This window comes from Ptychodera flava, chromosome 7 (genome assembly GCF_041260155.1).
Source record: "Ptychodera flava strain L36383 chromosome 7, AS_Pfla_20210202, whole genome shotgun sequence".
Taxonomy (NCBI): domain Eukaryota; kingdom Metazoa; phylum Hemichordata; class Enteropneusta; family Ptychoderidae; genus Ptychodera; species Ptychodera flava.
Window position 1 is genome coordinate 2,949,296 of NC_091934.1, and position 72,089 is coordinate 3,021,384.

The 72,089-nt window shown below is 38.3% G+C and overlaps 3 protein-coding genes across 3 annotated transcripts; 2 read left to right on the forward strand and 1 right to left on the reverse strand.

Annotated features, from left to right (window-relative positions):
• The first annotated feature begins 8,896 nt into the window (after positions 1 to 8,896).
• On the forward strand, positions 8,897 to 9,607 carry LOC139137758 (uncharacterized). Its single transcript, XM_070706023.1, has one exon. It carries the CDS (start codon positions 8,897 to 8,899, stop codon positions 9,605 to 9,607), a length of 711 nt encoding a protein of 236 aa, XP_070562124.1.
• Positions 9,608 to 13,003: 3,396 nt separating this feature from the next.
• On the reverse strand, positions 13,004 to 28,391 carry LOC139136059 (uncharacterized). The gene is made up of 5 exons (XM_070703857.1): positions 26,762 to 28,391; positions 25,355 to 25,492; positions 24,767 to 24,865; positions 21,824 to 21,915; positions 13,004 to 14,445 (listed from the first exon to the last, which is right to left on the reverse strand). Exons 1-5 carry the CDS (start codon positions 28,224 to 28,226, stop codon positions 14,350 to 14,352), a joined length of 1,890 nt encoding a protein of 629 aa, XP_070559958.1. The 5' UTR covers positions 28,227 to 28,391; the 3' UTR covers positions 13,004 to 14,349.
• An 8,315-nt stretch (positions 28,392 to 36,706) lies between these two features.
• LOC139136572 (uncharacterized) lies at positions 36,707 to 46,971 on the forward strand. Its single transcript, XM_070704312.1, has 5 exons — positions 36,707 to 38,266; positions 40,145 to 40,282; positions 40,867 to 40,965; positions 44,089 to 44,180; positions 45,381 to 46,971. The coding sequence occupies exons 1-5, from the start codon at positions 36,739 to 36,741 to the stop codon at positions 45,480 to 45,482; spliced, it is 1,959 nt and encodes a 652-aa protein (XP_070560413.1). The 5' UTR covers positions 36,707 to 36,738; the 3' UTR covers positions 45,483 to 46,971.
• The last annotated feature ends 25,118 nt before the right edge of the window (positions 46,972 to 72,089 follow it).

A 72,089-nucleotide genomic window follows, 5' to 3' on the forward strand; every position in this document is an offset into this window, starting at 1 on the left:
ATGGGTCATGAAAGCAGAACTTACTACCTCAAAATAATACAAGCAAAAGTTTTTATTAAAGTTATATTTTTAAAGAAAAAAAATACACTATACCAACCATGGAAACCACTGTCTCCATTTTAATAAAAATAAATGTCTACAGGCTGCTCAGTAGATTCGGGGCCGTATTCGGGCTTGGTTTTCGCCTTGCTCTGAATTTGGTAGCTTGTACAAGTAGAGGTGCGCCAAGTGTCTCTGCATCGAGGTGGGCCTGTGCGGGTATTGAACTCTATTCATTCGGCCTGACTTCTAGTAACTACGGTTCCAAAGGCTTGGACTCTACCACTGCGCCACGATGGTTCAGCCCACCTCCACCCTTGATCATTCACAATTTAACCAATTTTGACAAATTAATGCTTACATTTGATTCCACTATTCCAACCATACGGTATGATGATGGAAAAGTCTTTGATTTATCACAATTCAACTTGAACGCATTGAGCCTTAGAGAAGTTGTTGCACAAAATGTAATGTATTATTGCTTTCATGAATATACCAGGCGCCTTTGCAATTATCAGTGTCGGTATACTGCAAGACAGTAACCGCCGTTTCCATCTTCAATGATAAACACAGCAATAGATTGTATTCCTAAATTTAATCAGTGGTATATAGTATCAGCTTTCGAAAACTAGAAGTCTCCTTCATCAGATACTGTAGTAGAAGTAAAGACCATCTTGCTTGTATTCCCATGCACGTTGCGGTAGAGTGACAGTGCTCCGTGCAAAAACTGAATCACAGGACTGTGGCCCAAAACAAACGTACCCACATAATTATTCACTGTAAAAAGGTATGTACACAGGAGAACAAAAGGGTGCAGGAGGTGCGAAACACTACAAAGGAAGTGTTAAAATGAGCAAAACAACAACAAAAAGTGAAACTGCCAACCAGAAAATACAGTAATCTCGCTTGTACCTCCATCTTTGTAGTGTGCAAGAAAGATAAATATAAATCCTTGTATAGACTAGATTCTTAGTTCTTAAATTTTCATATCGTTGGTAAATTCAGTTTCTTGTCTTTCCATACGACCAGAGCCGAAGAACTATCTCTCATCATACAGTCAAACAAGCTGTCTTGATCCCCTTTCTACAGCCTTGAATAATTTAATTCTGTACACACACCCTTAATTGCTCCCTACAGTCTGGAAAAGTACCTTTATTATGTTATTCAAGTAAGCAATAGCCTAAAAAGCTATCGTATAAGATTTGTTTTTTTTTTCATAAAATAATGGCAAACACTGTCTCTCCTCACTTCCAAGTTGCTACTGGAGACTTTGTAATCTAACATAGAAAGTTTCACAATACAGAGACTGCTCTACTTAAAGTTACTTAAAAGTTCAAGAAAAGTCGTTGTCATTGCAAACATCAAAATTTGCATATAAGCTCTGCGTATGTGTGAATAATTCGTGAAACTTTGAGGCGTCACCGTTGTCCACTGCACATGGTATACCGTTCTCCTAAGGCTATGATCTGCAGGTATTGATGTCAAATGACTAGAAAATTCACTTCCTGGATAGAATCATGCAAAATAAATCGTTCATTGTCTAGATATAAATAAAAATATCCTTTACAAAAAGAAACCTCTTCATTCATGCATGGGCTACCAGACCTTGTCGCTGGGCTACCAACTTCAGAAAATGGTAGCCCAATCGGACTACCAGGGAAAAAAGTTAATTTCGAGCCCTGCATGTGTACTACAATACGTATCGAGGTCCACTTATTTCTGTACTAGTTAATGCAAGCACCTGTGGTTTTGTGTATACCGTGGTTCATTCCAATTCTAGTGTTAATCTATACGGTGTGCAAACTTGGATATAGCGCAGTGCGCTGTAAGGGTATTCGATCAGGTAGTTCCAATCGCTATTCGATTATGACGTCATGAGAATTTGTTCGAAAGTTGGTTGGATCTGGGACTAGTATACTTAGGAGTAATCTAATGTCCACTTTCATCGACAGACAAGTAAAGCAATAGCTTGATATTGATCAGCTGGGTAATCCTAAAATTCCAAAAATGAAATACTTGTTTTTTACAATAGATTATCAATGATCTCTTCCACAAAGTGAAGTATGTTGATGGCATCGAGCTAATTTATCCTCATTCGGCAGCAGCCGTAGGCACTACAAGATGAAATGACACGGAACTGCTTCTGAAGATGGTTAATAGCCAGTTGCCAATATCAATGATGATGATATGTTTTGGCAGAAATTTGGTTCGTATAAGATCGGTAAACCGATGCAGAAATCGGAAACGCGGGATATGCAGTTTGCACTACAGGATATCCAATCTGCAAGTGAATGTGTTGGCGTTCTGTGGAAATATAATCCGATAGTTGTCATAGTCTGCATTATAGCGGCGCCACTGTGAGAATGTCGTCCGTAACCATCAAGGGAATGATTACATTGTCTAAGAATGGTAGTAATGAACATAAGTATTGTTGTATTTATTGAGGAAGATATCATCACACTACATGAACCGATGTGATGTTGCCCTGTGTTGACTTTAAACAGACTGTATAAGGTACATATTCTTTAATTTAGGCCCTAAATGGCTTTTCATCCTTCATTCACTACTGACAATAAGCTTTCTAATAACAAATCTTGCTGCAACTGTGATACCTATTCCTTGCGACACTAATAGTTCGCAAACTGAGGCCTTCTGACGAATATTACAAGGTGGTAACGTTGAACTGTAAGGGAAAAGCAGACACAGCTATCTACAGGTCACAAGTATACGGATCACCGGCACGACGTTGGTACCGCCCAGACGGCTAATATTGTAACGATAATTGGCAGCGCGCGTGCGTGACAGATCACTATTTGAAATGGGGTCTCTTGGGGTCATCTCAAACCGCGATGTTCACGACAAACTGATAGGGCTGCCGTCATACAGCTACGCTGAAATAGCCAAGTGCATTCTCCCTGAACACGTCGAACTACCTAAGCGGTGAGACCTGGCGATGTCCTATGCCAATACAAATTTATTACGGTCACTGTTTCGGGCAATTAGGACAATTTTAAAAATGACGTAATGATTAGCATCTTTTTCTCTCATTCGAAATTATCAATTTAGGTTAATTCAATGATATAATGATTGCCCTGTATATGGCGATGAATCCCTGCCAAAATTAAGCTGTGCTATTTGCATTGTATATTGGCATGTCCGCATTTTGCATCGCATAATGGCATGTCCAAATAATCGCATTTTGCACCTTATCATGGCATGTCGTAATTTTGGCAGGGATTCAACGCCATACTACTGTCTGTGTTCAAGCAAAATATGTGAGTACATGCTTCACGCACATCACGCACATAGACATGAAGAGACGAGGCAGTCGATTAGTTGATTTTACCACAGAAGGAAAAACCCGTAAAGGCAAACAGACACTTTTAAAAGAATGATTTATTTGCTCAACGCCTGAACGTAATGGAAATCTGTTTCGATAAAAAATGTATTTCGCCCAAATCGAGGATTTATATTGCGTCCCCAAATTGAAATCAAGAGAATAGTAAATCAATAAATTAATCTGCTCCCTTCCACGATTGGTGTCATGATGAAGAGAACCTCACCTGTTCCTCTTCAATTTACATATTACGGTGATATGAAGGGAAGAAAACATTCACCTTCAGTTAAACCTGATCATAACCAAGCAGTCTACGAGGGTCACCGCAGGTAGATTTCTGAGTACGGTCTCGAGCTTTTGATGTACGTGTTTGGGATAACCAGTAAACCTATTATATTATCTATGATAACTAATAGAGATTTTCTGCAGTACACTTAAATATATCATGCAGGTAAATACAAAACTACCTTCTCTACCGCAATGCTTTAATATAGACAAGCACAAGATTGTGTCTAAATGATAATTTACGGACGCAAAATCAAAAAGAATACTTTCAGCTTCTGTTTCTGCTTCTTGTAAATTACCTTTAACGTTGTGAGATACTCTGAGGATACTTGGCTGAATATAGAAAGTTGAAATTCTAACGTATTGCGACGTCAAACAAACTGGGAAATGTTACCGTTTATATCCATGCACTCACTGACCTAGGTGCTGACTGCACACCTGTCTGTCAAGTACCAGTCATTGTCCGTACATTTGTGCATCTATCCGGGATCTCGGCTGATTCATGTCAACTTTTTTTACTCAATTGGATGTGCAAATTTATGTGCAATTTTATGGTACCATTCCACTAGATCGGAGTCCGCTTTCGCGAGAAAAGTTAATGTCTATTTTAGGCTTCGAGCTGTTTGTTAGTGTAACTGTATTTTTAGTGAAGCCCAGTGCCAAAAATAGAATTATACACAGCTAATATGGCGTTGAATCCCTGCCAAAATTACGCTATGCCATTTGTAATCACGACATTCCTTTCGTAATTACGACATGCCATGATGAGATGCAAAATGCGAATATTTGGACATGAAGACTTGACATTCGTAATTACGACATGCCATGATGAGGTACAAAATGCGAATATTTGGACATGCAGACTTGACATTCGTAATTACGACATGCCATGATGAGGTAAAAAATGCGAATATTTGACATGCAGACTTGACATTCGTAATTACGACATGCCATGATGAGGTACAAAATGCGAATATTTGGACATGCAGACTTGACATTCGTAATTACGACATGCCATGATGAGGCAAAAAATGCGAATATTTGGACATGCAGACTTGACATTCGTTATTACGACATGCCATGATGAGGCAAAAAATGCGAATATTTGACATGCAGACTTGACATTCGTTATTACGACATGCCATGGTGAGGTACAAAATGCGAATATTTGACAGGCAGACTTGACATTCGTAATTACGACATGCCATGATGAGGCACAAAATGCGAATATTTGGACATGCAGACTTGACATTCGTAATTACGACATGCCATGATGAGGCACAAAATGCGAATATTTGACATGCAGACTTGACATTCGTAATTACGACATGCCATGATGAGGTGCAAAATGCGATTATTTAGACATGCCATTATGCGATGCAAAATGCGGACATGCCATTATGCGATGCAAATGGCATAGCTTAATTTTGGCAGGGATTCAACGCCATACTGTAGCCTGCCCTGTCTCCTGTCAATGATTGTGAACCTGAAAGACTTAAGGTGGAGCTGCATGTTGCCTACACAGTTTTTTCAAAGCAATATTTCTCATCAAAGATGACAAGGAAACCCCCCAAACTATATATTTTCAAAAAGCAGAGACTCTAAAGTTAAGTATGGTATAATTTACTCGAAAGATGAAGTAGGTGTATATTTGGGGTAAAAAACCTCAATTTGGTATTAATGGTAAAAATTAATTTAAGTCAAAACCTTGACACTATTTTATTTTCCATTGTCTATCCTCATTCTAAAATGGCAAGGGTTGAAAGACTGACATTCAAAAAAACGTTATCAAAATCAGGATTAGCAAAATTCAAATGGCTCCTATTCAAAATGTAAGGATTTCATTCCCAAACAAAATAATCATTTTTTGTAGAGCATTTAAAGAACATAATGTGAAAATTTCAGAAAATTTGACCCATCCAGAGTGAAGTTAAATTCTTGGAAATTTTGAAATTGGAAGGAAAAAGAAGCTAGGAAATCGGATAATTTGCAGACATTTGCATAAATTAACACCTCTTTATCACGCAACTTATGTCTCCTTGACAAGCCAAAAGGTGAACCCCACTAATATTTTAATCTTGGGTCAACAAATTAATTAAAATAAAACGAATATTTGCAAAAACGTGATTTTTGAGCAAAATATGCTGTGTTGGGTGCAGCGCCCTCTTAAACGTCTCTTGAAATTAAAAAGGAAACTGCTGGTAAAGTCTGCATATATTTGTGCAGAAACTGCAAGTTCAAATTATCGATATTTCATCCATGCATGATACTCAAAGACGGTTTTGTACCATGATATAAGGCTGCGTTCACAAAAATGGTGAGGTGTGGGGCTGGAGGAATCGCGATTGAAATCTATTTTTCCTCCCCCCTCAATACCCTCAAAAAATTTTCTACTCCCCTGTCAATATGGTCAAAATTGTTCAAGTCCCCCAAAAATTATCATATCGGCATATCTATTAGGAATGCATACAGAGAAAAAATAAACATGTATTACGTAGTTCTGCTCACAGATGTTCGATACTGCGTCTTATCAGCAGGTTGTAGAGCCGCCTTAATCCTCTGGCAAGTGGTTTATTTTTCATTGCATCATTTGACTTTTTGGATTAATCAGTCTAAGCCGACTTGAGCTTATCCAACTCTGGCCAGGTCAATGGCACCAGCTGAAGAGCACACAAAATGACTATCATGAGAGAGTATGCAAATTGTGAGTTTCTCGCTATATTTTGCCAAATTGTGAAATACTGAAGCACAGTGACCTACTAAAGAAATATTTTTTCGATAGTACAAGACATATATAAGACTTAGATGCCACTTATAAATGTTTTACAAAATTGACAATACTGAAATGTTAAAATATTCCATCAAATAAACATTTAAATCTCAGAAATTTTGGGTTTTATAATGGCAAATTTGGTAAAAAATAAATAATTCCTTTTAGTCACACAGGTTTTCATTTAAATTAGTGTCATTACAGTTAAAAGATTTACTTTTGTATTATTGTACAATGAGATGTGAAAATGTCATTCGCTGTATAGAATAGATAGATCTCCATTGGACCGTATGCCAGTCCGACATATTAGCACATACAATAAAGATATTGAACCTTGAAAAAAGAAACTTCAAGTTGTACAAGTCAGAAAGAAAGAAAGAAAGAAAAACTTCAAAATTCATTTAGAAATAATATAACACTTTGTATGGACTTGAAATGAATGATTTCATACATTGATTTTAAGTAATTTTAAAGAAATACTGTGACTTTCATCATATATTTGTAGAATAGCAAGCATAGTGACCCAATCTTTTTTCTCTACTATTTGGTTATTTTCATATGACAGAGTTCAAAAATCCCTGGTAACTGATAAGTCTCCTGGTCTTCATGATCTTGTGTACAAGTATGTCCTGACCTTCATATGACCCAAACTCTTTTTCAACTACATCAGAGTCAGAGCTATCACTGTCACTGCTGGTATGCTGTCCATACGCACTAGCAGGGCAGTAGTCATATTAACTTTGCCTTTGGTTACTATTTTTGTTCAGTATGTACAACTGCGTTCTAGTTCTACTCCCTACAGCATATTGAGCTGTCCAGAATTTTGCTTTCAAACCCAGCCCTTTGTATTTGTATCATTGACAAATGACGTTCAGTCTGGACTCTATTATCACCAATACAGGCTTTGTTGACAAACTGAATATTGTGTGTTTCAGCATGCTGTACAGAGACATCGAGAAACTGTATTTGATACATTGCATAGAAATATTGAAAAAAATATCAACAGTAGCAGTTTCTGCCCATTACAAGGCCAACTTCTTGTTTTTCCAAAAATTTAATGGCATTCATGCATTTTTAGATTTTTTCGAGATTAAGGTCATAAAATGCAACAGAACAGTTCTAAATTTGTTTAATTATTAGTACAATTAGAACCATTGGATGACATCAAAATGTTGGGGATCAAAATATTTTCAGGTCCTCCAAGGCCCTACAGAAAGAGCAAATCTTTCAAGTCTCCCCCTCCACTACCCAAGAATTTTCTATTCCTCCTTCTAATTTCTAATTATATCCTCCAGCCATCTCAACATGTTCTTATGGAAATATAATATTTTATTTGTAATAGTGTTAACATTGTGTTTGTTTTTCCCTGCGCATGTCTCAATGGTGTAACAGCTTCGTTCTATCGTTCCCGCAAAATTGCTCGATTTTTCACCTTTTCGAACATTTCTAAGGCTCCTGAGTTATCTCTACCTGATGGTGTTACCTTAAAGAACATTTGGAACTCTTGAAGAACTGTAAGTTGAAGTTGGTTACCGTAATTTTCGTTCATCTTTGATTCAACGTACTCAAGAACAAGAACTGTCACTGTACTGGCGCGAATCGCATTGTTACACAATAACCACGCCAAGTCAAAGAACAATGGCTACCACAGATGACGAAGTCCCCACTGTACCGATTGAGATCGAGAAAAGAATTAAAAGCCAATATCTAGCTAAAGTCGACCAATTACCAATTGAACAACTGAAGCCTTTCAGTAAATGGTCTTTCGTTAAAGAAATGAATGCTGAGATGGCGTTACTTCTGCCAAGCGTGTCAGCAGATAGCATGAAAACAACCTGTCACTATATTGGTAACGCGTTGAATAACCGTGCTAAAGCACGCCTTGATCGTGGTAACACTAATCCATCCTCACCATTATCAGCATCGTCGACTTCGTCTGTCCTTGACTTTATTACATCTCCAATCAAGTCTCTAGTAAAAGGTTTCAGCAGCAGTACCATTGACTCGAACATGTCCGCTGAGAATCTCGATACCACCACCATAGAATCCGCACAAGTTTCATCTCACCAGTCAAACAACGGGAAAAAATCCCGTAAATCCAAGAAAAAACGTCTTAGTGAAAAGAAACAGACTGAATCCGTCAAAGTCAATACTGAGACCTTTTGCATGGAAAACTGCAAAATGGACAGATCTGATAAAGGCGAAATGATTCGATGTAGCCTCTGTTATGACTGGTTTCACCTTGATTGTCTAGACATCGATAGTGACGAGGCAAATCGTTTCTTTTGGCCATGTCTCGACTGCAGAAATCTGCCCAAAACCACCGCTGATCTGAGAACTAAAATCGCTGACATTCAAGACAACACCGCTTATCTACGTGATATGTATGCAGCTACTGTCCAAGAGAAACAACGCACTAAGAGAGGAAATCATCTCACTACGTGAAGCAACATGCAGCGGAAACTATGTTCAATCAGCAGCCGAGGAAAATCACAACAGAAACACAAACTGATTTCAACGAAGCTCCCGCAAATACCGTGCTCCCTCCACAACGTCAACAAGCGAGACAAAAACAGACAATTCTGATAGGAGACTCTTTAATTCGCTACATATCACCTAAATCTGCAAATGCTACGGTACTTTCTATCCCGGGAGCGAAAATCAATGACATCTCCAGCCATCTGTCAACTGCAAACCAGGATTCTGTTTACAATGAAATGATTCTTCAGGTTCGAACCAATGATCTAAGCAATATGAGCACAACAGAAGCAATAATATCGGACTATAGCAACTTATTAACACTCGCCAAACCATTATGTAATGATCGTGTCACAGTTGTCAGCATTCCGCCACGAACTGATACTCAAGATGTACAAGGGAAAATCGATGAAGTCAATCATGACCTGGCACTGCTCTGCCAACGCGAAGGTGTTACATTCATCGATAATGACTGTACATTCAAATTTCGTAACAATTCTGTAGACAGATCTTTACTGTATCGTGATGGCATCCACTTGAGTGTCAAAGGAATACGGAAAATGCTTGAGAATGCACAACTCGGCCAGATGTTTATCCCCGGTAAATCATTCAATCAACGCAATGAATACTCAAGAATGACCAATGTCAGTAATCGACCAAGGCCTCCGAGACCAACCCAGGTAATCAGCAACCCGTAAGTTATCATCATAGGAACAACATCGGTGCTAACAAAGACAGGTACGAACCCCGCCAGCGAAACAGTAATCAACCGACTGTTAGATGTTTCGGCTGTGGTACTTCAGGACATGTTAGAACCAGGTGCCCACTGCGTCGGGAGACAGATCAGCGACGTTTCCATTCTAACGTCAAGTGTCACAATTGTGGCGAAGAGGGTCATGTGAGCAGAGTATGAAGACACGGGATCTCAATCACTTGCTGGTCCTGCGGTTATCCCGGTCACAAGGCAAAGGATTGCCCTACAGCATAGGAATTGGGCCAAGAAGAGTGTGCCGTCCAATCTGAAGTCACGAATATTCAACCGTCGTCGCGTAATACGTCTCTGGACAAGTTATATCTACCCTTTCACAATGTCACCACAGGTAAAGGTTTGCGTATTGCTCATTGGAACATACAACACATTACCAACAAGATTGATGAACTACGCCTTTTACTTTGTCATAATAAGAGACCTTTTGATATTCTTATTTTAAGCGAAACTTTTTTAAGTGACTTGAACCAAGACTCCGACTTTGCAGTTTCTAATTACGTCATTTGTAGAAAAGACCGTCCTACTGGTATGGGCGGCGGTCTTGTAGCTTACGTAGCCTCTGATGTGCATTTTATACGGAGATTTGATCTTGAATCCAATGATGTAGAAGCGATTATCCTCGAGGTAATCATATATCATGCTCGCCCTCTCCTGATAATGGGTATTTATCGACCACCAAGTTCATCCCTTTGTGTTGACCGCAAAATCGAATCTGTTATTGAGTCGGCTCAACTTGAAAATAAGGAAATGATTGTACTGGGGGATTTTAATATTAACCTTCTTGCATCGAATGGGAAGAATCACTATTTATACAGATGTATGATGTCATTGAACTTTGAACAACTTGTGAATAGTCCTACCCGGCCGGTTTCTGGTTCTCTTTTAGACCATATCTATGTGAACTATCCCCTTCATATTTCTTCTGTGTGTGTACCTGAAGTAGGTCTCTCTGACCATTACCCTATCTGTGTAATTAGACGCCATAACAGTAATTGTGGTGGTACTGGTGATCATATATATGTTAAGCACAGACAATATCGTAATTTCGTTCCAGATAATTTTACCAGAGACTTGAACTCAGTCTCCTGGCCTTATGTTGACAATATGAATGACATCAACGGCACTTTTAATGAGTGGATTAACTCCTTTAATTCTGTTTGTAACAACCACGCCCCTACAATGTCAGAAGAGTTAAAAGGCTAAAACAGCCACCATGGTTCTCTACACATATTTTAGATCTCATGCACGCTAGGGACTTCAATCTTGTCAAGGCTTAACTCGCCTGATGACTGGTTCCTTTACAAATCTCTTAGAAATAAGGTTGTTCACACCATTGCCTCCGAAAAACGTCGTCATTATAAAAATGTTTTTACAGAATATTCCAGGAATTCTTCGGCGTACTGATAATGAAATACTGTCCCAAGGAAACTCCACATCCCAAAGTCCCCGTATTGTTCACAATGATGTATTGCTCTCTGACAATAAGGCCATCGCAAATGCGTTCAATACCCACTTTACAAGTATTGTAAATAGTTATCGCCAAAGTGTTCACACTGAGCCAGACTTTAGTCTGATTAGAGCATGGGTAACTGAACAAATGGATCCTGCCCCTGTCACTTTTCAAATCCCACCTATTTCCTGTACTTTTGTTATGGATCAACTTTCTTCATTAGATATCAATAAGACCGAGGGAAATGACAACATTTCCCCGAAACTTCTCCAAGTTGGTGCTGCCAGCATTGCTGATTCTGTCACGAAAATATTTAATTTGTCAATTGTAAATGGTTCGTTCCGAAATGTTTTTGTACCAGTTCACAAGAGTGGGTCAAACTTTTAAAGACTACAGGCCCATTTCCATTCTGCCTGCTTTATCGAAGATTCTTGAGAGGCATGTTTATAAGAGTTCCTATGATTATCTTCAAACAAACAATCTTTTGATCAGCTCGCAGTCTGGTTTTAGACAATTTCATTCATGCCACACTGCACTTCTTAAGCTTACAGATCAACTTTTAAATAATATTGATCTGGGTTTGTATAATGGTTTAATGTAAAGCTTTCGATCTTGTTGATCATCAAATTCTCATTAGAAAGCTTTCTATTTATGGTGTCACTAGTTCCTCTTTAAGCTGTTTTCGATCGTACGTCACAGATAGGGGAGAAATCATATACTTTACCAATTGTATGTGGAGTACCTCAAGGCTCCATTTTAGGACCACTTTTATTTCTGATTTTCATAAACGACCTTCCTTTGTGTCTAAATATGTGTAACTTAGACATGTTTGCTGATGATCAAACTTTATGTGTATCTGGAGATGGTATTGATGAAGTTGAAAAAACAATTCAGGACTATGTGCTACCTATCTCTACCTGGGTTAACAACAATGCGATGTCCATCAATACCACAAAGACAAAGAGTATGATTGTAGCGTCAAACCCGAAGGTTAAAAATTTAAAAGAGTCAAATGTAACAATTAATGTATGCATAAACAACTGTGAGATTTCAAATGTTTTCAGTCACAACCTTCTCGGTATTGAGATTGACAGTACTCTAAGTTGGGATAATCATGTAAATAAGTTGTGTAAGAAATTATCTATGAGAATAGGAGTCTTGCAAAGGCTGCGTCCTTTAACTCCTTATAGTGTCTTTATTTTAGTTTACAATGCCACTTTTCTTTCTGTTTTCGATTATTGCTGTACTGTATGGGGAAACACCACAAAGAGTAATTTACAAAGAATTTACAGGCTTCAAAAGAGAGCGGCCAGGGTTATTTTAGGTGTTGACATTACAGTTTCTACACGTACACTTTTCTCTCGCCTTCATTGGCTACCCATTGACTTTCGAATTGATTATTTCATTGCTGTAATGACCTTTAAAACCTTGAATGGGCTTGCACCTGATTACTTACACCAGTTCCGTTATATCTCTAACGTGAGTAATATTACTACCCGTAGTTCTAGTAACAGGAATTTATACGCTCCAATTTTCAAAACAGCTACTGGACAGAGATCGTTCATTTATCGAGCCACAACGATTTGGAATAATATTCCTATTTCAATCCGAAGTGTTGAAAGACTATCGCAGTTCAAATCTCAATTGCGCAATTTTCTTTTTCAAAAATTCATTAATGAGGGTTCATCACTGGATTAGATGCTTTCGTTGTATCTTTTCTTTTTTTTTTTGATGTATAATTAATTACTTTGTACTGATTTGTTGCTTTCTTGACGAGGGCTCTGATGTAAATTACAATTCATTTGTAACTCAGATTACCCTCTATAAATAAAGAGTAATAATAATAATAACAAGCACGCACATGGCAAACATTTTAAAACTTCTAATTGACAGGACCCGAATATATTAGACATAACAGGATTCCATATCATTTTGGTTTGTTGTGAACTCAACATTTATGTATTGTAAATGCAAAAACAAAATATGTACATTGCATAATGCATTATGCAACGATGGCTTGCAGTCACATGTGACACTGTGCATGTAAAGAGTGAGTAAAACAACAATTGTCTGTGTTAGTTTGTTCTGAGACATGCATCTTACCTCAGAAGGCATCAATAGACGTCGACACTTTATCCTTATTTATCGACAGACAGTAAAAACTTGCGCCACAAAAGAACTTTGACATATGTGAGTTGCCGTATTTTGTTAAAACGCAAATATTTCACGAGGATCCTAACTCTGGAGCAAGTGCTAACATCTAGGTGTATTAATATCAAAACTTTAAGATAGTTAAGGTCATTTGTAGTTATTTACATTCAGTTAGAAAGTTTCTCTATGTCGACTATCATATCGTGAATTCTGCTCACTCTTGACTTCATCTTCTTACAATACAATACAATACAATACAATACAATACAATACAATACAATACAATACAATACAATACAATACAATACAATACAATACAATACAATATGTACTTGAATTTCGACACGCTATATTTATTCGCATTGTGTTAATAGTCTAGTCCTTACTGTAACATCGTTTCAAACTATTATCCGACTAATTATCTCAATAGGCTCGTGGAAAATGCCATTCATCATATGTAATTATGCAATATTTACATAAAACTTATATCAGATAAGTTATGTCACTAGTGTTGGAAAGATATAATTATCCTTAACTTGTATTGTGATAAATGGTTTCACGAAAGGCCAAATATATAATCTTTGGTGACATTTTCTAAACTCAATAATGCTACGATTATGACATTCACCACAATCACATTAATCTGTATGAGGGCTTCATCGACAGGTTTTGATTAAAAAGTAATTTCTATGATATTTTGTAACTCTGCAGAAAGATAAGCCTTGCAATATTAGATATGCAAAAAGAGTTCAAAGTCAGATCAGTGGAGTGCGTTGCCATAGAAACTCCTCACACCCAATTCTTTGCTAAAATGGTGATACATTCAACTTAGTCGACTAAACCGCTTCTCTTCTGTGATTGTAGTGCAAACATCTGAGCAACGCTGTAGAAACAGGTCTGTGACACCAGCACAAGTCAATCCGTACATTCAATAAAAATGAATTAAGATTCCACATTAACTTGCGAAAGAAAGCGAAATATTGTTGATGTATCTTCCTGGGATCGACGATTGGGAAGCGAACTTGTATCGGAACAGTTTCTTTCCTCTAAAGTAGTTGATGCATTTTTTCTCAGGATGGAAAAGCCACAGTCAGACGAGATGATGATTTTGCCATGAGAAGAGACGTCTTTCCTAACAGCCAGTAGGTTTTCATCTCACCTGTATCCTAGAATTAAATGATAAAATCGCTTAAGTTTTATACTCATATGAATTTGTGCATCGCCTCTATGGATTTGTCTTTTGTTGGATTTTGTGTCTTTTTTTGAGTTCAGCATTAAAGTAAATCTAAATGTAACAAGGCAGTATTGCTGAAGGCAATGAGTACTTGGGCCGTGATAGAGTAATTTTGAGGACAATATATACTACTATTCAAATATGGTCTTGAATTTCCTCCTGTCAATGAGGCATTTGATTAACTGGTTATTAAACGAAGCAATGGCATGACAACGGCAAAATATGTCTAGCAACTTTTGTGGAGTTTGAGGCAGGGGTTCTTTATTTATAGCGGGAATTGCTTAAACTCCTTAAATATTCAAATTACAGCAAATTTCTTTTGTTCTCGATGGTAGATGTCTAATATTTAGATGGGCATATTTAGATTTCTACCCTATAGTTATCCCTATATACCAAAAATCGGACATCCAGCTCTATTGGCTTGCTCAGAATTAGATATGCGCATAATTAATGAGGTACAATATGTGGTGTCATAAGGTGTCCCATCATACCATTTATGAAGGGTGTAGCACTTGTGGTTACTGAGTTGTGGTCAAATATATATATTTGAGGTCAAAGGTCATTGAGGTCACGTGACATTTTGTTAAAATAATTGTATTGCTAAGTTATTCCTATATACCAAAAATCAGACCTCCAGCTTTATTGGCGCGCTCAAAATTATATATGCGCATAATTAATGAGGTACAATATGTGGTGTCATAAGGTGTCTTATCATACCAAATATGAAGGATGTAGCACTTGTGGTTACTGAGTTGTGGACAAATATATATATTTGAGGTCAAAGGTCATTGAGGTCACGTCACATTTTGTCATAATAATTGTATTGCTAAGTTATTCCTATATACCAAAAATCAGACCTCTAGTTCTATTGGCTCGCTCAAAATAAGATATGCACATAATTAATGAGGTACAATATATGGTGTCATAAGGTGTCCTTTCATACCAAATATGAAGGTGTAGCACTTGTGGTTACTGAGTTGTGGACAAATATGTATATTTGAGGTCAAAGGTCATTGAGGTCACGTGAAGTTTTGTCAAACAAATTATATTGTTAACTTATCCCTATATACTAGTACCAGAAATCAGACCTCTTGCTCTATTGGCTCGCTCATAATTAGATATGCACATAATTAATGGGGTACAATATGTGGCGTCATAAGGTGTCCCATCATACCAAATATGAAAGGTTTAGCACTTGTGGTTACTGAGTTATGGACAATAATGTATATTTCAGGTCAAAGGTCACCAAGGTCACATGATATTTTGTCAAAATGTCTGAGATATCTGCGTGAACCGATGGACTCACTGATGGACTCACGGACGGATATGAGCCAATCTATAAGCCCCCTGGACTTTATCCGATCGGACAAAAAAAACTGTGTCACTGCATCCTTTAGGCAATATGAATACAATGAGAAACTAAATTTTTATTTTTCTTGGCATCATACATGCGAGTCTATGGAGAACTGCCTTATACATGGGAGTCTATGGAGGTGTAAACTAAAAAGTCCTCTAACACGGCCCAATTTGATAGCATTGTGAAACAAATCGACGTGCATCTGTACGGGGTTGGGTACTAGGCGTGAACGGACGGACGGACGCACGGACATGACCAAACCTATAAGTCCCCGCGGACTTCGTCCGTGGTGATTAAAAACAACGCAACAGTTATTACAGCTACACCGGCGGTAGGTTCATATCCAGAGCCCCGTACGGTCTGCCGCCGTCGCTTGAAAATAATCTCATGCACCCGGCCATATGGGCAGCTGGCCGGATGCATGACTTCCCGGAGAAGGCGAGCTGTCACGTTCAAGCTCAGGATTATTTGTCGATCAAATTTCAATAAATTTACCTTACCTAGATGAAATTTTGTCTATAGGCTGAAATTTCGCCGAAGTTTGACAAAATTACATCGATTTTTCAGGTTCATATGCGACATTTTTGAGTTTTGAGTGCAGACAGAAATAAGTTTTGAGGCAACATGGCTGCGACCCCATGTTGACCCCTAGCCCTGCGTACGATGCTATGTGCTACAGCTAACACACAGCATCGTACGCAGGGCCTGGTATAAGCGAGAGAGTTGCCGACATCGACGGTTATTTACGAGAAGTGAATAAAAGGCTGTCATTTTTGGAAGCGATCGAGTAGCTGAGGTAGGCTGGGATACGACTTGGGCCAAAGAACGCTGAATTTCCGCAGTAATTTGGCTTTTTACGTCAAGTTTCAAAATGGATTTGAAGTCACCGACCCAACGTACGGGTCTTTGCAGGGCTGTGGTGAGCGGGGCGGTTAGCTGTAGCGGAACACACAGCATCGTACGCAGGGCTAGTTGACCCCCAAGTGAAAATGTGTTCGCGATCAAATCTTCCTATATTTCTTTCAGAATTTTCAACAAAATCATTGCTTCTTACATCTTTTGTAAAATATAAAATACTAAAATAAAACTGCGATGTGCCATGTCTCCAGATTTCTAAAATATCGTTCGTTGACCGTTCGACGCAAACTTGTGACGCAGTTGAAATTCAATACTGACCGCCAAATAATCTTAATGAGACGAGATCAGTCTAGACATCCTCCAAATTATCCAACCATTCGCATTGGAGTTCAGCTCGCTTAGAGTATCATAACATTTTTCGGCCTTCTTTTAGATCGACCCTAATATCTCCCATTTAGGAAATAAATACACAAGCTACCTCGACAAAACTTCGTGCACCATCCAAGACCAAACGCACTACAAATCTGTTTTGACGTCATCATCTCCTTACATGGTAATCGGCATACCGTATTTTTTAGCAAAGGGGACACAGAATACGTCGGAGTATTCAGTTTCAAAACGTATTACATTGTGTGATGTTGTCAAAATAAAGTCATGTTACTGCAGTGGTATAAATTACAAAACACAAAAGTTCAAATCAGTTTATTTTGGACTGGCTTTACCCAACATTTCATATTGTTTCTTATGCCAGATTTGACCACGTGCTTACTGGCGACCCCTTTTCATGCAAATTTTGTGTCAAATGATGTGTTCCCCTGGAAAAACAAACGTACGATTTCTAAATGAAGGAGGCGAAATTTGCCCTCAAGACTCGAAACCACCCCTTTGGGGTGTACCTAGCTATTTTTAACGAGCTTCTCGAATCTGCAGCTCTATTTCGAAATGATGGTCTGGTTTTCTCAGCTCAAGGATAAGTGTTCTCCATCGCTGTGGGCATTACTATTCTCAACCGGGGGTACAGTTTCCAGTCGTAATGTTTTTCATTGTGTCCGGGATATAAAACCTTTCCTTTTCAAACTTTCTCTTTGATTAACACTAATCCACATCTTGTCAGTGATTAAACATGTTTCAAGTTTAAATGTTAAATTCTGGTCTCGAGCCCTCCTGTTCGACCAAACCGAAATTACCCCTCCCACTTTGGCTCGTCCAGTGGGTGTAGCAAGGGTCGTGCCATCGCCTAGGAAACGGAGGGTGCATTAATTGTTGCATTTCGATGCACATTTTGATTATATTCAGAAGATTTTGTGGCTAGAACTCAGATAGAGAAGCATTTATATTCACATCTCACTTATTCAAGACTGGCTGAGAGCAGCACTTCCATTCAGTTAACATCATTACGCCATTTATTATGCCAAGAAAGATGAAGCCAATACATTCTGCCCTCCCTGGTCTCAGCCAGAAATGGTTATACCTTACAGTTTTTTCCCACGGAATGAAAACAAATGTACTTGGGCTGAGGCCCAAGTACAATAAATCTAATTTGTACACGTTTTATTAATTACCAGTGACACACTTTATTGTCTATTAACGCTACGATTTTGATATGAGCAAATCTATAGAGATACTACATGATGATATATAATCCCGACAAAGTGCCAGGAAAAAATTACATTCATGAATGTAGATAACATCAACGTCTGTTTATGGTTTGTGATAACAATTGTATGGAGCTGTCGCTGCATCGGTACAAATCAATTCAAAATACTGAGACTTTCCAAACTTCTCTAATGAAAACCGTAATTAAAATTACATCACCACTCACTTGACAATGATTGAAATATTTTCCTACGCCTGTCTTTTATTCAACTGTTTTGTTAAAATGGGACATTATTTGTATCTTTTGATTTTTTTTTATTTTTTCGATGACTGAAATCCCCGGTCAAATCAATAGGAGACCTAAATTGTGACTATGGACGGCTTCAAGGATATATAAAACCACCTTCTTGCTCTTTACGGCAAGGTTCAATATTTGTAAGGGCGTCCGCGCGATTTGAACCAACCGCCATGATTGAACCCCAGCACATGACCAATATTACTACGCATACGTCAACTATCAAAGTACAGCTAGAACGCTGAGCGGCCGTCACCTACACACTAACTTCAGCACAATGCATATCGATGAGCTCACGTCGCATAAACAAATGCACGTCTCACAAACTACTGTCAAATAGTGAAATAAACAGGGCATTTGCTTGTAAGTTTGATTTTAGTATCGATGATAGGGACTGTGAAACAGAAATAAGACCATAAACGCAATTGGGTCGATGGTAAAACTAAAACGATGTCAGATTGCTGTGGTGATAGTGAAACAGGTACAGAGTAATGCATTTTCTGTGCATTTGATCGTTAGCAAATCTTCGGCAACTTTTAAGATTTTTAGGGCATTTTCTTGCCATTACGTTGGTTTGTTTTACAAACACGACATGATCACTTGTTGAACTTGGAAACATCGCACTCGGACAGAACAGTGCACGGTGTAGCATCGCTGATATCTGTGACATCGTGACACCGCGCCGAGCGGGTACTGTACTGTCGATTGATACTGCTCGCGATTGGAGTCACCTCTTGACACACAAGATCTGTTCGAATGTTGTTATTCTCAATGCATCGTGTAATTATTTGTATCGGTTGAATCGCATTTCGAACCAAAAGTGAGTACATCGCAATGACAGCTGCCTAGACCCTATACGTCCCTTACGGCCTCCGTCCCACTCCCAAAAGAGGGTTTTGCGTAGCTGAGCACATCGTGTACGTAGCCCTGCCACAGGCGCTCCTTAGCTGGGTAGTCTGCTAAGTAGATCGATTTTCGGATCGATCTATTGATCCCGTAGTCGATATGCCCGCCACTGCAACCTAAATACTCACAAGGTGTGCAACACAATCACTCAAAAAAACCACCACCCGATTTGTCAACTGGCCGTGCGCTCGCACAAAACATTCAGAACTACACTCCCATATACCTAGTTGGATCACAAATTTAACCATCTCCTCAAAAATCACGCCGATGAATGTGTTACTTGCGTCATCTTGAAGAAATCGGCCGTGTTTTGAGACCAAGCGCAGTGAAATGTGGCCTGCAGAACGATTCTACCATATGATGTAATTTATTCCACTACTGATTGGCTAATCAACGGCCAAAACAAAGGTCATGGCAAGACGTCACTGGTTAAGTATAGTTGAACCAATCAGCAGTGGAAAAAATGACGTCATATGGTAGAATCGTTCTGCAGGCCACATTTCACCGCGCTTGGTCTCAAAACACGGCCGATTTCTTCAAGATGACGCGAGTAACACATTCATCGGCGTGATTTTTGAGGAGATGGTTAAATTTGTGATCCAACTAGGTATATGGGAGTGTAGTTCTGAATGTTTTGTGCGAGCGCACGGCCAGTTGACAAATCGGGTGGTGTGTTTTTTGAGTGATTGTGTTGCACACCTTGTGAGTATTTAGGTTGCAGTGGCGGGCATATCGACTACGGGATCAATAGATCGATCCGAAAATCGATCTACTTAGCAGACTACCCAGCTAAGGAGCGCCTGTGGCCCTGCGTACAGGTCTTTGTGTTCCTGGCGTTATACGGCGTGGAGGCCGTATAACGCCGGGAACACAAAGACCTGTACGCAGGCTAATCGTGTACCCAGGCGAGGCGGGTGTGCTTGAAAACGAAACTCAGTGCGAGTTTGGGATTAAAAATGGGTTGTTTTTTGAGGAGAAACTGCACGCCACAACCGAGGTGCTGCCAGCGATTTGGCACAGCCCTGCTACGCAGAGCTAGCTTTCACCCTACAATGTACATGATGTACGTGTCAGTCGCCAAAGCAGCTTCAATCACAGACAGTAGAGGCCCCTCTGTTGTATATGCTTCAATTTCGCGATCACCTCGACAATAACGTGACTGTCTTCTGAAGTTTATCCCTTCATTTTCCTCTGTTTTGACATTTCTATGCCCCAGGCTTTGGGCAAGTCTACATATGGAGGTACAAACGAGACGAAAAAAATCAGCAATTATAGGCTGTCACCGGGCCTGTCGTCGGCTTTTTGCAGCTTGTAGGCATTTGAAATGCCCATCACAAAAATGTGCTCTGTAGCAGCAAAGAATGGTGTATCTAAGAGCAGGATTGGCCGTCAAGATCTCCATGAAAAACTGACCGTCAAAATGTAACTGAGCAAACGGCATCGGTAATAGGGAATCCCGAAACTGCTACACTGCGCTCTCGACTTTCACTTCGTGTGGTTTATTTTTTTACACGCGGATGCTTACAGCGGCCTAGATAGCAGTTAGCAGTGTGGTCTGATCGCAGGTCAACGGTAGCCCACCATTAACCCCTGATCCAAGGTTTTTCTATACAGTGTACGCAAACGGGATGGAAGTTGTCTATGGTCGACCGTTCTTTAGACATCTTTCAATAAGTCGAACAACATTATCAACTTCTCGTTTGCAACAATATAAGGTCAAAAGATACAAATAATGTCCCTTTAAAATGGGGCTTTTATCCAGATATGAAAGACATGTGGATAGTTTTCACCGTGCATGTCACAAATGGGCAGACACAACATGTACTACATTACGGGGATGATTTAGCGAAACATATATTGCACGGTAGTTTGACTTGTGTAGTTCTAAAGTTGGTAGATGAACATCCTAAAATGAAAGAAAGCTCATTTCTTGGCTCTATGACGATGAAGATTAAGACATGTTATCGGATCTCAGTTTACACACAGAAATGCAACAAGTAAGCAGAGCATTCATTATTGGACAAGGCGATTTGAATATGATAAATATGTCATGGTGTCAAACACTACAAATTAGAAAACTGATCTCTTTATGGCGACAGATGACAAAATACAAAACAATACAGAAAACAAGGAAACTTGCTACTGTTGTGTTGTCTCTTCTGATCCGACATTTTGCATGAATAGTAATGACAGCAAATTTAACAGTTCTAGCTGCGTTCGTTTGAATATGTTACCCAAACGGTATCCGCTTTTGAAGAATACTCATTCCTCGAATTTGCCAATGAAGTGTATGCTTACTTTTATTCTGATGGTACCACGTTCTTTGGTTTCGTATCCTCCAAATTCCTTCAATTTATCATAGGTAGATTCACTTATGTGAATCCGTCCGGCTGAAGTAGAAAGGAAGACAAAATTTATTAGTACGTGACATAATGGAAACGAAGCGGAAACGAACAAAAATCTCATCAAACATCCCTTAAGGAAAATCATAAAAGAAATCACAATGTATCCCCTATTAAGTATTATATTATAGCTTTATCAATACTATTGAATTTTGTGACGTCATCATCCTAGATTATGACTGATAATGTATCCGGTTATCCAGTATTGAGGCCCATTATGTTCTCTACATCTACAAAATTTACAGGAATTGCCAAAAGTATAAAATAATAGCTATGGTGTACCCTTTCCCTGGCCATAATTGACTAGAGCAAACTTTGCAAGACATAATATACTCTGCTTTGCCTCATACCATTTATCTTGCAAAATTTGCTTTCGTCTATTATGGGCCAGGAGGGTGCATTATTAATCAAGGTGGTGCTGCGCGTAACACAGCGCATTTTGCTCAAAATCATTTTTACAAAGATTCATTCGATTTTACAGGTGCCGCCAACTGGTAAATTTCATAAATTTCGCAAAATCGTAACAAAACATGTTTTGAAGGCTGATATACCGATTTTTCTTATTTTTAACCTTGACCTAAAATTTGGAGGGGAAAGTGAGAGCTGTTTGTAACTGCCCTCCCACTGGCATACACTAAAAATGTGCCCTCCCACTGAATTGTGATGCCCACTGCCCTCCGGTATCTAAAGTCAGCCCGCTCCCCACAACAATTCAAGCTCCCCGCTGCCCTCTCCCCACTACTAAAATTCCCCATGCCAACTGGATGCCCACTAGGCAACCCAGATCAACACAAAACCATGCCAGTAGTTAGCAGTATACTTGGAACATTGCTGCCCTCTAAGTTAGGCGCTTAATTTCTCCTCAAGTTCTATCAACCACGCCGCTTTCCCCTCCCTCTACGTATTTTCCGGTGCCCACTGTCAAAGATTTTCTCCCCGCCCGCTGAAAGTAATGAAATTTCTTCCCCGCCCACATTAAATATTGATATTTTCTCCCCACCCGCTTACTAGTTTTGAAATTTGCCCGCCAAAAAACTTCGCACGAACACCTTTTTGCACGAACAGCTTAGTTGGCGGCACCTGATTTTATGTAATTTGTTAAACAAAGATTAAAATATTGGTTGGATTCACCTTTTTAAAGTTTGGTGAGAAATAAATGTAAATTTATACAAATCATCCGCTTTCCTGGCTTCTATTTTCTCCAAATTTCAAGATTTCCGAAAACTCCAACTCCACTCTGACTGGGTCAAATTTCTGAAATTTTCACAGTATCCTCTTTAAATACTATTTAACAAAATTATTTTGAATAAGTGGCATTATTTTGCCTAACATGATTTAAATCACTTTATTGAGTGTCAGTCTTACAACCCCTGCCATACAGTCATACTAGAATGACTTTATTTGAGTGTCAGTCTTACAATCCCTGCCATACTAGAATGAAGATAGATCATGCAAAATAAAAGTCGTTTTTTCTACATGTACTCTTATTTCAAAGTGAAATATTAAATTTCAGAAATGGTCATGTTTTTTATTTAAATTACTATTTATCATTAATACCAAAATTAATGTTGTCTACCCCACGTATATACCCTCTTCACCCTTCGAGTAATTATCGCTACCATACAAAAGTTTATATCTTCTGCTTTATATCTTCTGCTTCTGCTACAAAGCGTCGGTGCTTGATTGCATCCACAGTCATCTGTGGTCTATTCCGCTCTGCCTCTATTCGCCCCATAGACGTGTGTACATATGCCTGAGAAGAACCATGTACACATGTCTATGGGGCGAATAGACGCGGAGCGGAATAGAACACTGGTGACTGTGATTGCATCTCATAAAGCTATTAAGTTCTGTCTTTATTTCAGTGAATTGCGGTGTTAGAAATACACATAGTGCTTCTTTTCGTTCCTGTTTTATAAGCGTGGAGTTAAAAATTCCTTGATAATATAGGTTTACATTATTGTTCTTAAAGTTTGAGGTAAACAACAACATTGACTTCGCTGCAACATCGTGTTTACATATCGTATTCGAAAGGCCATTATCACATTAATGTATGGCATTGAGCTAGTACTCTATACGACATTATTTCCAGAGTAAATGCACCAGAAACAATCGAATTGTCTTTATTGCCGGTTGTAAGCATTTTACGAACACATGAATGTGTTGCGACTTCAGGCGGAACACGGGCTGAGAGACTCTGACAGGAAAGGAAATGCTTGCAAGCTATGTTTTGATGAATAGAGGAGACCCGTCGTGTCAGCCAGTATAACTTAATAACACTGGTGTATATCGAAAGCCAGGCTGTGAACCAAAGAGCACCTCGTTATCTGTGTCAGTGGGAGCAGATGGCGTTAACAGGATTAAAAGCTTTGGGGAAATTAATTTGTCAAGTTATTGCATTCCCCTCAGACAAAACATCAAGTTACAAAGGCCATCAGTGCCGCAACCGACGAAGAAAACATCGGCGGCACCAGTGTCTAATTACAAATAAAATATATTCTGTGTTCCGATGTCTCGAACAGAAACGACCTCATATTGATCAAATTTTATGAGACTATGTTGAATTAGAATACAGAGCTAGAGGATACTTTGGGTACAAAATCATTTAGAGTAGTTTTGAAGTCAGCTAATAATGATCCGATTCTGTTCATATAACAGATCAAAAATCTGTAGAGAAGCCTTTTCAGCCATATTATTGACCATAAAACAAGAAACACTACTGTAGAGGTATGTTTGGTTGTTCAAATGAAATATTTTCATTCAAACTCTCCAAAAATAAAATATTATGTCACTGCAATTTTGTGAGACTTTGGGAAACAGAGATAAAGTATTGAGTTACCTTGTCCATAGGATTCCATCCTAGCTGCGATGTTCACCGTAACTCCAAAGAGACAATAACGTGGCATTGATGTTCCAACAACTCCAGCTACGCAATTGCCTAAAGCAAACAAAAATAATGACACTGTAGACTATCCATCAAACGTAACCATGTATCTGCGATTCCAATTAATAGAACCTTAACTTCTTCGCTCTTAAAAGAAAGTCAACGACACATTTAAAATTTCACGTTTAAAAGACAGTCTGTTTATTTTGGCATAGCATATGTTTGGCCGTTTCTTAGCCTTGTTGGCAGTGTTGCCATGTATGTCTTCTGTCTGTCTGTCTGTCTGTCTGTCTGTCTGTCTGTCTGTCTGTCTGTCTGTCTGTATGTATGTATGTACGTACGTAAGTACGTACGTACGTACGTACGTACGTACGTACGTACGTACGTACGTATGTATGTATGTATGTATGTATGTATGTATGTATGTATGTATGTATGTATGTATGTATGTATGTATGTATGTATGTATGTATGTGTACATCTGTGTATTAACATGAGTCATTCTCACAAGATTGATAAAAAAAACAAACAATCACAAGTTACCTGAATGTATACCTATTCTCATTTTCATTTTCTCAGTGGGTCTATGGGGAACTGACAATAGTGAGATTTGGGTTTGTAAGTCCAGTGCCAATGATGCAATTTCACCAACGTGCTTAATACCATTTCTGACTGGAATCCCTGCAAAAATCAGTGTCACGTAACATGTTATGATTTGACAATGATCGGTTTCCCTTCTATTGTACAGTCCAGCGGTGTTTCTGGTCAAACTTTGCGTATTGACAACAATATGAACTAAAGAAATGTGTCTTGGATTTCATTTATCTATCTTCCTTTCTGTTACATATTCTCAAGTGTTAGACTTGGGATCAATCACCGGTCGGAAAATAGTGTCATAGAAACTGCTCTAGAATTACGTAAAAAAATCGCAGAGACGTTGAGCAAGATTGGTAATAAGAGCTTTTGCAAGTTTCACTAGAAATATCGCCGTCTTTATACAGGGGAAGGAAAAACAGAGTTTTAGAGGTTAACCAGATTTGATGTCATGTGACCCTTATAAATTCTAAAACAATTATTGCAAATAAAAATAACGACATTCACCACTATCGATGCTTTCAAAAATGTTTTGTTTAAGTTACGAGCTAATTTCTTTGCAGAGAATTTGCTTTTTTTCGACGGGCTCAATACTTGTACCAGAATCCTAATTGAAAGCTGTGACGATTGGTGCGAACAAAAGGAGAATGTTCGTCAAGCCTATTCGTTATATGTATTTGATGAAAAAGATCATTCTCCATATTCCCGTCGTGAGTATTTCATCTCATGTTAATTAGACCCCAATGTTTGAAAGTAAGCAGATTATAAAATAAATCTGTCTGATATGCACAATTCCTAATATTTTACCTTTTGCTCGAACATTGCCTTTACACTCACAGATATAGTTTCCATGACAGCGTGTAGAACCTTACATTAACCGTATAGCCTAGCCCGCTGTGCGCATTTTTTACTATCTGTTGAAGTTGAATATTAAAGGAGTACGTGCCTAAAAACTGAAAATACTTAACATTTTGCTAAAATTTTCCCAAAGGAAACTTTCAACCATTGCTTTTCAAAATCAAGAATAAAAATTCGAGGTCACTGTACAAAAAGTTGTTCTCGAGAAACAAATTTCCCAGTACTTACCGGCACTTGAAATTCAAAATGGCCACCATCCCTACTTTAACCCTATCGCAAAAACGTAGGTTTTCCTCCCCCCCCCCCCAAGAAAAGATCGAGAAAATTTCATTTACTCTAGCTCAAGATTCAAAATCAGCCTGCATAAGCGGTGACTAAGAGTAAGCATTGTACCGATTTTCGAGCCCGAATATCTGTCCCTTGGAGGCATGGCACTTTAATGTTTGTGTAAAGAGTTGTTCCATTAGTATCTATTTATATCCAAGTCGATAGACTCACCTGATACAACCATGTAAGCATCGCCGATTGTTTCCACCTTGTAACAATCATAAATACCAATACGAGAATCAAACAACGAGTAAAGACCGTTTAACATGGCGACAACTTCCATCGGTGAAAGTCGGGAACATATGGTGGTGAAACCGACAATGTCTGAAAAATAAATTGTACATTGGTCGAATGTTTCTGCCTGAACAAAACCAGTACGTTTTAATTCTTCAGTAACTGCTTTAGGCAACATAGTGTTGAGTAGACGGTCACTCCGTCTCTTTTCTCGATTCAGTTCCCTTGATTTCTCGTTAAGACGCGTTAGGAAGTGATGCAGTTTTTTCACTGTTGTGTAGACGACCCTGATAATCAGTGGGGTCAGCAGAACGATGAAGCATAGTAAAGACCCTATCAGTATGATGTGGAATTCAGTTTCTTCCCTTTCCAAGGAGACTTTATTAATAATTGTAGACCCAAAAGAGTTGTGTAATTGACTGAGTCTATTTATGATTACTGTTATGTTATCGAACCAATAGTAGAATGTCACTGGAACAGACAAAGTGTCGTCGAGTGAGGCAACTTCTCTTCCTAATTTGTCAATATTCTCTAGAGATTCAAGAACGCTGAAGTTCAGTTGCATCAAAGGGATGAAATCCTTGAATGTTTCTAGAGCCTCGTCGCTTTTGAACGCCTTTTCCATGTAAAGTAAATGCTTGTCTACTTGGTTAAGATTTCTTGCAGCGAAATATGAACAACCATAATCTGTCTCTTCTCTGACTCGTTCTTGTAATTCAGTGTACAGTTCGTATGACACAACCGACGCCCACATATTATTTGGAATTTTCAGCAATATCTCCGTGATGACAGTATCCATGTAAAAATCTATGATTTTAGAATACAGTTCTGCTGCTTCAAAGGTTGTGATGAAGCTGCTGTTCACTTCGATCTGGTGTCGAACATTTTTCAACTTTGTATCGAGTAATTCTGTCAATGTGTCATGTTGTGTCGAAACCAACACTAATATCGCAGTATCTGTAGCATTATAAACATACCTAAGATTTTGGTCTGTACTTGAGATATTTGAAGACAAATATTTCACTGTGACAGAACGTTCAGTTTGTAAATACTGAATGATCTTAACAGATTCTAGTCCTTGGCTGGCACGCCGCACTGTATCAACATATGTTTGATAACGTCTGATTGACTGAGTCAGTTCATTGGAGCTGAAGATCAGATAAATACATACTGGTAACAGATATAATAAGAGCAATCGCAAAAGTTGTCTTTTCTGTCCCTTTGCAGTGGACACATCATTTCGGCAGCTACAACAATTCCTTGTAAGTACCGTCGCAATGGTAACAGTTCTGCTACGAATGGTCGCTGTTGTGTCAATACTTCGCAATGTCATGGCACTGTGACCACGATCAAGCCCAGCAGATCGCCCGATACGACGCAACCCATTCCTGTTATTCCACATTTTGTCTCACTGGAAGTAAACGCGATGGATTCTGAGGATGGCGTAGAGTATTTCCCTGGCGATGTAATCGTGTCTACAAAATCCGCGATGTCTTTTTTGGCAACAAATGCCTTTGCCATGTCATGCATGTCATTATTCGAACCTTGAACGGTTCCGATCAATAACAAGGGATACCACGCATGTGCGGTGCAATTGCTCTCCAAAGTTATTAAGGAGTCACTCGAATCTGTGTCAAGAGAACTGTGTCGTACTTAAATGCATTACGGCTTGTCGGCTTTATGAGAAAGCCGAAAAAAGTGATAAATGGACGAGAGAAGAGTTCGATAGAATCAGGATCTGATATAGTGAAAGAGAATAAGAACCGCTGACGTCGACATCTGGTCGTCACATTGGAGTAACTGCGTGATGCACATGGTATTAGGATGCGGTCACAAACCTTTTAGAGAAGTGATAGTGTACATTAGGTGGGGACTTGAAAACATTGAAATGGGGATATGACAAAAATAAATGCTGCTAATTTCAAGTACCATAATGTACATATTTGTTGCATATGATTGTTTACTTATTGCACACACATACATCACAAACATGCAAGTACTTTCATATACTCACACAGGTTTAAATCATTCATACTTTCATCATAGATCTCAATGCATAGTGAATCGACATTTCGGTGAAATTCCAAAATCAAATTTCTTGCACAACCATGGACTTGTAATCACTCTAGTCTAATCAAGAACAATAATGTAAGTAATCCAGCATACATAAATGCACAGATTTATCTAATTTTGAACTGAAAAAAAAATTATTCTTAGTTTCATCGTAGACCGCCATGCATAGTAAAAAGACAGTTTGGTGAAATTCTAAAATCAATTTTTTTACACAATCATAGACTTGTAACCACTCCAGTCATATCAAGAACATTAATATCAATAATCAAAAGCACACAAATGCAAAGATTTACCAATTTTTGTATTTGAAAAAACTATTCATAGTTTCATCAGAGACACCATGGATAGTGAACTAACTTTTTAGATGAAATTCAGAAATCAATTTCTTGTGCACAAATGCACATTTTACTTCCCAATTCAAGCAAAGTACATTTAAATGCATTATCAAACATATATTATATACAGATATAGCATGTTTCGTGGGGGGGGGGGGAATTGTCAATAATTTGCCTGATAGACTCCATGTATTATGATTTGATATTTTTGGGTGAAGCACTAAATCAGCCACATCTTGCCCTCTTATAGTTGCACAAAATATGGTGACCCTCCCTTAAATATATGAAATACCATATCTCTTAAAAAATTCTTGCGTGATAAATTGCGACTGTCCCTCCAAAAACACCAACCCTCCCCTCTGTAATTTGTCCCTAACAGAACAATTGAACCAATTGTTATGTAAATTAGCTGATACTGTTTCAGTTACTGGTATTCCTGGGGAGAATACCGCAGTGGTGGGGGGGGGGGGCAATGTCGGACAAGGGGAGGGTCACATTTTAGAAAGGAGGATAGGGGGGAGGGTCACATTTTGCGGTACAGGTGTGCGCGAAATTTTCCCCGGCCCACCCCCCTGTGTTAACTGAAAGCTCCCTTAGCACGAATCACATGAATTTTGCTACAGCCAGTCCGTTGTGTCACGAGAGTATTGTTGTCAAGAATATCACAAAATGGTGATCTGAGTTTCAGTAAGCCTCTCGGGTTCAAAATGTTTGCAGTATTCTTCAGTAGAGATATGAAACCAGAGGTGTATGGTAACTTAACGGACTGATTAGTGTCTTAGGAAGGTTTTGTTATTGGTAAGGTTTTGACAGAACATTTGTCTCCCGCTTTCAATACATCTACGTTGGTAACGGACTAACTTTTTGGCAAATGGTATGCACTCATTAGCTGTGTTATACTTCCTCTTAGCCTCAGTAACTCTAAATAGTTCTCTAATATGGTATCATGCAAGAAATAGAGGATTGTTTTGAGATTCATAGTGACAAATCAAGGACGAATACGACAACATATTGGAGGACTTCAAAATTATTATGAGTTACCAAGGTGTACTTGAAATGTTTTAAGTGTGGTAGGGGTACTTAAAATACTTGAGAAAGTTCTCTAGATTCTCCAGACGTTTTTGACTTTATATGCCAAGTTTTGACCTCAAATAAAGTAGTAGTGGTCACATTTCCTTTTGATACAAGACATTACAGTTGGCGTGAATTATTAAGACGCTGCAGTTTTATGAAATTTCATCGTCTTTCCTGTGCACAAGTACATGGTTGTAAATAGCAATCAATCTTTCAACTGGTCGAGCAACTGTAAAGTCCACTCAGGTCTGTGTCTGAAGTCAAGCCATCTGCTATAGCTGCATCACTGTCAAATGAACGTTACGGATAAACTGTTTTTCGAACCATATTCGTATGACCATAAACAAATTGTGGAAACTATTGAACGAAATGTTATTCAATAGAAAACATACTGATCGCATGTTTACTGTGCTCCCTAACCGCGACTCTAGATCGATCTAAGGTTTCCTTCCTGTTGGCTGATTCGCTATTATACCTATTCCTACTGAAATACAAATTGGTTTGACAGACTACGTGCGTCTTGCAATCCTCTTTACTTTTCTTCTACAAACCCTGATTGTATGTATGTATGTATGTATGTATGTATGTATGTATGTATGTATGTATGTATGTATGTATGTATGTATGTATGTATGTATGTATGTATGTATGTATGTATGTATGTATGTATGTATGTATGTATGTATGTATGTTATGTATGTATGTATGTATGTATGTATGTATGTATGTATGTATGTATGTATGTATGTATGTATGTATGTATGTATGTATGTATGTATGTATGTATGTATGTAATGTATGTATGTGTGTAAGTATGTATGTATGTAATGTATGTATGTGTGTATGTATCTATGTATCTATCTATCTATGTATGTATCTATGTATGTATCTATGTATATATGTATGTGTGTGTGTATGAATCTATGTATCTATGTAAACATATATGTATGCGGGCATGTACGTAGGTTAGGTTGGTTTGGGGTCTAAAGGGGACTTTATTCGTGATTACGGGTAAAATGTGTAGTTTGGAACTAATTTGAACCCGGAATGTTTGTTATTCGGCAATTTATAACTCTTCATCAAAGAAGCGGTCGCTTTCCTGCAGCAAACTTTAATTTTCTTAACAAGGATTAGATGAAAACAAGGTAATTGAAATAGGTAAGTCTTGAGGAAATGCAAACGAACAGAATGTCCTTGTGTTCGACGGCGTCTTCAACTTAATTTGTATCGTTGTAATGGTTTCTATGACAACACAGGAAATTGAATAATAAGGAACGGTAGATTTCAGAATAATGAATTATATCCGTTTCGAGAAATAATATCGACGTCATGTTCCTATCAATCGCCATGGTTATTTGTCAATCAACATTAAGAGCAATGAATTTCAGTAATAACCGGATTTTAGGAGATTCTGAATAAGATGATGAGATTGAAGCAATGAAAATTCAACAGAATACGTTTTAAACAAGACGGGACACAGTGGAAATATAAAACATGGAGGATGACACCAGTGTCATTTCTTCTATTTATCATATCGCAGGAAATGATTGATATTATCGTTATCTGCTTCTTCTATTTATCCAAATACTCAGCGTGGCTTCGTAATTAGTGTTTGTCCATGAACAGACTCTTTGACGACAAGAATGCATTGCGTTGAAGGGGTTTCTGAGGATGGATACAGAAGCAAGGCGACAAAAGTCGATATGGCGATTGTATCACTACGCCGCGCGTCATGTAAATTTGTTCACATCTGAAACCCAAAAACGTTACCAAAGTATAAGCAGACATGACATGTGGATGCATCAAAATGACCAGATACATGTATCAATACTTTTTTCTCCGGTACATGCAACATGCCAGTACATGAGAGTTGTTAGAAGATGAAACACTGTCAATTGCAATGAATAAACAGATATGTGTGTGTGTGTGTGTGTGTGAGAGAGAGAGAGAGAGAGAGAGAGAGAGAGAGAGAGAGAGAGAGAGAGAGAGAGAGAGAGAGAGAGAGAGAGAGAGAGAGAGAGAGAGAGAGAGAGAGAGAGAGAGACAGACAGACAGACAGACAGACAGACAGACAGACAGACAGAGGAAGGAAGGGGCGAGAGCATGTGTGTGTGTATTTGTATGTGCCAACAGTACCAGGATACAAAAAGACACAGGAACACATGAAAAGACTCAGAGCACACATTAATGATGTAGTACAAACTTTCAGCGTTTCCAAAGATTGACAGGAAGTCATCGCGAACACAACACAGAGAATATGATGCTAGAATAGAGTGCAGGTTGAAACAAATTTTTGAAGAACATGCGCAATATTGACCATTTCGTCAGGAAGTACATTTTCGTTATCTGTTACAGACAACTTGCAGCTTGGGCATCACTTAAATATCTGCTGGTGTTGTTTAGCAATACATGTATAATTACAGGGAAGTCTTTCGAGAAAATCCGATTATTTAGGTAAAATGTGCCATTAGGGATCGCACATTGTACCGTCATAAATGTGAACCAGAGTCCTGACTTTTGTAATATAATCATTAATTTCCCGCCATGGTATCTGATTGGAATGATTTATTGAACTGCGAGACACCAGAATGCATATGATGATGTTTCCTGTCGTGCCTTCGTTAACAATGTTTTCAAGAAGGCAATGCATTTTCTTCGATCTTACTCGAAGCCGTGGTGACGGTTTCTTTGATGATTAATTCGAATTTTTCACTCAGATTCCTGACAACTTTCTATCAATCTTTCTCAGTGAATTTAATCTCATAGGACATCCTTATCATGCCAGCTGAGTAAAGCCTCAAAGTTTACGCATCGTTGTAAAATACAATAGATATTTCCCAACCAGAACGTTTATAACAACCGTGTTTGGAAAAGCAAGTAAGGTAACTTTTTACGTAATTATTTAAGCATTGTAATATCGGCTGTCATCAATTTTTTGCTGTACTATATTTTTATTAATGAAATCTTAACTTCTGAAGATTTTGCCAAGGTATCATCATTGTCGTTGTTATTTCAATATGTATAATGTCATATCTTCTGATAGACTATATGAAATACACATTTCACTTGTGATGCACATTATATCGCACTTAAATTGATATGTAACTTTTGAGTAAGGCAAAAGTTACCTTAATATCGTTCTTCTTGTTACGGACTAGCTATTTTTGTGATGAGATGACACCTCAAAATGCCACTTTCCCAGTTAGAGTGAAATTGTCGACTCTGACTTCGGGTCACAGCTAAAAAAAGACATCGCTGCTGATGAGAATGTCCCGCATCGAATGTATTTTGATGGAATCTTTGGGGAAAACCCGGTCTGCTTGTTGTGAGAGTGGATAACAGTGTAGATGGTGACGTCAATGAAGTTGTTATCAGTATGTATTCTCGTTACTTCATAGCAGCAAGGCATTGCCTATGGATCACATTATTAAGTGACAGAAAGGCAGAATTGAGGCATATTCAATTAACAATTCTAGCAAGGCCGGACTCTAGGAGGATGTAATGTTCGGGCAATGGAATACAAAGTCGTTAATCTTTTAACCGGTTTACTCATACTTTCAGAAAAAATGATTGCTATAGGTGACTCTCTCTGATCGACGACCGAAAAGATAATTTTTGAAAGTAACAAATGCATTACCAGAGCACGTTCGTAAATGCCCGCCGGTAAAGTTTTTGATCACTCATGAATTGAACTCCATGGGCCATTCCGTCCGTACAGCAGTCTCCAGCCATTATACAGATATACATCTACCTTGAATATGTTGAAACGATCCATTTTGTTCAAAATTGCAATTTGCAGAAGGGCAGTTCGACTGAAATACACTTGCCAGTCAACTCGGTTTGAGTTACAATTTGGAGCTGTACACAGACATGTCTTAACCCATGCAGTACATTCAAACATGTTACCAGAGCTATATTCTGTGACGTCAGTTTTCTCATCAGTTTGTTTTATGATATCATACAATTCATCTGTTTGATAATTGTATTTACGTGTCTGTTGCTGTTATTCAACATTCGTGAACAGATTCAACAGCTGACTCCAATAATATACTTTCAGGTACGAGAGGGGACCATGACATTAAAAGTTGTTAGTAAACTTGATGTAATGGTAATAAGGTGGCAAGAAATAACCTTTGTTCATGTTATTTAATAAAAGTAAATTTTTATAGTTTCATAATCATGATAATCAGCGCTTCTAAATAATTTTGGCATGAGTGCCGGTGTTTGACCCTCCCAGTTTCCATGACAACGGTTTTATATGTAAACGATGCACTTGATTTACTGCCGGAATATTACAATCATCTACCAAGGTTAACTTCTTCAGTGGTGGTCTCCCTTTGAGTTTATAACATCCAATGAATATAACTTTTAATATTACACAAGTTTGTTTTTCAAATCAGACATGTACGGTCTGTGTCTAAATGCTATCCCATAAGCTTATTACATGAAATGAAAAAGTATTTTTTTCTAATTTTTATAATTTTACACAAAAGCTTGAGCCGAAGGATGAAACATTTCACTGTTTTGGAACAATGCATGTAAACCAACACAGATTTTGTCCATATCTCGATCTAACGTTCAAGTTTACTACACCATCGAGTAAGAGGAAATAGCTTTCCTATGTGTGGATATAGCTGCGAGATAGACAAGGAGTCACGGTAGACAGGGCACTAAAATGTGGGCAATCACTAAAGGCTTGCAAGTAATGAGGTGTGGATGGAAGTGACAGTACATCTCACAGTGGTGACTCACTCGGTACCTTCCATGGCAGATAATAACATCAATAACCAATGAGGAATTTGAGAAGATTTGGTGTGAATAAAATCTCGCAAATTGATTCAATCAAGAAGTTTAATGAATGTTCTAGCAATTTCGCATGTGAACTGCTCATTTCAAAGAGTATTTCCCCGTTGTCATATGTTTTATAAGGTTTACGATTTTCTCATTTTTATTGAGTGATGAACCTCTTATAAATTTTAGAGTAGACTGACTGTAATGAGGTATTCTACAAGATAATTCGAGGAAGTAAGACCTCATCGATAAATATATGTTGAGGGGAAGTTATCAAGAGATTGTATTCTATTCAGAGAATGATTCTTCAGTCTCTTGATGGACATGGGGTTTTGTTCGCTGAGTAGGTAGATGATAGCTCTAAGGAAATGACCAGGAGTGTTTCAGGATGACGGCTGTTCAAGTACTTACCATAATTCATCACTCGTAACCCTGGAAACCAGTTAATAAGATTTGGGATAAGACATGGATTTAACTCTTGTTTGTCTGTCCCAACTACTCATGCAGAATGAAAGCAGTGGGTTTGTATCTTGTGAGGTCCTTTCAAGAACCAGTGGGCGCTTCTCTTCTCGTACATAGACAATCGTGTTTAGTGAGAAAGAGTAGTTCCGTCCTTAAACTCATTATCACAAAGCCGTCAATATGAAGCACGGCAACAGTATAGGAATGTCGTCACTAAGTTCTTTCTCTGCTTTAATTATCCGAGACCTCATAACTGCCTATTTTGTTCATCTATTTAAACGGAGTTTTGAACGAATAGCGATAATTCTTTGTCGAATTCCCACATGTGACAGGACGTCATTTCCATGTTCTGTGGGCCCACTCTGAAAAAAGAATAATGCGAAACATTTCACACAATTGAGGCCCTTGAAATAATATATTATATTAAACTGTTCGAAAATGATTTCGATATTTGAAGATGTAGCTTATAAGTATTATTTCTATAAATGGAATTTTCCCCCGAAAATCATCGCGACTTCAGAATTTACTGAAAATTATGATATTTTTACTCTGATCATTGACATCAAGTCGTTTCGGGGAAAGACATTCTCGTGTTTTTCAGGGTTATCAATCCACTACGTTTCCGGCCATCAGGTTTGCTTACATATCCCTGAAGTGAAGATTGGAATTCGAGATTTAAAAAATGCAACAAAATGTATCACCAGATTATTTTTGCGATTAGGAGTTGAAATGCAATCATATTTCAGGTTAAGGAAACGAAAATTCTATACATTCCATAAACGTAACTTCGCCATTTGTATCTATTTTAAATACAGATTTCTGACAGATATAAACATTTCACTTGCATTTGGACCATTTTCAAAAATATGTAAAGGCTTGGAAAGTTTTCAGTGAAATATTATGCCACAAATTTGAATTTCACAACCTGAAGGTCAATGTTGTTGTGAATAATGCTATTTTATTTGCAAACATCACATTCACTCGGATATCCATCGGATTCAATCAGGCTCAATAATTTAAACCGAAACAGAAGGCAAGTCAAATATCTTCTGAAGTGACGCATTTACTGTCTTCGGTGGGAAAATGTAGTAAATTATAGCTGCGGGGTCTTGAACTTTTAAGGGGTGAAAGTTGAAAGGTCACCTTCAATGTAGACTTCATCGCGATTCATTGCAATCGATGGTGACTGACGCATGTGAGAAGCGTGCCAGTTATTTTGGAAAAATAATCGTTATTTTTTGCCTTTCGCCAGAAAAGACCATATTTTTCACCATGTCGAAAAGAAGAAACAAAGTAGACGACATGATATCAATGAACTCATCAGGATCGAAGGCTACGTTAGGTAGGTTGTGGTGTGGTAAAGACTCTCTGTTGTCTAACAGCGCAAAGCGATGGCTTTTTGCAAAGCTCATCGTTGTATTCTTTGTACCTGTTGGCTTACTCCTCGTCATAATGTCTATGGCTGTCTGGCAAATAGCATTGGAGAAAGACAACATCCACCATATGGAGAGCCAATTCAGCAATGCAATGCTTTTCAAAGACGTCATCGCTTTTCTACAACACGAAAGATGCGAGTTTACCAAATCTAACATGTTGAACTACCAGCATGCAACTTTAGAATCTACAAGCTTGGTTTATCGCTGTGCAAACGTGTCAGATATTGACTTTCCTCTGTCAAGTCAAACACTCACAATAGATGGAGAAACATTTACGTCGCGGGAAGGGCTTAGGGAGTACATCTATGCCAAGGCCATTGAATTGAATGATAACTCATCGAATTCTACATCTGTGTTAGTATACTCCAAGGCCATCTTGAATTTAACGAAACAAATAATTGAGGTGATAAAACTGGGCAAAAGTGGCAGCATATGGCAGCCATTGATGTCCTATCTGATGCTTATCAAAACCCAGGAAAATCTGGAAATGGAGAAACTGATCGGTGCGCTTTATTTTGCTGACGGAACATTCCCTTCTCGAAGTTTTTTCTTGTTGTATTGCAAATCTCTCAGTGTTGCAGACATGACCTTTATTGCTGCAAAGAGATACTCGTTTCATTTCATGGACATTGAGTCGGACTGTTTTGCTGATGCCTACTGTCCGGAAATCGTCAGCGTGACAAGAAAAGAAATACGTGTGGAGTATCTGGAAAGTGGAAACTACAACATCACAATGACTGAAGGACTGGAATACCTGAACGAACTTAGTATAATTGGTGATAAAATCAACCAATTGATAAGTAGTGTTGAATTGTTATGTGTCGAAATTTTGGCTGATTTGAGAACGTCAGCAACGAACAATATCACACTTGATGTTTTTGCACTTCTAATCAGCATTATCATCGTGCCATTAACCCTCAGAACCATTGTAAACATCGTTCGACAGCTTCAGAAATCCGTGGAAAACATAGCTGGACAGACAAGTTTATTGACCAATGAAAAGAGAAAGGCGGACAGTCTTCTGACTCAAATGTTACCTCCTCAAGTAGCTGAGGATTTAAAAAGTAAGAAACCTGTGAAGGCAGAGATTTATGATAGCGCTACTGTTTTGTTTACTGATGTTGTAGACTTTACAAAGTACACGACCATGATGGAACCAGTTGATGTTGTGCGTATGTTAAATAGCCTGTATTCGTGTTTTGATGCTCGTATCAAGCTATATGATGTCTATAAGGTTGAAACTATTGGCGAAGTCTACATGTGTGTTTCAGGTAAGTTTAAACTTCATTGAAAGGAACATCATAGTGCGGATCAAGCTTCAGAGACTTATGATGTGAAATATAAGAGAACTACCAAATTATTTATGTTGCTTCTTCTTATAAACTGTTTATCTCGATACTTGAATGCAGAAACAAGAAGTTGTGTACGCTGCTTAAGACGACGAACAAACCGGTTGTTTTTAATTTCTCAGTGTTGATGGAAAATAAAAGTATGGTATCACATTTCTTCATGGGCATGTCTATTTCTCACTCTGCCTGCCTGTCTATCTGTCTTCCTTTCTTTGTCTGTCCGTGTATATGTATTTCTCTCCCTTGTTTGTCTGTCTGTCTGTCTGTCTGATTGGCTAGATCTCTTTTAATGTACTTTGAGTATTATTGATCACATAGCATTAGACCCGTTCAAAAGAGTCGAAATTGTTTTGCAAGCAGCAAGTCGGTTAGAGTGCAGATATCGCCGTTATTCGATGCCGCAAAGCAGAGGGTTGATAGCAAACAAACGGAATATACTCATCAGTTGCCCTATGTAAGGTTATTTGACTGCCTTGTTCTAGTATATGCCTCGTTCTTCATTCACTTTCATCAGCATAAAAATAACCACCTTCTCTTTCAACCGTCAGTATCGCGTACCCAATAAATGCAAATGTCAAATCAGCAGCAAATCTTGTAATGTTGTGGTTAGCAATTGCACATATTTCACCCCCGCAACGAATTTTACAAACATCTTCGGAACCTCGTCAATAATCCAATATATCAGCAACAGAGATTGTTTTCTTGTCTATCTCCTAACGTAATGTCTGCGTTTTCAAAATGCAGTCGCTTTCAATACAAGGTAAAACTACACGAGTGCAATACGAAGACTGAATTACGTACATGCCTGGGCGTGTTACGTTCAGTCTAGTATCACTCCAACCGTTTCGTACACGACGAAAACGAACAGGCATATACGAAACGGTTGGAAACGTATTAGACTGTGTAATGTTAGGGATCTACGCTTCTTTGTGTCGTATGTTTGGCAACACTTTGCGTGTCTATGAATTTTCAAATTTTGCCAAATTTTGCGGATTTTTGATGGGTAGCACCCTATTCAAAATAAAGAAAAACGTTTCCGACCGTCCTAGCCTATTTCATATGTTAACAGAAACACATTATACACCTGTGTCTCTAACCTATGGAGTTTCGTCGTACAGGAAGTTTACGCGGGGTTCGATAAAATCGACGGGAATAACGTTTTGGTGTGACTGGACGCTATTTGACATATGACCTCACAAGTTTATGTTAACGCTGAGAAAACAGGGCGACATTACTATTTTTTTCAAGAAATATAAACGCAGACTATAATAATTGTCAATCTGAAATCTGCGAATTTTTGTTAAATAATGCTGCTGAACTACAATTCTGTGCTTAGAATAGAGTTTGATCTGGTTGGGCCTCCTTTCTGCTCTGTAAAAATCAAAATATCTCTGAACGGGCAAAACGGTGTGAACTTTCCATTCCGTTCTGTAGTACATGGAGAGGCCAGTGAACGCCTATGGATTAATACTGTAACAGCCGTTTATGGCTTGTGCATTATTGTATATATGTCATATGACTTTTATAACTATTGGTAATTTTGCTGGACGCCAGTGGATTATCTGGGCGGACTAAACAATTTTAGTGGACACACCCTCAGTTGAGAACGAAAAGGGATTTTCTTAAAGGTTCTAAGTAATGTATAGTGAAAGTAATGGTATGGGTGGACCCCCTAGACTACTAACAATTCAAACATAATTTCTTTGTGTCCACTAAGCTTTAGTCTTGTCTGTTATCTGTACTAACAATTGGTAGGTGATCTGAAAAAGGAAACATTTTCTATCGTCTTTTGTCCTGCAGGATTACCAACCCGTAACGGAAGTCGACATACTGGGGAGATAGCGTCATTGTCACTTCATCTGCAACGCAGTATGAGTGAGATCTCGATACCAGGGCATTCAGATATAAAACTGAAACTACGGGCTGGAATCAACACAGGTACTAAAATGTAATTAGAAGTCAGACTCAAGTGTCATCTATAATTGTACAAGAGCATCAATGGATTGAGATAAAACCTGGTACTGTGATGACAAACTAATTCCTAAGAACAATCACTACATTTTGATCAGTCACTGATGTTTCTCTCTGTAAATTTAGACTTACATGAACGTTTCCTTTTATTTCATCACGACACACCACAGAAATGATTGTATCTTGACATTTCAAAAAATAAAAAAAATATCCGATAAGGCTTTGCCCAGAATAAGCAGGAAATGGAGTATGTTCTGATTACACAAAATTCAATATTACCTCACCACAAGCAATGTGGCGAATGAATTGTGAAGAAATGTCAACCCACGTCATCAGATTACTGTAACAGTATCGTCGATTGCAATCTGCAATGGCACTCTTCATTTTATACTGACATGTGTAACACTCCAATCAAACGATGACATTGCTTCGTTCACAAAGTTTAAGAAGCTGATGAGCAAGATTTCGACGTGCGTGACCAAGCTTAACAATTTTAGTAATTGTTGAGGACGTTGACTATCGGTAATTGAACGTTTGTATGAATCTTTCAGGACCTGTGGTGGCTGGTGTAGTTGGCATAGCAACACCGCGTTATTGCCTATTTGGTGACACGGTCAACACAGCTTCCAGGATGGAATCAAACTGTCTCCGTGAGTTGTAACAGTTTTAACAAAAATGTATGCACGCCAGATTTGTGCACGCGTTGTCATGGAGCCGAGTTCGTCGAAAATCATTTCCTCTGTAAGGTTAGAATGCGCCTTGGGGACACTACACAGATTTTCTGTCTCTCAGATTTTCACAATTCGTTTGTGATCTACTGCTTCGCTGGGGCTCATTTTGAAGCTTTTGAAGGAAACAACGTTTCCACCTTCTTACTTCTTGTGAAAATCGAAAATTTATCATTTTCATACCATGGATGAACACAGGGAGGGCAACCATTTTGAATTTCGAATTCCGGTTAATGTTAGACGTGCAAATTTTTAACTGTTGGGCCAAAATTTTCACGGTGATCCGATCTTTTTCTTTATTTTAAAAGAGAATGGTCGAAAGTATCCTTGATGCAGATTTCAAGGAAAATTAAAGTCTTTCAGTTTCCAGGCGCGTATACATATTTGCCACGATGTAGGCCTAAGTCATCTGAATCGCAGGCATGTAGTTGCTAGAAAAAAGTTATGTATCTCAGTTTTTTACGCTCAAAATTGAACGATTTATTATTGATATCTGAGCTTTACAACAAATACAATAAAAATGGTGTTTGTAAGTGGACACCATGTGCGCATAAAATGGAAACAGTGACTCTGACAACGGATATGACTATAGGAGGTACTCTAGTACTCAGCCCTGTGTAAGTGTGAGCGCACTGATATTGTCCTCGTGAATCTCATATGTGATCGGGACCGAGACAGATGAAGAGAGGGTGTTGATGCTTTCAAATACTGGATGCATGAAATATACTGACCTTTCCCTGATAGATAGCTTACTCAAAATATGCAGACATTTTCTATTGATCACACACAAGTGACCCTCCCGTGTGTAACCAAGTGACCCTCCCCAAACATTGAAGCGACGCTCCCATTTGCAAACAAGTGACTCTCCCCAACGTAACATGATTGATTTTCCATTGGGATGTTTAAAATGACGTAATTGTCCTCTCATTAATATGTAAAAATAAAAATTAAGATTACATTTTTGGAAATTAATCATGCAAGAATGACAAAACACAACTTGATATGGGCGGCTGCCGATGTTTCGATGAACGCTTGAAACAGTTTTGACGATTCAGGCTATAAGCTGTAAATAAAACAAGAATGCATGCAACACTGTCAATTTTTGTCTGAATTTCTAGCATGTGTCCAACGTCATGCCCGCAAGCTTACAGTTATACTCAGTGACAATCTTACAGCCTCATTAGCAGCCTCCTCGTAGTCTTTCCACATTCCTAATAGCAAATTCCAAATTGTTTGTCTTGATGGCCCTGATTGCGATTGTGATGTTTATGGAAGCGGTAACAGTGAGAGAGACTGATTCTCGACATTGCCTTTTCTCTAACTGTAGTAGTAGTAACAGAGAGTGATTCAGTACTTTCCTCTTTGTTTGCTCTGATCATTCATTGTTGTGACATCCATAGAGACTCATTCGCTATTAAGGCTGCGTTCACAAAAAATGGTTAGAGGGGGGGGGGGGGCTGGAGGAATTTAGGGGGATTCGAAAATTTTGGGGGTAGTAGAGGGGGAACTTGAAAATTTTGCTCTCCCTGTAGGGGGGACTTGAAATTTTTTGGTTCCCTTTTATGTTTTACATTTTCCAATTCCAAGATTTTGTAGGTAATTCAATAAAAATGAATACCGTGTTTATGTCATCAAAATGTTGTAATGTTAGTAATAATTTAACAAAATCTAGAACCATTTTGTCACATTTTATGACTTTTATCTCGAAAAATCTAAACATGTGCGATTTGTCATAATAAACCAAACTTGAGCCTAGTAACAGGGCAGAAGCTGCAACTGTTGATGATTTTTGCAATATTTCTATGTAATATACCAACTACAATTTCTTGCTGTCTCCCTACAGCATGCTCAAACACACAATATTTAGTTTGTCGACAAAGCCTGTAAATATAAATATGTATAAGGTGATAGCTTAATTAGAGTCCAGACTGACAGTCAGTTGTCAGTGATACATCTAATTCATATATGTCTTGTACTTTTGAAACAAAATTTTGATTGGTCACTGTACTCAGTTTTTTACAATATGGCAATTTGCCAGAATTCATAATTTGCATACTCTCTCATGATCGTCATTTTGTGTGCTCTTCGGCAGGAGCAATTGACCTTGCCAGATTTGGATTAACTCAAGTTGGCTTAGACTGATAAATCCAAAAAGGTCACTGGTGCGTTTAAAAATGAATCACTTTAAGAACTTGCCTTAAAAATATGACTTTACAAAGTACTAATAACAGGTAATGTTGAACATCTGCGAGCGGAATGGCCCAATACGTGTTTATTTTGTCTGCGCGCACATCCTTTACAAATATGCGTGCTTGTGATAGTTGGGGGGGGACTTGAAAAATTTTGATCATATAGGGGGGCATTTGAAATTTTTTAGGGTATTAAGGGGGGATCTGAAAAAAATAAGATTTCAATCGCGATTCCTCCACCCCCCTAATCGTTATTTGTGAACGCAGCCTAAGGGACTGGTATATTTATACTTTCAAAAGTCATGTAAATAGTTGTGTTTTTGAAATGTTATACAAACAATGTTTTAACAGACTGAGTACAAATAAATTCAAAACCACAGCAACCTTACCGTACATTCTTGTGGATATTTCATAACCTGCCCGCAGTGAATTCAAATTTCAGAGCAGTGATTTAAAATATTACTTGATCGTTTCCACATCCTTACATTCATGCGTAAAATGAAATGACCTTCCCCTAAACTGTTGCATGAAAAATGCCAATCCTTCTGTTAAGTCTATCCAGGCCCTTAGATGTTGCGGGTGCTCTGTTTAACTGAGGGAAGAGCCTAGAAGCAAAACGAATAGTTCGGCAGGGAGGCGAAAATTTAGACACAAATACATAAAAAATGAATATATACTGAATTGGATGTCACTTTCTTGAATAAAAAAATAGTACGGTTGTTTTTTGGAATAAGCTTATATGTGAATTTAATGACACTATAGATCTGATGGGATATGACTATCGAGAGAGTCGTCTGAAAATGAGTATTGTTCATGGCTTCATAAATTTTTGTGGTCTTTGTCTTCTTTTTCACAGCGGGAAAAATTCAAATTAGCCAGCAAACTGGAAGATGTTTGACCGAATTAGGAGGTTTTGTGGTAGTACCACGTGGACAAATACTAGTAAAGGTAATGTCAGCTGCAGTGACTTGAAATCATTATTAGCGCTGTATATCCAGAGTAGAAATCGCTATACTCGAAACTGAAGTACTGTTCAATTTTAGTTTTACGGGAAAACAGCCACTTACACGGACGTTTACTTCAACTTCTGGTAGTTGTTTTTGTTGTTATTGTTGTCGTCATTGTTGAGCGATGAACCAACCCTGCGACGGGTATACCACCAACTCTTGACAAGTTCACGTACACATACACATACACATACATATACATACATACATACACACGAGCGATAATCAGTGCATAAATTGAGTGAACTGGTCAAAAATGACGGTATACCCTTTGCTAAGTTTATTACTATTCTAGTATATTAAACGTTATTGCTTTTCTACCATAGCAGTATATTGAAGCGATTTTCTCTGAATGAGCTCTCGCACGTGTTCTAGCAGTGCTATGTTGCGAATGTGCACTGCCATTTTCATGTCTAGACCAATGAGATCGCTGTATTTGTCCATCAATAAGGAGTGATCTCAATAACTATCAATTTCTCTAAATACAAACACGTGATGACTGTCAATTCCACTTTCATTCTCTATGTCAAATATATCTTTCTGCTTTCCTCTGCCAAACAGTTTCTGCAACATCGTAAAGTATTCGAATCATTTCACGTTTGAGTGCGTGCACTATTTTCCTTGATAGAGCAGTATACGACACATTCATGTTAATTTGAAGTCACATGACAGTTCACGAAGGGTTTAAGTCAAAGAAAAAGAGATTTACAGATAGTGACAATTCTGATACTATAAAGCAAGACAAAAGAGAACAATTATGAACCACGTGCACGCGAGGCATTCTGTTCTCATTTTCTACCAATGCCAAAGGTTATCATGTTTACTCCAAGTTAACAGATTGAATCCTAGCAATTGCAATTAAACTGTTTATTTCAACGAATGAACAAATAAGCTCGACGATGAAAACTTAAAATAACGGACCATCAGCATATCTGATTGTGAAGACCATTTAATGAAAAGATAATTGAAAAGAATGATTTCGTCAAACCGCACAAAGAGTACAACATCTGCGCTATTCATCTAACTCTACGAAGCGTAACAGTAAACATGTTGGGTCATATTTCTTGGCAAAGCGTCACGTTGTTGTGTAGAATTAATGATGTGATCAATACAGCGTATCTTTGTTGTTCACGTTTTTCAGGGTAAAGGCAAGATGATGACGTATTGGTTGGTTGGAAGGAGACAATTGTCCAATGGAACGTTTAGTCGTACTGAGAGCGTCGCAGTGGGTCTTGGAAAGTGAACTGAGGGCGTGCTAGGTATCTGACTTGGCTGACGTATATCGATCCGTGAAGAATCATGCTATTTTAGATGTGACGCATCGCCCTCATTATTTAGGGTCATGAAATTTGGCAATTAGTATCCAAGCATGGATGTAATGTATTTAATGTATATTATACCAGTATAAGTCTTGTTTTGTGACAGTGAAATATGAACTGAAAGTATATATGTCATTATAATATTTGATAGGATTACTTATGGTTGCAGACTCTTACATTGTAGACAAAGGGAATAAATGAACTTCATAGAGTCTGACATGTAAACAAATGTACAGATTTTTTAGAGTAAACCGAAATCGAAATTAATAGACTACGGAATAGGTTCATAGCTGAGTGGAAGCATACAAATTTAATATCATACACTGTGAAAGTTACTGTGTTTTAAAACGTGCATAATGATGACTTGCAATAGGAACGCGATTGAACGAAGACAGACGGAAAGTCAGAGGTATTAAAATGGCTTCTATCGTTTTAAAAACACTTTTTCTCTATTATTCATAATGCTTCTCTTAATTGTTTACCTGCATATTACTTGTTTCAATGTAAATCAGTGAAGTCACGTGATGTAATTAAACGGCCTCATCTAGGTTCCAATGAGGTGGCGTAATGGCCAGTACTCTTTATGGCCTTTTATGCAGTAGAGGTGTAGCTTATTCGAATTATAGTAGTCATTTGTCTGTATATATTTATAACTACTGTTGTAAATGTGATAAATAGTCAATATTTGTCTCAGTTCATTGTTGAAAACTTCAACAACAAATTCAGTAACGCTGATATTGTTTCCTTTGAAAGTTTAGTCGATCATTTTTCTCCAGGAAATTAGTTTCTACTGTGACAGTTTTTTTTTAACTTGAGATTATTAGACATTATTCCTGTCATCGATGAGATATTTCACGATGCCTGATTCTATATAATTAGACAGTTATTCCTACCATCGATGAGATATTTCACGATGTCTGATTCTATATAATTAGACATTATTCCTACCATCGATGAGATATTTCACGATGTCTGATTCTATATAATTAGACATTATTCCTACCATCGATGAGATATTTCACGATGTCTGATTCTATATAATTAGACATTATTCCTACCATCGATGAGATATTTCACGATGTCTGATTCTATATAATTAGACAGTTATTCCTGTTATCGATGAGATATTTCACGATGTCAGATTCTATATAATAATACTGACTAAAATGACACCAATGTTCAACTAAGAAGTCTTTACCACGATGTGTCGCAAAGCAAAGGTGTGCAGCATAGTTTGGACCACTCCGGGGACCACTAAGACCATAGACCCTCGAGAAGTTTTTTCTCGAGGTCTATGCTAAGACCTAGCACAATGTGTAGTACGGGTTCATTTCTGTCTGGCATGTGTTCAGCAGTGTGTACTTTTCTAGGGAATAATTACCTGATCCCACGTGGGATTTGTTGGATATGAATGTCCCTATCTGTGCAATGGTGCGCCACCATTGCACAAAATTGGGACGTAACTGTTAAACAAAGTAAAGCCTGTAAATAAAGAGCTTTAAGCTTCATTGTCGATTGTCCTTGAATCTGTTTTTCAGTGGTCTAATCCAGGTACCATTTGTAACCTTCTGATTGCATAACCAGTCTGACGACGCAGAAAAACATTCTCCACCATCGAACCGTTCTCATATCCACTTCGCATTCTGGAAATGTCCTTGTCTTGACAAAATTGCGGTAAAGGGTCATATTTAGCGCCACCGGTTGCAAACTGCGCTTGCGTATAAGCTCCTCTAGACAATCGAGGGCAAGTGGGTCGTTGTGGATGTAGAATTTGTTTGCGAAAAGATGTGGTTGTTGCAGTAACAGAGGCAACTCGCTTGAACTTAAAATACAGATGTCGTGCACGTACTGCCCGTGGCACGTTGTTAAATTCTTTCCTCTCATATGGTTCCACATTTTTGCCCTTGCAAGATATAACGAATTTTTTGAAAAGCCACCTGGTGCGTCCGGCAAACGATTTAGTGTTGCGTAGAAATATTCGCTTGGACTCTGTGTATCTGCAAGCCATGTATATAACTCCATACCATTCTCTAATATGTATTCGACAAAACTTCTGCTGAGAACTGAGTGGAATTCACCCTTGTAGATCGTGATTCTTCTAGGAGGAGGGTCTTTTCGATACATAGTTCGTCTAATTTTGTCACCTTCCATGATATGAACCAGATCTTGTCGATACTTTTGGAGATTTTCGGTCGTTGTGACGTCATTACTCCCGTTGTAAGCACGTAAAATCTGAACGATTTCTAGGTTTGTTTTCAGAGGGAATTCCTGCCCTGACAGGTTTAAATAGTATCGCCATCTCTTGTTTCTACCTATTAGCTCTTTCATGCAATTAATTTCGGCAGTCACCTGATCAATCGATTGATAGGTCACTTTCACTGTTTCTAAAGTAATGAACACATTATCGAAGCATTCTGCAATTGCATTCATTGACCTGTGGAGATCTGGAGAGGACTTTTTATCGACGTGGATACAGTACAAATTCTGGGGTCGGTAAATTGCCCGTAACAGCTGTTCTGCCTGATGAGCGGATTTATACATCAATATCGCATACGCTAATGGAAAGGCGGCTTCGTCTGACGACAGAGGCTGTTGAATGTAACCTCTACTTAATTTAAATTCACTGCAATTCCGAGTAAGATTTAAAAATTCGGAATCACGCAGTATCGCCAAAGCCCTTCTTATATTTTCATGCTCAAGTGTAACATTTGAAATTCTGCCTCGAAAAACATCTACACACACATCAGACATACCGCTCGGTAGAACTGGACGCTCTCGGCGTTTTGATGGGCGCTCCACTACGTTGCTCATATTAGGGTCAGTAATGTTTCCGATGACATTGTTATGATCAATAGGATTCTCATCCAGCGTTACATTATCACTTATCTGTAGCAGTGTGGAAGCGTCATCCTTCGTCGCCATAGCAATACCGTGACGGAAAGCTTTGTCTATGGCTACTCTTTTTGCCATTCGAATTCGGTCCTCCGTTTCCGTGGTAACGAAATTTAAGTAAATAATGCTTAAAGCTACATAAGCAACGGTCATGCCAAACAGCACGCGTAAAATTTCCATTTTTCTCCTTGGCCGTAGACATTTCCTGTGTATCTTCGGCAGCATTTATCACAGCAACGACTACCTGTTCCAGCTAAGTATCCCGGTCTGAGGTATCCTGGATGAATGAATATTTTCTTGATTGGAAACTAATTGGTGTTAGTTCCATGGTTGATAACGTCTGATGATCGGCTGGTTCCACGTCGCATCGAAAACTACATTGAAACAATCACTGCACAGCTGTTACTGTTGCTAAGCAACAGGTGGCGCGCGCCTGTACGGGAAAGCCCAACGTTTTAAAATCACGGGCGACTCTTCTTGTATGGACGCTGGCAGTGGGATAGAAATGAAAAAAAAACGACATGGGAGAATCCCCAAAAGGTACTCAAAAAGCAAAAGAAAATTATCTATATAGTGATAATATTAATTATCACAGATTTATCAAAAAAAATAAAACCTCTGATTCATAATAATCTGTTAAATATATCTTCTTAACTCTCCTTATATTAAAGTAGTATTTTGAAATGGTTCACCCCTTCATTTTTTTTATAAGAATTCACTTAGAACGAGAGACCTACCGTCAGCAAACTAATTCTTTGTAGTCTAGGAAAATTACAATATCTAACGATACAACAGACAGTGTGCCAGTGGATAGTTGTAGCAATAACGGGCTGTAGGTCGCTAGGTCACTTAAGGCTAGCATAAGGCTTGAAATTCGTCAGTCGGTCATTCAAGTCGATTGAATAACGATTTTATCCCTTGATTCACCGAGTTTCTGAAAATAACCCTCCCAGTTTTTATCGCTCGCGCAAAGTGACACATCAACCTTTGTCAATATTTCCCAGTTCTCTCCATGAATGCTTCGAACACACAGTCATTCAATTCTCATGAATCGAGTATACGTGGCATGGAATGGTTGGCTATGTCAATAACTACATTCAATCAGAGTCATCATAAAGCTGACGATATTTGCAACGTCTTGCACGTCGAGTAGTTCTGTTTAAATTTAAAATTGGTTTAAATTGAAAATGTTTTCATCATCATTATGTTATATTAAGATGTCCGTTTTAGATTTAAAATTATTCAAGCTTCAAAATTGTTCATGGCAACGTACCTCGTTACTTGAGAGAATTGATTAAATTTATAACGAGAGACCTGCGGTACAAAACCTACGTACGTTTAACACCACTTCGTGGAAACTGCATTACAATGAGCGGCCAGAGAGCGTTTGATTTTTTTTAGCCCTGACTCAGCCATGGATTGCCAAATTGTATATTGAAGGGATACAGTTGTCGGAACTGCGCTCAAAGGTTGTATGGGGCCCATACGACCAATGTTACACTCTATCCAAGGTACGATGGTGAGAGTTAAAACATGTCTGTCATAATCTACATCGTATAATTTAAATGCTGCCGCTATGATGATGAGGTGCATCTAGATATCGTGCACAAAATATATTGTCTGTAAACAAGAAACTCACACAGGCGCAGTTCCGACGACCGTTTCCCTTTAAGGCAGCTTTGAAAACTTACATTTTTACCCGTGTTTCATTGTAATTTTAAACATCGTCTTCCTTTCTTCATTTTAATTGACAATGATTTCAGTGTTCTTTTCTGTTTTACTTCATGTGTAGCTTTGTTAAGACGAATGTGTAGTGCATTTAAAACGTTTTTATGTATAATAACTATAAACTATACTCTGACAATCACGGTTCTTGTCCAAGATGACCAATCAGAAGAGAGAATAAGCACACGTTCCTCCAAATAGGATTCGCCACTACTTTCGATCGTTGCCACTGGCCACGTGCACAAGACTTCACCATACACCTACCTTCTTGTGCAATATGCCCAGTGTCTAAATTTTACACCCTGTGAAAGTATTACATCCGAAGTGCAGAAAAAGAGTAAGAGACGGGGCATAACTGAATGTATGGGAAATCTGAGCATTAACACCTTGTGAGTTTGTAAGGAAGGTCATTTGAAAAAATCTGAGATCTTTTTTGGGGGGATTCTATCGCTCCCTAGCCCCCCCCCCCCCCGCGGTTTTTGTGTTTGCAGCTTTACTCAAGCAATGGGGGGGGGGGTTATAAAATTTTTGTCATCTTGAAAGGGGGTCATCAATTTTTTGGTACAATGGGTAGGGGGTTCACTTGTTTTGACCGATGCGCAAGAAGAATTTGCCAGCCCACCCCCGGCCATAATAACTGAACGCTCCCTAATGTGTTAAAATTTGAAGACACACGTGACTGAATCCTGTGATTGTTAGGCAATTGACGGTGTGTAGGGACGGCAACAGTCCACGGACCAAGGGAGCATCAACATGCTTTCTGAGAATGAACCGCGTGTTTCCATAGCTGCGAAATCCGGCTTCGACGAATGTTCCTGTCCTGTTTCGGAGGATAACTTTCGAGCTGCGTGGCTAATGTTGAGTTTCAGATATCCGAATCTTTCGTGTTCGAAAGGCTTATCGATTTACAGAGAATACTAAACTTTTGTTATTAGTTTACATGTAGATAACCCAGCACACGGGGCAAAGCCAAATGTACTTACCAAGTTGGAAAATTTCTGCAAGTCGCTCTCATCAGCGGTCGAGCCGCGGTCGCGAGGAAAAATTACGTCGGTATCATTGCTCCACCATGTTTATTGTTGTTTGTACGACCGGTTTGAAAATCGTAGACTTTCTTAACGGTAAAATTCATATTGCCATTCAATATTTTAGGCACAAAGTCACCTGTGCATTTAAATACGTTCATTCGGAAGCAAAAACGTATACAGACTTTCGATGGTGATAACTAGCTCCCGGCCGTGACATGTCTCCAGTTACGAAGTTTACCCGGTAAACTTCGTAAATCGAAATCGACATCATTATTGAGCGGTGATCGTGAACTGTTAAATACATGTCGGCAAAATAAAACATCAAATGGGTAGACTTGGTGGAGAGAGAGAGAGAGAGAGAGAGAGAGAGAGAGAGAGAGAGAGAGAGAGAGAGAGAGAGAGAGAGAGAGAGAGAGAGAGAGAGAGAGAGAGAGAGAGAGAGAGAGAGTCTCAGAGCACAGTCGTTTGGTGGGCTATTCAGCTCTGGGACTATTCGCCCCATAGACGAGTGTACAGACGCGAGAAACTTTCTCGCTTCTGTACACTCGTCTATGGGGCGAATAGTCCCAAAGCTGAATAGCCCACCAAACGACTGTGGAGAGAGAGAGAGGGGGGAGGAAGTGGTTTATGCAGTCGCGAACAGATCACATGATGGTCTTCAGGATGGATGGATGCAGTGTCGGTTTACACATTTGCGCTGCACAGATATCGAGAATGTACAGATACTTTCCCGAAATTTGACTTATTTTATGAGAATAGTAGGACAAAACCAAAAGTGTTGAAGTTACTCTTCAGATGTTTATTCGCAAGTTTGCAAACAGAAAATGGTCGCCGTAGTCTTCTATTCAAATATATATGTTCTTCAACACCACGTAACTAATGATCGGTGATGTCACATTTTATTATTTTTATAATTATAGATTAATGCACCGAGGTGTTAATTTCCGATTAATTACAACGATTTCAAACCGTAATCAATTTTTCTGGTCGAATTGAGAGGGCTTTGAGTTGTTCTGTGACGAAAAGCTCGAAAATAGCAGAGTATCTTGGCAATGGCACGACGTCTACGCTATCGTTTAGCTGCAATAATTGTACAGTTGCAGCCAGAGCCCCGGGTAAGCCTAATTCGGAACGTAATAACGTCAGTTGCAGCGGCGTCGTGAATTGACTGTACCTTTGTCATTAGGCTGCGTTCACAAATAACGATGGGGGGGAGGGCTGGAGGAATCTCAATTGAAATCTTATTTTTTTCAGATCCCCCCTAAGTACCCTAAAACATGTTCAAATGCCCCCCCTCTATGGTCAAAATTTTTCAAGTCCCCCCGCCCGCATATTTGTAAAGGATGTGAGCGCAGAAAAAATAAACATATATTGCGCCGTTCTGCTCACAGGTTTTCAACACTCACCTGTATTAGCACTTTGTATAGTCATATTCCCAAGGCAAGTTCTTTAAATGCATCAGTGATTTTTTTATATTTATTGGTTGTAAAGCCAACTTGAGTTAATCCAACTCTGGCCAGGTCAATTGCTCCTGCTGAAGAGCACACAAAATGACAATCATGAGAGAGTAGGCAAATTGTGAATTCTGGCTAATTGCCATATTGCACAGTGACCTACCAAAAATCACACGTTTAGATTTTTTCGAGATAAAAGTCATGAAATGTGACAAAATGGTTCTAGAGTTTGTTAAATTATACTAACATTACAACATTTTGATGACATAAAAATGGTATTCATTTTTCATGGAATTACCTACAAAAACTTGGAATTCGAAAATGTAAATCAAAAAAAGGGAACCAAAAATTTTCAAGTCCCAGGCTTTACTACCCCTAAAATTTTCGAATCCCCCCCTGAATTCCTGCTGCCCCCTAACTTCTTTTTGTGAATGCAGCCTTACTGTTGAAGTACACCTGTTATTGCAACAGGCATCGCGGGCTTCATGTAACGTTGTTTCTCAGTGTTCTGGTCTCGCCGTTATATTCCGTTACGTATAATGTGTTGTTTGCATTTCAACACATTGGCCTGTTTACAACCTCCTGTGCACACTAATCGTGACCGTACACAGACATAAACATTCGATCCCGCCCGCGAATGTCAAAGGTGAACGGGATTAACTTGATCCCGGGTATCAGGTCCCTGGCCTTTTTAACACAGGTACAGCATAGTCATCAATGTGGCGCTTTATTGTTTACGACCCCCTAAGTGCTCAAATACTCACAGAAAGAATTTGCTTAGAAGTTATTATTATTTATGTTCAATTACGACAAAATGCAATTTTCGTTAGACAAAAGTATTACACAGTGCACCATATATTTGTGATTCGCCAGATTAAATAGGGGACAAGTTCGACTTTATGTACGAGGAGCAGGCTAGGGGGTAAATTTTTATATACAGACTTGCCTGTCCCGTACGTCTATTTACAGATTCACTGACTCGTTCTTGCTCTTTGAGTCAATCGATAAAAGTATTTTCATCTTCAATATTACGTGTTAATTTGGCCGATATAGTATCCTAAATTACTATGGCGAGTTCCTTCCGAACGTACACAGACGTGTCCCATGCAAGAAACCGGAGAGTTGAAGAGATCTTGGGCAGAACAGCCAAGTGTCGGCCTGAGCATTACTAAGAGCTCTTACTAATTCCATGGCCTGAGTGAGTTATACGACGGCGGCTAAACCTTCATACTGACTGAGGACCGATCGAGTATTCACACACGGAACGGAGATGTCAAGGAAAGACGAGTTTACTTTTCAGAAAAATAAAACGTATGTTAGTCAATAAATCGAAATATTTTCGTTCCCTCTTGATGAAATCATAGACAGTCTAACGTCTCCGGACGGCCGACTGTGATTAGATATTTGACAATGCTTTGATAAAAAGTATTTTTATCTACAAGCAATATTATATTCTTATTTGACCGAAATAATATCCCAATCTACTGTCATTAGTTACTTTAACATCACAAACACGTAGCCCGTGCCTCAAAATTGATAGTTGGCGAGATGTTTTTCAAAGCGGCGAAGAAATATTGTACATGTATTTGTACGCACGGCAGCGCCCAACCAGGTCGATCTACTATGCGTAAGCACAGACAAGGAGAATTGTCTGTGCGTGAAAGAGAAATGGATTTCACAACAAGCATGTGTGTCTAGACTATAGCAAATGCGATAAATCAGTTCAGTTGAATAAAACAGAACTTTTTTTTGACATTTTATCTTTTTAAGTTAATTTTTACGAACGCTTTTCAGATATATTAATAACTAATTGTTTAGCCTATATGTCTGATTTCTGTCGGGAGAAAATTAACTATACATTCATGATTAATGCAATCCATAAGGGCACAGCCTCGCCTTCACATGCAAGACTCGGCTAGGACTTCTTGACCATTTGACGTGGGATTCGATTCAGAAACTAGAAAATAAAATTTCTTGCGCCGCAGTTGCAGTGGACTCAGTCGCGACGTCTTAGTGTTTTTGAATAAGCAACTTGACAGTGAAAAAGTAGGACCTCGAAGTTTATATACTTGTTGATTCGATGTACGACGGTACGGTACACTATCAGATATGCGATGAACGGATATATCAGATATATTCATATGTTCTAAAAACCAATAAAAATTTCACTTCAAACACGTAGCTGGTGTCTCTTTCTGGACGTCCTTCGACCCGTGACTGTGACCCTTGTGTTTGATGCATTCGGTAGTTGAGTATAATAATTGATGAATTTACAGATTCACGTGACTGAACGATCTTGTTGATGTGTAGGAGCGAGACGGCGAAAGTCTAAGCCCAAAGGGGGCAGTAAGTAATACATCACATGTTTTCTGAGAAAGAACCACCGGTTTCCATAGCTACCATGCAAAATCTGGGCTTGATCAATGTTTCTATCCTGTTTCCGATAATAACTTTCGTGCGGTGTGATATAGTTCATAGTTTATTGTCATTTACAATCGTACAAAGTCAATTTACAGATGACATAACAAGTAGCAAAATGACAATTTTTGGAGCCAGAAAAATAGCTATCAGCTAATCGAGTCCGGCCCCATCTCTAAAGTTTACATTTCATATTTAGATATTTAAAAGCGCTCAGTGAGTTATATTAAACAAGAGAAGAGAAAAAAAAAACTTTTACTTTGTAGTCTTGTAACAAAAGTTGTCTTAATGATCTTCTAAACTGATTTCTTGATGTGCTCATCTTAACGGTATGCGGTAAAGTATTCCAAAAAGTTGCACCGATGTAAGAAACCGCAAACTGGCCTGCAGTGGTGCGCATTTTGGGCAAGGGTAGATTGGCATCAAGTTTGAATCTAGTGTCATAACAGTGATCAACCGTCTCAAAATATTCATTCAGAAAGACAGGAACATTCTGATGTTTTAAATCGAAAATAAATATACAAACAAGTAATTTGTGGAGTTTATACACATCTAGTATTCCTAAGGTTGAGAATAAGGGTGAAGAGGGTTCCTGGAACCCAGAGAAAGTAATTGCTCGTACACACATTTTTTGAGCAATATGAATAGGCTTTAGGTACGATAAAAACGTACTACCCCAGACTTCAAGTCCATATGTTATATTCGGCAATATGAAAGCATTATATAGTGAAACCATAATATTTCTTGGTATATAATTTCTTAATTTGAAAAGCATTCCAACTTTTTTTCCGTATACATTTATTTACTTCGTTAATGTGTGCTTTCCATGTGAGATATTTACCAATTATCACTCCAACAAAGATGCCTGTAAAGCCTCGTGTATTGTACTATTTTTTACAGACAGAACACCTTTGATTGATAACAGTTTACGCCTGCTGTGAAAAACTACATAACTTGTTTTGGCAATATTTATCGTCAACATGTTAGCATCACACCAGAGTGTAATATGCCTAAAGTGATTATTAACCATATGTAAATCTATATCGCTTTTATCTGATGGAAAAGTGTGAAACAGATTTGAATCATCTGCAAATAAACTGAAATCAAAATAATTGGAAGAATTCGGTAAATCATTTATATAAATAAGGAACAGAGTCGGTCCAAGTACCGAGCCCTGGGGAACACCACATTTTACTGGTAATTTTTCAGATGTTATTTCATCTGCAAATACATATTGCAATCTATTTTTTAAATAGTCTGTAAACCACAGAAGCGGGTTTCCCCTTACGCCATTGTCATAATCATCAAATTGGCGCACAGAATAGTAATATTTCACGCTCAAAATACATTAGCGTTCTGGGACGCGAGTGATCAAGCTGACGTTTTTTTGTTTGGACTCTGACAATGCTGGCGCCACGAAATGCAAGCACAGTATCGACAACATGATCTCGCTTATTTACACATTTGAAAGAATTACCCAGTAACTAATTTTTCTCATGGAGGTATTCTGCGCACTACCCCCATGTTCTATTGTGTTTCAACCAAACGTAATATTGAGCCGTTGTCATCATTTTAATTTATTCATGATAGAGTATTTAATTTTCCTATTCCGGCACCATCAAATATCAACAGTCAACATAACAAATCTTCCCTACTCGAAAATTCACATACGAAAATTACGAATCTTGTTGACTACGTTGGTGTTGCCGAAGATAATGCTACATTTATTGAATTAACCGCCACAGACATCAAGCATTGCCAAGGAGACAATATTTGGTACTGTGATCACCCATTTTCGGTTTACAAACGTGATCATAAGTCGTGTGCCATTTCGATCTTTTTCGATATTCAAAACAATATCGATAAATTTTGTGAATTCGAAATATTCGTTGAATTTGTTCCCATACCACAGGCGTTTTTCCTCAGCGACTCTCAGGCGGTTCTTCAAGGACCAACTCCACTTGGTCTATTACGTGTGAAGGGCAACAGCCCAAGACCATTTCCAATTGTAACCTCTGTCTGGTTGACATTGAGTGCAACTGTGTAATTGAATCGGAATCGGTTTTGCTGGAGTCAACTTTGTCTAATTGCAAAGGCAATAATTCGATGTTGACTCGCCATATCGCAAACCTTCCATTCATCAGTGCTATGTACAAGTTGCAAGATCTCGCCAACATCACAGGCGACACAACCTATAACAGTCCATTGAGGGCTGAACTCCCAGACATAAAGGTAGTCCAACAAAACTGGCAAAATACCTTAACACGTGAAAGGACTTTACAATTGGATCTTAAACGAGTTGCCGCATCCCATAACCGCCAAACTAAATTCTTCGCTTCAGCGATTGATGAATTGGCTTATCTAACAAAGCCAAACTACGAATTGTTCGATTCACCACTTTCCTACTTGGCACAAATCTTTTCTCCGACCGCAATTTTTGCTGTCATAACGGCAATTGCTTTTGTATTTTTATTTTTTAAGCTCAGAAAATTGCATATGCAAGTCGGAAAATTAACAATTTTACTCAGTCACATTCCGAAAACAAAAGCGTCCCCTATATTATACCTCCCTCAAACATCCATCGCTCCACCACATCTTCCTATTGAAGATGTGACTTCTTCTTATTTCGATCATTTCACCTATATAAAATGCATTATTGCTCTCACGATTACAATGACCATACTATATATGTCCAAACAACTCTTTTATAAGTTGAAAGTCTTTTTATTTCCTAGAACATTTCTTCAAAGTTCAGGTTCTTTTATTTTCTTAGAAATTTCTACTCTGTCCGATTCAGTAACATTGTGCGTACAGCATATTGCAATCGCCCCAAATAGAGTGAAGCACATGGCTAGAAAGCCAATCTGCTCTATGGAGGTCAAATCTGGTCTATTTCGGTCCTTCTTGCACGTGGAATGGCGTGCACCAAAATTAATTATCGACGATGACACTATTTTTACCATTCCACTGTCTTCAAAAATTCAAATACCTCTTGGCATGTCTTCTACATGTCGGAAAATCGTAGATACGGGATGTACTATTCGTTTATTGATCGGGAATAAACCCGTTTTTGTCGAGATTCCACTCATCAACACTATTGACCCTTCGATTGCGGATCTTTTTACTTAAAACACGACACTTTCTGTATATTCGCTTTCAAAGATCTTTTTACTTAAAGAACCATGTCACTTTCTGTATTCGATTTTAAAGACATTTTTTTACGAACAATTTACGATGTATTCTCAATGTATATACTTCTACTAATGTAATTTCTGTCTTCTCAAAGCTACACGAGAAGAGGATTTCTATCACTTTTTTAGTACAGGCAACATTTAAAAAAAAACAAAACAAAAAAAAGCTAGCACCAGTCCAGTGATACAATCAATCCGCGACCACACACGAGACGACTCCAGAAACCACCATCTCTGTATCCTGGACTGCACTTGATGTATAGTTAGATTTGTTGCCTCGACATGTAAACTTACGGATTTTTTTTTTTCTTGAGCACTTTTCTTTCATGGAGTGAGGTCACTCCATTAGCTGAGGAACGCCCATGTTATGATATCAATCTGACGTTAGATAAGGGCTGTGGGTATTTCAAAATTCAAGCTAAATTCTAACTTCCACATACATAAGATTCCCCATGACGGTGATAAACAATGCTGACGCCACAGCCCACACCAATTAAGTATTCATAACATGACTGGCGCAAACGTGCGGGTGTAAACAATAGGTTAAAATAAGAATAAAAGGGACTAAAAAGATACGTTTTTGGGAGGATCGACGGAGGAGCATCGACGGAGGAGCATCGACGTAGGAGGAGAATCCTGACGACCTGAAGACCACGCAGAACAAGACAACTGCTGGACGCTCCTCTCCTCCATGATTTAGACATCTTGCTTTCCGCTACCCCCGCACTATTTTGTTAACTAGGCAATTTTAGGCAGTAGTTTACGTAAGTGCTCGAGTTAGCTTATTTTATTAAATTTTACACATTTCATTTTGCATCATAAATTTCCAGTGTTCGTGTCGGTCTATTCGGATGTCAGCACGATTCTGTGAATGTACCTCCAAGCCCAGTCTTAGCCAAGCGAGTTAGTTCTACCAAGTGAGTGAAGTTCCCCCATTATATTCCCCCGCTCAAACCTCTCCCGCGTGACACCATAGTGCTCAAGTTTTGATAACAGTATATTAAACACCTATTGCCTGGTCATGAGGGCTATAGCGACCGTCTATTACCCCGAGGGGCCGTGTGTTACCAGAAACACATCGCTATTCCCCGAGGCCGTAGGCCGAGGGGTTTAGCGATGTGTTTCTGGTAACACACGGCCACGAGGGGTAATAGACGAGCGCTATAGCCCGAATAAAGACCAGGCTATAGGTGTTTTATAACACACCACATGCTCATGTTGTATTGTTATATAGTTTTTAATGTGTTTTGATATTTTGCACCGCAACAATCCATTGTGACAAGTTTACTGGGCGATGTTTCCACAGCGATTTCAGTTGTACGTGGTACCACTTTCTTTCAAAAAATATTCTAAGCATACCTAGCGACATCCTTAGTTGCACCTTAATCTTTTCCGTCGATGAGCTATTCAAGTTCCTACGCTGTTGGAAAATGTTGGAAAATGTTGGAAAATCTATTTTTGAGAATGTGTCGTCACCTATCCCGGACGCACATCACGTTCTAGTCACCCGCCATTGTTGCAAAGCTGCAGACGACACTACGGTCACGTGACGGGGCACTTTTCCAAATTTGGTCAGAACTATTTCCCTAGGGAAATAGCTTTTCAAAAAATACCCTCTGACGTCACTTTTGTCGGTTTGGTGGGGACTAGACGTATCTATATTCTCGTCACGTGACGTATTTTGGCGAATCGCGACACGGAATGAGCATGTGGCGTGTTATAATATGATCTATCGTATCAAAAGCTTTCGTGAAGTCTATAAAAATTCCAATGGTAGAATTTCCCTGATCAATTTGCTGAATTAAGTTATTCATGAGGTTAATGAGGGATAGTGGCACTTCGTTTTTCACGAAAACCATATTGGTGCTTAAAGAGCAAATGGTACTTTTCTAAGAATTTCATAAACTGTTTATTTGCAATCTTTTCCAAAATTTTACTAATTAGAGGTAAAACAGAAATGGGGCGATAATTTCCAGGTGCGTCTTTGGCGTCTTTCTTGAAAATTGGAACCACTTTAGCAATCTTTGTGAAATGACAAATTGAAGATGTGACACAGAGGCTTTGCAATTTGTTCTGCAGCAGTAACTAATAATTTTGCAGACAGGTTATCGTAGCCACATGCCTTCTTCAAATCAAGACTCATCAAAAGATTACTCACTTCCTGTTCCGTTGTAGGATAAAGAAAGAAAGAGTGGTTTGAAGGCTCCCGTAAAATTATGTAAATGACGAACGAGATGTTTGTGTTTTACTCGCCAGGTTTGGACCAATATTTGTAAAATACTCATTAAATAATTTACAATCTCTTTGGGTGTACTGTAACTTTGTGACATCTCAACATCTGTATTTATAAGATGATCTGGCAAACAATGACCTTTTTTTGAAATACTAGTAGTTCATTAATGATATTCCATGTCATTGCTGAATTTTGATTATTTTGCATAAAAAGTGATGTGTAGTAGTTTCTTTTTGCAGACCTTAAAACAGATGTAAGTACATTTCTGTATCTTTTGTACTGTGTCACTGTAGTTGGTTCAAAGTTTGATTTCACCATCTTGGCAAATAAAGCATGCTTTTTATGAACTGACTTTTTGATTGATCTGGTAATCCAGGGCTTTCGTTTGATTACATTTTTCAATGACTTAACAGCAACTGGTGCATGCTTATTACAGCAATTATCAAAAATTTTGAAAAAATTGTTATATGCTTCATTAACATTTGAACTGGCAAATACTCCGTCCCAAGTTTGCCGAGAAAGATCACTTCTGAAATCTTCTGGTACAAAATGTCTATAATTTCTGTAAAAGACCTTTCCTTTGACATTTTCATTTAAAAATAAATCCTTAAAAATAACAAAAACTGGTAAATGGTCAGAAATGTCTCCTGCAATCGTACCCGTGAAAATTGTACATTTGTTTACATTTGTATAAATGTGATCAATAATAGTTTGAGTGGCATTTGTAATTCTTGTTGGAGTAGAAATAATTTGTTCTAAATTTAAACATTTCATATGTGAAACAGTGAGCGAGTTTTTGGAAACAAATTTATACGTGTCGTCGAAGTCGGTGGGGGTGATAGCACTGCTAACACAGCTGACATCAAATAGATTCTCAGTATTCAAAGGTAAATTCATAAAAGAGATCTCAGACTTTTGTTCACTAAGAAATTAAACAATCTTCATAAGATCTGCCTCGTTGTATATGACAATTGATCGGGTACCTTCATTTTTTTTAATGTAAATATTACAGTTGACTGTCCACAGGAATCTGTATTGTAATGCCTTTCGTTTTTCATTTACCTGTTTCAGCAGATTGCGTTTGGATGGAGTGAGGTTTTCATTGATGTAGATATTGTTCTTGGTTGTGAATCCTATCTTGTCTGTAGTGGTGTTCTTGATTTTCTTTCTCTCGCTGTATATCTTGTCACGTTTTCTTCGGTTGGTAAATCTGACTATGATGGGTCGCGGTCTTGGCCTGGTAGCAGCGTCTCTTCCGTTTGTGTGTACTTTCCCAATCCTGTGTGATACTTGCAGGTCTGCAACTGTTATGTTGTCGTTGATTTTTCTCAGCACAGACAGGGCTATGTCATCTGTATTTTCGGCGGGCGTTTCTGGGATGCCGTGTATTTCTAAGTTCTCCCGTCTAGCTAGTTATATCGAGTTTCAGATATTCGAATGTTTTGTATTCAATCACACCCATCTGTAATCCAAAAGTCGTGGGCAAAAAGTCATGTTACACAGTTATTATTGTACAGGTCAAACACAGTACAGCACAGCAAGATTATAGACCAAAGTACCGGTATACATGTCGGTCAAAGTCGTGAGAGAAAGATATGTGGGCCTCCAGTAATACAATCACGTAATTACGTCAGGTGCGTCTTGATTTCATAGAGAATAGTCTACGTTATATTGTTGTTAGTTTTGAGGACAAAACGAGCCTACAAGGTTGTAAAATTTCTACAACTCACTCTCTCCTGCTGTTGCGATGCAAAAAAAAAAAAAAAAAAAAAAAAAAAATCACACTGTTTCTCTGAAGTCGGTATCATTGCTCCGTCATGTTTATTCCTTACTGTCGTACACATTCTCAGCGGTAAAAGTTCATATTGCTATTCAATAACTTGCTCCATGCTTTGACATGTCATTAGTTACGAATTTTCTGGCTTTCAAGACTAAAGACGCAATATTACCAGCGTTGTTCCTGTTCAAAGTGTCTGATATTGAACACGGCAGGAATAACTCATTTAAGTGACGACAGAGACCATACCCGTTATCAGAAATGGACATCAACATACAGTGGTGACCGCGAACCCGAAATAAATGTCGACAAATCAAAACATAGAAACGGCGAGAGAGAGAGAGAGAGAGAGAGAGAGAGAGAGAGAGAGAGATTTTTACGTTTAATTTTCCACGAAGCGATCATGTTCTTTAGGAAATCGCCGTCGGGTTGCACAATTACGCTGTACGGATCACGAAAATGTACGGATACTTTCCTGAAATTTGACTGGCATTACAAAATGCATAGAACACAACCAAAGAGTTGAAGTCTTTGATGTTGGTTTCGCAAGTTTGCAAACTTAGAATACTCACAGGAAAATGGTCACCATGGTCCTCTCAGACTGTTAAAATGTTCTTCAACATCGCGTTTCTTACTATCGGTGATGTCATTTTATAATTATTTGATAGACGTAGATAATGCACTACACGTCTCATATATCTCATATTACCTGCCTGTCACAAGTTACTATTTATTTTCTATTTACTGTTTATTTTCAAGGGCCGACACAACTTACGCGTCTTCCATCGATCGGCCGATCGCGACGTGTTTTGTAACAGCGGCCACTTTGATTTTTGACATGACCCCTAGTTTTCATTTGTGACGTACAGCATAGAACAGCTGAATAACGACCATTTGTTGATGTCGGGGCACCAAAAAAGTCACCCATCCTTTGAAGCAGTCTCCACATAACAAGCATGTTTCATATAAGAGTTCACAATCGTCTCGTCTATTAATTCGACCATTTATTTCGTTGGTGTTAATTTCCTATTAAATTCGATCCGACGATTTAAAATCATTGTCATTTTTGTGCTTGAATTACATGATGGGTTTTTACGCTAATATTAAGATCCCGTACACATTGACAACGCTGGGTTTTTACCCACAATTTGGCAATTAAGTGAACAACTGAAGTGCGTCCAGCACATGCACAATTTTCAGTCTTGAGACAGGAAGGGCTGAACAAGCGTGCGGTCCGACAAACAAAACTGGCGATGGAATGGCTGTGCATGTGACTTCGAAACCTGCCTCAATCACGATCACTCGACACTCCCTGCAGACTAACCGCCGTGTGCTAACAACATCGAAACCACAATTTGTATATTGCGTTGATTTAGGCATGGATGTAAAAAATTGGGTCATCTAAGCCTTTACAGTGGACGGTGTGAGGGTACCAGCACCAAACTCATGACCGGTGACATTTTTCCCAGGGGCGTTAATACGTGCAAAAGTTGGGTTGGTCACTGTTGTCTGTGCTGTGGGTTGGTGTTGACCTGGTTGGTTAGGCAAAAAAATGAATTGTGCAGTTCCGATAACATGATTTTCAAAAATAGGGTAGGTAGGTCGGCAGGAATTTTTTTTCCAAAATATCTTTATTTTTAAATATGCATTTTTCAGGGGTTCAGGGCGGTCAAACACTGACCATATTTCCAGAAAAATGTATTATACATATAAAAGGAAAACGAAACATAAAAAAAATCTTTGTGTAAGCAAAAATCAAACGCCAAGTAACGAATGCATGATTTTACGGATTTTTTCTTTCTTTTTTTTACTTCCATGTTTACGTAGCTCTAAAAAGTCTTAGGGTCGGCAGAAAAAAAGGGTAGGTCGGGTTATCCATTGGTTATCGGAACAGCACAATATTTTGTTCGGCCTTAGCCTATCACTGACAAAAAGTGGTTAGTGCCAGGGCCTGTACGGAGGTTGCGGGCTTGTCAAACACCTGTTAGTATCAACAGATTAGTCAATTAGTGGGCGCTTATCTAATAGGTAGCTGTTGAATAAAAACAATAATTGATTATGATAGGAAGAATGGTAAATTAGATCATAGACCTACATTACAGCAATAGAATACAAATCTGTATTGGGAAATGTGTATTTTCTTTCCAATACAATTTCTGGTGAGCGTGATCGCTTTTTACCGCCATACATAGGACCGTGACACACACTCAGTGAGTGTATCGTGCCTGGTTAATGAATTTCCCCGGACTGCCAGTGAATCCCTTTCCTTCCAAACAGATATATTCTTTTCGTTCAAAATTCTTTCAGTAGATGTGGAAACATGGTGAAATAATTTGAGAGTGAATAGATTGTTGCATGGTCCTTATGGAGTTATATTTCTCATTCATAATACCGACAACGGCTCTGGAAAACTAAAAACTATGATAGTATAGAGTGTAAATCCCTTGCAGACAAATATTATTATATACAAGCATAGGCCCTAAAAAAGACAAAGTAACATGAATGCTTTACGTTCTACCGTTTGTTAACCCCGGCTTGAAAAGGTCAGGGATCGTAAAACTGTCAGGAATTCTTGAGAAGACTAGGCGTTTCTATCTTTTGTTTTTTCTCGATCTCAAATCGCAGTAATTGTATAAATATGTTGCGAGGATTTTGGATTAATATGACCAGACACTTGATTCTTACATCTGAAATTTATGTACTATGTATAATGGCTCCATGATGGGAAGAGCCCTATTCAATTTTGGGGGTCCTTTTGGCACAGGCCAACTGGAAATTAATAGTCTAAAATACAATAATTTTTTCATAATTATTAAAACTAATAAATCGTAATTATAAAATATTGATATCACATAACCGAGTTTGTATTTCATCCAGGTTGTGCTTCCTTTATGAGGAAGAGAACTCCATAAAAACGCTGTATGTGTATGAGTTGTGTATGACATAAGCGGCCGGCCGGCGCGCATGCATGTCCTGCCAGGCCGTCCGATATACATGCATGCGCGCCGGCCGGCCGCTTATGTCATACACAACTCATACACAGTGCACATACAGCGTTTTTATCGAGTTCTTCTCCTTATAAAGGAAGCACAACCTGGATGAAATACGAACTCGGTTATGTGATATAAATATTTTATAATTACCATTTATTATTTTTAATAATTACGAAAAACTTATCATATTTTAGACTATTAATTTCCAGTTGGCCTGTGCTCATTTTGGTAGCATTCTGAGAGACACATGTATCTCCATTCACTCAGTCGCCATTCAGCGATAGCCACTACTATAATTAATTTGATCGTTTTCACACCTGACCAAACCTTTCCAAACTTCTAAAAATTTAGGTTTCCTTTTTGTGACAACAAAGTCCAGTATTGTTTTATAGCAAATAATAACATCTTTTTCGGCAATGTTAAAAAGCTGTAAATGAAGAATCAACAGATAGAAATATCACACAATTTTCATAGATAATTGCAAACACATCTTTAAATAATACTGTTATTCAGTAACACAGTGACCCTTATCTCTTATTTATTCATTTATACTGCCTCTGTGGTTAGTTACCCTTTTTACTAATCTGTTTTCAATTTATTTTGTCTCGTAGGCCATGTAGACGAGTCATCGTGTGCCTCTGAATGACGACAACATGACTCTTTTGACGGGTTTACTCCTGAACTGATGTAAGATGAAAAAGAGGAGGGTGTATTTGTCATCTTGAGGTCTCCTGCTTGAAGAGCAAACCCATTGAATGAACTTTCATGTACATTAGATGCCTGTCTAAAAGAAAAAGTGTGTTTTAAAATTCTATGAGGAAGCCAGTCATTCTATTCACTGCATCTGAAAACTGAGGAAATACGCAGCAGATCTCATCTTATCAAACCATTATGATTGCCCAGATTTCACCACCATAGTTGACCCAAATTTTTCAACCAACTGATTATCTCTTGGCCGTCCACCTGTCCCTCCACAGTTAACTTGTCGTGAACTTTGGTATACATGAAATTTTCTCTCAAACCACTTGTTTATTTGCTTTGAAATTTAGTGGGCAGGTTCCTAAAACCAAAACAACCGAGTAAGATTATGGTGAAGTTTGCCTGTAATTGTATTTTGGGGCAATTTTTGCCCTTTTAGTGAAACAAATATCTTCTGAGAAACTGCCACTCGACTTATTCCTTTGAAATTTGGCACGCAGGTTGCCACGGGTGATCTGAGTAAGTTGTCTTCTGATATATGTTTATCCCCACGGATGTGTTGTATTGCATGCCAATAGAATATCACGAAGGGGCTCTGTTAGCCGCAACATAGCTTGTTTCTTTCCAAACAAAAAAGGACATGTGCTATACTAGATTAAAAATTTTTCCCAAAGGTCAGTGCAGTAGCCTAATTCCAATATCTGTGCAACATACAACTGTTTTTAAATATTTTTGCAGTTCTAGTGGTCCTTTTTACTCCTTTATATATTTATTTTTTAAAACTCTGATTGAATTCTAGTTTTGAAATAAAATTTTAATTTTTCTTTGTAAATATTTGCTGTGTAAAATATTTGTTGAGTGTGAGTGATAAGTGACACTGCTTCTGGCAATTTAGTGATTAGAAGCGAAAATATCATGTCATCATGTTGGTAAAAGGTCTATAGAAATAATAGACAACTTTGAACCCAGATGAGTTCATCTTGCCCTCACATGATTTAAATATCAAATCACAACAGTAATCCTCCAATTTCAAATCGGATGCAATGTTTTTATTTGTAACAGTAACTCAGTTACTGTCCTAAGCTGGTGAAATGTTGGTACACGCCTTTCGGTGGGCTTTCATTGATTTAGTGGCTAAAATTATTCTGTGAAAATCCAGTATTGTTCACTACCAGCATTCTAATGTTTGAGAAGTTCAAACCAAATATGAATAATTACAGATGCCAAATATGGTAACGTTGGTATATAAATACAGAATTGTATTAACCGGAGGTTAATTAAGTCCTGAAAATAAGCAGGAAGCGCTGCCAGCACATTGGCTGGAAATACAGACAAATGTACCCCTTTATTTACAGTAGGCAAATACAGGATACAGGTAAATACAGGCATAGGGGGTCGCCTACGTGTCCGTCCCCACGGGTTTATTTATTCTACCAAACTTTGGTGTTTTTGTCTTGCACTGCGCTTGACAATCTTGCGTAAACGTTTTATCAGCATGCTGCATCTATTAGGGAGCCGTCATTTTTTACGGCCTGGGAGAGGGGTCGGAGGAATTGCTTTAGAAACTCCAAAATTTCGAGTAACCCCCTCTGCCAACCATGACGTGTTTGAGTAACCCCCCCTCCTCTCTGCTACAGAAATTTTAGGTGACCCCCCCGAAAAAAATGGGAAAGTTAAATATCCATACAGTAAAATGGATTGCTACTGCGCCAGGCCCTGTACAGACCCTAATTAAACCCTGTTGTACAGGTCTGTGTAGGAAAGAGGTTCAATTGCTGTGACAGGGACTGTGTACAGGTCTGTATCCAGTGCGCTGATGACATGTAGGGTTTTTTTACAAGAGCGCGAAGATGTGGTTTTCGTATAAAAAACTCAAAGGAACAGAAATCTGAGACAGTATTCCAAAACTTATATTCCAATTCACTGATTTCAATGAAGATTAGATTTTTTGAAAACGAAAAAATAGCGACAGACATACATTTATTCACATTAATTATTCATTATTATTTTCCTGCAATAAAAGATGGGTTTGTTGTCAAGGCATTCAACTGGTTTTAAACTTTATAGAATCAGAATTAGCTTGCTTTACACATTTTCCCCTATCGGTAACCTATACAATGTAGAGTATAGAAAGCAGACGTTTCTCATTAATGATCAGGCAAGTATATCAATCTTTAATCAGGAAATACTGAAAAATGTACTCAGTACTAGCCTCTAACATAAGGCTTGCCACGTCGAATAGTTGATCATTCTCGTCTGAAGATCACAATAACGTGAAACACATAGTGTAATGAGATTTTAGTTTTTACTTGAAATCACCTGTATTATGATACTTTATATATATATATATATATATATATATATATATATATATATATATATATATATATATATATATATATATATCAGATATACATATATATACACATATGTATACACACACACACACACACACACACACACACACACACACACACACACATATATATATATATATATATATATATATATATATATATATAGTGTGTGTGTGTGTGTGTGTGTGTGTGTGTGTGTGTGTGTGTGTGTACATATACCGGGTATGAATATACATACCTTCACTATTATTGTTGTATCAACTCGTAACTCCACTAAATGCTTCAGTACATATCAACAAAATTGAGTAGCCCCCTCTTTTCTTGTTCTCGACTTTTGAGCAACCCCCTTGTAGCTTTCGATTTTTTGAGTGATCCCCCCTCAGATTCCTCCGACCCCCAGGCCATAAATAATGACGGCTCCCTTATCTGAGCAGTTTGATTGCCTAAATCGCCCAGCAAGCAAGGTAGTAATTTAGTCTATTATCTGATGAGTTTGAGTGCCTAATTTGCCAAAGTCAGCAAGGGTAAATTACTCATCTGTGGACGCTGTCACCAGATTATCACCGGATTAAGGGACCGTTCAGTTTTTACGGCCTGGGGGGCGGCAAAATCTTGTCACTACTGTTCAAAAACATATAGACCCTCCCTGCATTTTTCGTGAAAAAAAGATAAAACCCCCCCTTAAGCTTTGCCAGATGAAAAAATTTGATGACCCCCTCCCCCCCCCCCCGGCTGAAAAATAACAAAAACCCACATGTCAAATTTACCCGCACGGTTTGGATTTGAACTCCGGTACGCGGCACACTTTATTCGTGTAGCAGAGATGCCAGTGCACAAACTTCTCAGCCACATCCATGCAAAAGTCTGTTTATTAGGACGACTGTAAGGCAATTTTGAACTTCATTTCCATAGACAACTTATGCCCATGGACATTCGCCAAAGGCATCCCTCCGGTTAAGAGGGTCATGGGCCTTTACGTAAAGTCAACTTGATTCTAATGGGCCGCCGAATGCGGCCCGCTGGTAAAGAGGGTCGATCATGGCCATTGCATGAAGTAAACCTAATTGGAGTGGGCTACCAAAGGCGTCCGCCCATTAAGAGGGTCATGGGTAATACCTATACATTAGTGACATAAAAGATTCGCTTAATTGTGTCACCAATGACCAACCAACTTTATTACGGAGTACTTTATCATGTCTACTTTATGCCGATGACTTACTTATACTATCTGAGACACATACAGGGCTACAGAATGCTATAAATTCAATAGGGCATTATTGTGAAAAATGGCATTTAGGCATAAACATTCTCAAATCAAAAATCATGGTTTTCAACAAATCGGGGAAAATTTTCAACAAATTTAAATTTACTATACATGGTAATGAGTTGGAAAATGTGTCAACCTATACTTACCTTGGCATAAAGTTAAATATTACAGGAAAACTAAACAGAGCACAAATTGATTTGAAAAACAGAGCTATGAAGGCATGTTTTAAATTGAGACAGTTACTCTTTGCAGAATCAAATATTCCAATTAAGGTCCATTTACAAATGTTTGATGCCATGATAAAACCTATTCTGCTATACTGTACAGAAGTATGGACTGCTGACATATGCATAAATGCAAAAACAATACTCACAAACTTAACAAACACAATTGAAAAGTTGCACATTAAATTTTGCAAGCACATACTTAAAGTGAATAACAAAGCATACATAGCATGTTTAATGGAACTGGGTAGATATCCTCTAATTGTTTCAAGCATAACACAAATGGTCAAATATAGGTTAAAAATAAGTAAGAAAGCAGATACAACACTGACTCGTGAGGCTTATGATCTGGGTTGTCAACTGGACAATGCACATACAGATAATTGGGTGTCAGGAATTAAACAATCGTTGCTGCTCGTAAATATTGGAGATGCCATGAATGTAAAAATAGAAAATGACAAACAGTTTAAAACTAATTTCAATGTAAAAGTTAAACAGCTATTTGAAAAATGTGCATTTGAATTGATCCATGATGATAGCAGACAAGGGCACCATAAAAATAAACTTCGCACATACAGAGAGTTGAAAAAAGATTTCTCTCTCGAAAGCTACCTTCATGTTATAAAAAACCCAGATCACAGATCAGCCCTGTGCAAGTTACGCATTAGTGCACACATATTACACATAGAAACAGGTAGATATAGAAACCTTGATGTTATAGACAGAGCATGCCCAATTTGCCAAAACAAACAAGTAGAAGATGAGATACATTTTCTTTTTCATTGCAAAGGCTACACAGACATTAGACATGATTTTTTCAGTAAACTAAACATTTGTAAAAACGCATTCAGAGGCACACAAGACCTTGTAAGCATCTTTTTAAGGACAGATAAAGCATCACTATGTGAATTGGGAAAATACATACATACATGTTTTAAACTCAGACAAGACAAAATGAAAAAACAAAGTAAACTATTTATGAACCTGTAATATGTTGACCTCATATATATATATATATATATATATATATATATATATATATATATATATATATATATATATATAGGCCTATATATACTCTTTCATTGTGGTTTTTTGCAAAACCTTTATTGTACTTTATGATCAAGATCCCAACTGGGATACGATTTCAATAAAGGCTTACTTTACTTTACTTTACATAAGGCTGTGATGAAAAATTATTCGCGGTGTTTGTCGTTCAAAAATGATATAAAACTCAATTACATTTGAATTGTGTAAAGCTTAAACTTGTGAATTTTCCTCTTTGTTGGCAAGTTTTGACAATTTTATTGTATTTTGTTGTATGTATTAATGAAACTCCAATCAGATGAACCATTTCTTGCTCTCAAAGTTTATATCTGAATCTTCTGTTTTAATTGCAATTGTAATTACAATACTGTGATGATTTATTTATGTGTAATAAAGTTTCCATGATGTTCAAACTGCATACTTGTGTGTTACCATTGCATTTTGTTGTGAGTGTACATGTATGTGTGGGTGCATGTGCAAGCTTACATCCATATGCAAATATAAATTAGTGATATGCAAATGATTATGCAAATTAGTCGCTACGCTTTGGCGCTTTAACTGACCCTCCTCCCCTTGAGGAGGAGGAAAAAAAATCCGCGTCGCCGCACCATTTTTTAAAGAAAGGCCTGACCAGAAACATTTCTTTTTTTTTTTTGGGCCTAAGCTTAGTTTGCCACAGCCGCCGGCCACAAACCAGTAAAAAAAAGGGTGACGCGCTGTTGTTCAAGTGACGCGCGCGCTGACCAGAAACATTTTTTTTTTTTTTTTTGGCCTAAAGTCAATTTATTTTAGTGGACCGCCAAAGGCGGCCCGCCGGTAAAGAGGTTCGCTCATGGCCATGGCATAAAGTGAACATTATTGTAGGTATTATGTTTTTGAAAATGTGGTGACCCCCCTTTCCTACCAGTGAAAAAGCGATGACGCCCCTTCACGGATTCCAAAATTAGGATGCCCCCCCCGCCGGCCGTAAAAACTGAACGGTTCCTAACTTTGACAAAGTCAACAACGAGCCCACCAGCAAGTTATACCTTGCCGATACATTCGTTGTTGACTTTGTCAAAGTTAATCCGGTGATAATCTGGTGCCAGCGTCCACAGATTAGTAATTTACCGTGCTTACTTTGGCGAATTAGGCATTCAAACTCATCAGATAATAAACTAAATTACTATTCTTGCTTGCTTTGTCGAATTAGGCAATCAAACTAGTAAGATAACAGACCCAAGACA

Excerpts from the sequence above, each read along its gene's own strand:
- LOC139137758 (XM_070706023.1), top strand. The coding sequence starts at position 8,897 with ATGTTCAATCAGCAGCCGAGGAAAATCACAACAGAAACACAAACTGAT.
- LOC139136059 (XM_070703857.1), bottom strand. The coding sequence starts at position 28,226 with ATGTGGAATAACAGGAATGGGTTGCGTCGTATCGGGCGATCTGCTGGG. Across the intron at positions 25,493-26,761 it reads TGCTTACATGGTTGTATCAG|GGATTCCAGTCAGAAATGGT; the intron begins GTGAGTCTATCG and ends TGATTTTTGCAG. Across the intron at positions 14,446-21,823 it reads GTGGTACCATCAGAATAAAA|GATACAGGTGAGATGAAAAC; the intron begins GTAAGCATACAC and ends ATTTAATTCTAG.
- LOC139136572 (XM_070704312.1), top strand. The coding sequence starts at position 36,739 with ATGGTGACTGACGCATGTGAGAAGCGTGCCAGTTATTTTGGAAAAATA. Across the intron at positions 38,267-40,144 it reads AGTCTACATGTGTGTTTCAG|GATTACCAACCCGTAACGGA; the intron begins GTAAGTTTAAAC and ends TTTGTCCTGCAG. Across the intron at positions 44,181-45,380 it reads GTGGACAAATACTAGTAAAG|GGTAAAGGCAAGATGATGAC; the intron begins GTAATGTCAGCT and ends CACGTTTTTCAG.